This window comes from Pan paniscus, chromosome 17, assembly GCF_029289425.2.
Source record: "Pan paniscus chromosome 17, NHGRI_mPanPan1-v2.0_pri, whole genome shotgun sequence".
In the NCBI taxonomy this organism is placed as follows: domain Eukaryota; kingdom Metazoa; phylum Chordata; class Mammalia; order Primates; family Hominidae; genus Pan; species Pan paniscus.
The window spans coordinates 80,898,855-80,969,298 of NC_073266.2; the positions used below are offsets into that span (position 1 = coordinate 80,898,855).

The 70,444-nt window shown below is 41.2% G+C and overlaps 1 protein-coding gene, 1 long non-coding RNA gene and 1 pseudogene across 3 annotated transcripts; 1 reads left to right on the forward strand and 2 right to left on the reverse strand.

Annotated features, from left to right (window-relative positions):
- Positions 1-1,585: 1,585 nt before the first annotated feature.
- VPS4B (vacuolar protein sorting 4 homolog B) lies at positions 1,586-34,786 on the reverse strand. 2 transcript variants are annotated; one of them, XM_003827269.6, is made up of 11 exons: positions 34,544-34,786; positions 23,767-23,878; positions 22,589-22,745; positions 19,736-19,803; positions 16,009-16,128; positions 12,843-12,999; positions 12,344-12,492; positions 11,536-11,617; positions 9,336-9,555; positions 5,700-5,840; positions 1,586-3,367 (listed from the first exon to the last, which is right to left on the reverse strand). In XM_003827269.6, the coding sequence occupies exons 1-11, from the start codon at positions 34,568-34,570 to the stop codon at positions 3,266-3,268; spliced, it is 1,335 nt and encodes a 444-aa protein (XP_003827317.1). In that variant the 5' UTR covers positions 34,571-34,786; the 3' UTR covers positions 1,586-3,265. The 2 variants fall into 2 exon arrangements, with proteins under 2 accessions (XP_003827317.1, XP_034799808.1); XM_034943917.3 differs by lacking the exon at positions 5,700-5,840 and having other exon boundaries at positions 34,544-34,684.
- Positions 23,910-34,758, reverse strand: LOC106634032 (26S proteasome regulatory subunit 8-like; annotated as a pseudogene).
- Positions 34,787-35,427: 641 nt separating the features above from the next.
- On the forward strand, positions 35,428-37,321 carry LOC134729257 (uncharacterized). The gene is made up of 2 exons (XR_010110162.1): positions 35,428-35,561; positions 36,108-37,321. It is a non-coding gene; the product is annotated as an uncharacterized LOC134729257 (long non-coding RNA).
- The last annotated feature ends 33,123 nt before the right edge of the window (positions 37,322-70,444 follow it).

Genomic DNA, 70,444 nt, shown 5'->3' on the forward strand with positions numbered 1-70,444 from the left:
AGTGGTGAGAGTGGGCACCTTTGCCTTTTTCCTGATCTCTGGAGGAATATGCTTTTCAAAAATTCACAATTAAATATGTTGGCTCTATTTTTTTTTGTAGATCTTCTTCTATTAAGAAGTTCCCTTCTATTCCTAGTTTGTGCAGTTCAAAAAAAAGCAAGTGCTGAATTGTATTGCTTTCTATGCATCTATAAAGAACTTGTCTCCTTTATTTCCATAAATGCAGTTAATAGTATTAATCTTCCTATTTTAAGTTACAGGCAGTCCTTGATTTTTTACGGCTAACTGAACTCTTGCTGGTTTCTATGGTATAAATATTCCCATCACAGCAGACTTTAAATTACTAGTATGAGGTCACTGAACTTGCAGCTGGGAAAGATGTACTATCGGTTTTGGTGGGCCAGGGTGAGCTAGTTTGAACATATTTTTGATTGTGTAGTTCTCAATCACCGAGACAGAAATTTATCATAACTTCACTAGACCAGTAAGAACAAAGCCACTTTATAAACTTATCTATTTTATAAGTCTCTCACATAATCCATGAGGTAGATCAAAATAAAAATATAACTCCCTTTTTTTTTCCCCAAGTCTTTACTAAGTACCTAAAAGCACCCAAGACTATATTAATTACTGGGGAAAATGTAACTCTCAAAACTTACAATCTAAATGATCTAAACATGATCAACAGAACATGCTCCAGAGAAAAATCTTAACACAGCAGCAGCAATTTAACTGCTAAAGAAACCCAAAAGTAGGGTGGGGGTAGTTTAGGTGGTCTTCCTGCAAGAGGTTACATGGTTCATCATCATTAGGTTTTAATGGAAATATGTGATGTGGACTAGCAAAAAAAAGAAAGATACCATATTAGAATAAGAGGAGGATACAAATGAAGGGATGAAAGTAGGAAAGAAAAGGGCACCTGTGAAAACTCACAAACTTAAAATAACATTACTGTCAACACTGGGCACTGTGTTGCTTCACTTGCAACATACAGCACCATCAGGTAGGTATGCCTCTTTATCAACTCTGAAAGTGGCTAAATGGTGCTTCTGTGGCACTAATCAAGTACATTCATTCTGTTTTTCTGCATGTAGTTGACAGTGGACTCAGAAGTCAATTCTCTATTGACATGTTTTATAATTATAGAGTCCTTATAGATTTCTCAGGGTAAGACAAAATGCTTTCAAATATCCAGGGTGTAAGTCATAGAGATGCTTAACAACTATGATCTACTTGCTGGCTCAGAAAATGTCTACCTAAACTTTATAATCACCGGTCAAGAGCCAGAGAAATAGAACATGCGCATTCGGATTCCTTTGAGTATCTGTCCATAAAGAACACACAGCAATACTGTATAATTCTGAGGCTGATAAACAGGTAAGATGTATAAATTATCTTATCCACAAAGAATTCAGTGTTAGTTTACTAAGTTAGTTCTCAATCCTCACATGAAAGTCATTGAAAAACAGAATTTTCATATATACATTAATAATTTTAATGATTTCTTTATATCTAACCAATTTAGGTAATATTTTCTTTTACACAGAAGGTCCCAAAATAAAAAATAATACACAGAATACAGTCAATAGGTTATATCAATTTACTTCACATAAGAGCATAATTCAGGCCTTTTCCATTTAATAACAAAAACAATCTGTACAGAAAACCCAAAGGCAACCACATAGCATATGTAAAATGTGCAAATACACTTTAAAATGCAAGTTATTCTATAGCATTTGCAAGATAGAATTTCACTGTAATTAGGGAATCTAGTTCATCCTAACTTAATAGTCTTTTGCATGTATAGACAATGCAATTCTACAAGGCACAACTCAGCGTTGATGCTAAAGTATGAAACACATCCTCAGATTATTTATTTGAAAATATTAAAATAGCATCATGTTTATTATTTTTTAATGAGTCATGAGCTCATTTCTAAAGCTTCATAAAGCATTACACTGATAACATATGTGTGGTCAGGACAAACTGTTCCCTGAACTTAAAAGGTGAAGGACAAGACCCCATATTATTATCCTGTATTAAAAAAGGAAATATACATATATGTACACAGACACCCCATATCACAGACAAGAAACTTCCCATAATTCAAAGGGAGACCATTTCCTTATTAGCAAAGGTGCGCATTACAGTATTTCATGACAGTTAAAAATTACACACCTACCACCTGTTTTGGTCAATCTTGCTACAAAAAGACACTGAAATAGACAATTTTCTTCTTTAAGGTAAAGACAATGTCTAATTTAGAAAATCTTCCTCTTGAGATTGCACAGTGAAAGGTATCATTTAATTAAATATAAAAGCTTACCGTTTTTGTTTTTTTTTGAGACAGAGTTTTATTCAGTCGCCCAGGCTGGAGTGCAATGGCGCTATCTCGGCGCCCAGGCTGGAATGCAGTAGTGCGATCTCAGCTCACTGCAACCTCTGCCTCCCAGGTTCAAGTGATTCTCCTGCCTCAGCCTCCTGAGTAGCTGGGATTACAGACACTCGCCATCATGCCCAGCTAATTTTTGTATTTTTAGTAGAGACGGCATTTCACCATGTTGGCCAGACTGGTCTTGAACTCCTGACCTCAGGTGATCCACCCATCTTAGCCTCCCAAAGTGCTGGGATTACAGGCATAAGCCACCATGCCCAGCCAAAGCTTACGCTTTTAAAGAAATTATTTAAATCTACACAGAAAAAAATATCAACTTATTAAAAACTATTAAGAGCACTGTCTATAATTCAAAATCTTTCAAACCCAATCACAAAGCTCTTTGCTGTTTTATTGCCCATCCCTGAGTAAAGATTCTATCATTTGTAATTTTTTAATAACGTAAATAAATTTTACATTGATAAGAATGATGTTTAACAATTTTTTTGAAAATATAAAATAAACCCTATATCATTTTAGTAAAAAAAAAAAGAAAATATAAATGCTCTTTGCAAAGACCACCATTCATAAAAATTGTAAATATTTGTATGTCAATTTCTGACATCCTTTTTACTGGGTAATTTCTGTTTTTATGCCATTCATATATCGCTCATTTCCTCATAACCTGTTATTTTGTACCTTTTGTTAATAGGAGTATTTAATAAGTAATGGAGGAAAAGTACAATATAAAACCTAATGGAACTCTGAAGTGAGATGTGTATTTCCCTGTGGTAAAAGAGTTTTACTGGAAACAATTAATGCGATCCAAAATAGACAAAAATATCTATGAAAGAAAGAATACATATGGTAAGCATCTTCCTTGTCTTTGGCTTAGCCTTCTTGACCAAAATCTTCTGTAAACTTCTTTAATTTCAACAAGTCATGTTCATTGACTGTAGGTTTTGTGTTAGATAGTGACCGCAACATATCCGACTGTCAGGGAAAAAGAAGGGTAGGGAGGATATTAATAATAGAGTTAACAAAATAAAAAACCATCATATTATCATTATTGCTATGAACTTTAACCTAAGTTTAAATATGAATATTTGCAGTCTGCCATAAGATACTAACGATAAACTCCCTATTCTTTTTTTTTTTTTTTGAGTTGGAGTCTCACTCTGTTGCTCAGGCTGGAGCGCTGTGGCGTGATCTTGGCTCATTGCAACCTCTGCCTCCCAGGTTCAAGAGATTCTCCTGCCTCAGCCTCCCAAGTAGCTGGGATTACAGGCACCTGAAACCACACCTGGCTAATTTTTGTATTTTTAGTAGAGATGGGGTTTCGTTTTGTTGGTCAGGCTGGTCTCGAACCCCTGACCTCAGGTGATCCGCCTGCCTCTGCCTCGCAAAGTGCTGGGATTACAGGCGTGGGCCACTGCACCCGGCCCCTATTCTTTCACAGATCTTTCATGATCTTTGATCATGTTATTCCTTTGTGTAGAAACGTATACTTTCTTCCCCTGAACTGATCAAATGGCTCCCCAATACTTATCAGAAGGACAATCCCCTTAGTCTGAGGATCAAGGCCTCCAAAGTATGTTCATGGTCTAATTTCTGGCCTTATCTCTTTTTCTTAAACAAGAGATCAATTTTCCAAGTCAGTATAATTCAAAAGGAAAATATCATTCACTTACACTTAAGTGAAGCAGAATACCATTCTATGAAAAATCAACTAACCAGAATTTTAAAATAATTAGTTACAATTAAGATCGAAATGGTTAGAAAAATATGCTAATATCAGAGATTCATTAAAAAACTAACTTCTAAGCCTAGACTCCTGTAAAAGGATATGAAAAATAATGAAAAGGACCACTCTAAGTTACTAAAAATTCTTCAAAGCTGAACAAAGTACAAAAAATAAAAAATAATACACCGAGGATTAAAACAAAGGGGTTTCTGAGTAACCTCTCAGATAAGCATTATGGTTAGTTCACACACAAATATATGGGTGTATACACATTTACATGTATATCTATGTACCATGTAAAAGTTTCTCCTCTGGAAGTTACTATTAAACCTGCCATTAAAGGTCTTTGAAGATCTGAAACTGACAGAAAATTTTGAAAACTGAGAATGTTCTTCTGTAAGTAAACAACTTTTCAATCACCCTAAGTTCCCTAAAAATAACATACCTTGCAAAATAAGTCTTGTAGATTATTTTAATTCTTCCAATATAAACTATATTAACTGTAATTTTTAAAAATAAAAATAGAACTACAATATTTAAACTTTCTATGGAGCTTTGAGAAGTGAAATAGAAAACACTATAAAAACGATGATACAAGCATTAGTATTTCTGGTTTTTGTTTTTGTTGTTGTTGTTTTTTGAGACAGAGTCTCGCTCTGTTGCCCAGGCTGGAGTGCAGTGGTGTGATCTCGGCTCACTGCAACCTCTGCCTCCTGGGTTCAAGCTATTCTCCTGCCTCAGCCTCCCAAGTAGCTGGGACTACACGCACGTGCCACCACGTCTGGCTAATTTTTTGTATTTTTAGTAGAGATGGGGTTTCACCGTGTTGGCCAGGATGGTCTCGATCTCCTGACCTCATGATCCACCCGCCTCGGCCTCCCAAAGTGTTGGGATTACAGGCATGAGCCACCGTGCTTGGCCCTGTTTTTTGTTTTTTTTTGGAGACAGAGTCTCGCTCCGTTGCCCAGGCTGGGGTGCGGTTGTGCAATCTCGGCTCACTGCAACCTCTGCCTCCCTGGTTCACGTGATTCTCCTGCCTCAGCTGAGTAGCTGGATTACAGGTGTGCACCACACTGCCTGGCTAATTTTTGTATTTTTAGGAGAGATGGCATTTCACCATGTTGGCCAGGCCGTTTTCAAACTCCTGGCCTCAAGTGGTCTGCCCGCCTTGGCCTCCCAAAGTGCTGGGATTACAGGCGACTTCTGGTTATTTTTAAAAATCTGAGATGCAGGGGAAAAAAAATATTTCACCAATCCTATTTTTTAGTTAGGTCTTTACAATAATTATACTCTATATGAGCATTTTGGAGATATTCTAGCTATAAGACCTGTAAAGTCAGAATCTTGTGCTTTAAAAAATAGCTTTTTCACTTAAATGTTCCTCTAAACCCAAGAAAATAGTTTAAAAATAATGACTTTTTATATTTTAAGTTCAATTAACTTCATAATTTTTAATGAGTCAACAATATTAAGTAAAATACACCTGTTTATACTAAGATTTTCCAGCAAATCTTATATAACTGAAAATTATGAAGTATGATGTTTTAAAATATTTTCTTAAAAACAAACAAAATTTCAAACCATGGAAACAACTGGTTCCAAAAGTTTATCTCCAGGGACATCCATCCATGTCATTTCAATGGCACCAGGGTCACCTGGAGAGCAAGGTGTTAGCAGATCATCTACAAGATGGTTAGGATCAGCTCGGGAAGGTCCGCGAACCTGAAATAAACAGTAATCTGAAATATGTATTTGAAACAAAATTGAACATTAAGACTTAATCCATTACCAGGAAAGTTAAAATGTATAATAGTTCTGTATGTTTTATTAGAATGTTTACTTTTGGAAAAAAAATTAAGAATATACAACAAAAAGTAGTTATCCCCTGGGTAATGGGATAGATTTTGGTTGCTTTTAGTTTTTTTTTTTGAAAGGGCGTCTTGCTCTGTCACCAGGCTGGAGTGAAGTGGCACGATGTCAGCTCACTGCAACCTCCACCTCCTGGGTTCAAGGGATTCTCATCCCTCAGCCTCCCGAGTAGCTAGGATTACAGGCATGTGCCACCACACCCAGCTAATTTTTTTTTTATTTTTAGGAGAGACGGGGTTTCACCATGTTGGCCAAGATGGTCTTGATCTCCTGACCTTGTGATCCGCCAGCCTCGGCCTCCCAAAGTGCTGGGATTACAGGTGTGAGCGACTGCACCCAGCTGCTTTTAGTTTTTTTCTTGATGCTTTCTATATTTTGAAATTTCCTACAATAAATTATTTGTATGATCACACATAGAAGATGAGTTTAAAAAAAAATAGTTACCTGTGGCTTTCTCTTTTTCCCCTCTAGTGCTTAATAAGTGGTAGTAATCTTAAAGACCAAAAACAGATATATTAAAAAATTCTCAGAAGTTGCTCTATAGCTGAGAAACTTCTGTAATATTTGGAACTTTAGTATGAAACTACTGAATCTCTTTCAACAAAAATGCTCTCAAATCTAAGTGCAAAATTGTATGCTAAATGCAGTATCAATGCCATTTTATCATGTACAACTTATTTATAAGTTTTAACAATATCCAGAAAAAGAATCTTTGTGACATAGTCACATGTCAACATTTAGATGGCAATAGTCTGCATCAACTTGGAGGCACTTTTTTTTTTTTTTTTTTGAGACGGAGTCTCGCTTTGTAGCCCAGGCTGGAGGGCAGTGGTGCGATGTCAGCTCACTGCAACTGCAACTTCCACCTCCAGGGTTCAAGCAATTCTCCTGCCTCAGCCTCCCGAGTAGCTGGGATTATAGGCGCCCGCCCCCACGCCGAGCTAATTTTTGTATTTTTAGTAGAGATGGGGTTTTATCATGATGGCCAGGCTGGTCTCGAACCCCTGACCTTGTGATCCGCCCACCTTGGCCTCCCAAAGTGCTGGGATTACAGGCGTGAGCCACCGCGCCCAGCCAACTTGGGGGCACTTTCACATCTGTTTCACAATGATCGACTTTAAATATTATCTCAGTATTAGTGTAGATGTGAAGAAATACATGCTCTCACCTTATTATGTGTATTTTACTGTCTTTACTCACTAATATTTTAGCTGCATGAGGTCAGGGATTTTTGTCTTTTTTGACTGCTCTACTTTCTGATCTACCACCAGTCCCAGATTAGTATTTTAGAAATAAAATACTAGTAAATGCAAAAAATAAACAGGGAATCTTCTTCTTGTTAACTGAAATAATCAGCTTTAAAAGAAGTAAAGGATGGAGCCGCTGAGAGGTCTGCTGCAGCTGGTGATCCCCAGCTGCAGAGATAAAACTCATCTGGCTGTGTCACCTTCATCCCACTAACAAGGACCTGGCTTCGGCGTCATGTGAGCTCACCCTGGCAGTAATATGCAGAAATGAGTGATAAACTCTCAGTAGGAAAGGACTGAGTTCCTATGCATTTATAGTTTCTAAATGGGAAAGAGAATTTAAGAAAAAACATAATGGCTGTGGCATAAACTTAACAGTACTTCAGTAATGAAATGGCTGAAGAAGGGTGGATGAGTAACATTCCCTAGGCATCTGAAGTACCACGACTGGTGTTTTATGAGTATTATATCACTTCATTATTGGAAAGGACTTCAAAATAGCATTATCACATCCCCATTTTAGAAATGATAAAAATGAGCTTTAAAGAAGTAATAGAATTTGCTCAAAAAGGTATAACAAGTAAATGGTGCCAGGCTTCATATTCAGATTTTAATTCAAGCTTGTTAACTTAAAAAAATCTTATTATGGTATATGATAAATATACGTATGTGACTTAGTCATATTAGTCTTGACATACATTATGAGATTAGGTTTGCTAATAGTTTTTCACATGTATGTTCATGAGTAATACTGGATACTGTCGTTCACAGCAAAAGGGTTGGTCCAGATTACCTAGTTCACTGTTACTCAAACTGGGTATCTCAAGACCACAGCCTTCTTATAAAACTTTATCTCAGCCATAGATGCTTAACTTGTTCTTGCAGACAAAACAGAACACAGGAGGGGCAGGATAGCAGAATGGCTGAGATTTCAGATTCGGAAACACACCTCACCTCCAGGCAAATCACACGTCTGTCCCACTCTAGCTACTGTGTTAGCACCTACGTCCAAGACTAACCACCATTAGGTGGCTGGCTACATGTACCTCTCTTGCTGATTTTTGTGAAGACCAAATGAAATAGTAAGATAAAAGATAGAACACAGTGCCAGGCATGTGAATATTTAAAAGATATTAGCTATTATTATTTTTACTTTATGAGGTATAAATGCACCAGATTCTGCTCAAAAATATTCTAGATGTGTCAGAAGCAGCCTTACATCTGTACATTTAAGTTTCTACACTTATATCAAAATAATACACAAATACTTCAAAAATCATTTCATAGGAAAATTTAAAACACATTAGGATGATTAATAAGGCCTTTTCTTTTTTTAAGACAGGGTCTCACTGTGTCACCCAGGCTGGAGTACACTGGTGCAATCTCGGCTCACTGCAACTCCACCTCCTGGGCTCAAGAGATTCTCCCACTTCAGCCTCCCAAGTAGCTGGGACTACAGGAGTGTGCCACCACATCCAGCTAATTTTTGTATTTTTTATAGAGATGGGGTTTCGCCATGTTGCCTGAGGCTGGTCTCTCCTGAGCTCAAGAGATCTGCCCACCCCGGCCTCCTAAAGTGCTGGGATTACAGGTATGGGGCACTGCACCCAGCCAAAAATGGCTAATAAATAAACTTTATTAAAGAACTTGTTTCAGTGACACAGAAATATGTCTATTATGTAAACCCACTTACGGTATTATTATACAACACTGAAATCCTCCCAAATTCTTTGAAGACGAACCAATGATGGTCTTGAAACTTGATTTTAAAAATACAGAAAAGGGGCCAGGCACAGTGGCTCACGCCTTTGGGAGGCCGAGGTGCGTGGATCACCTGGAGTCAGGAGTTCGAGACCAGCCTGGCCAACATGGTGAAATCCTGTCTCTACTAAAAATACAAAAAATTAGCCAGGCGTGGTGGCACACGCCTGTAATTCCAGCTACTCAGAAGGCTAAGGCATGAGAATTGCTTGAACCCGGGAGGCGGAGGTTGCAGCGAGCCGAGATAGTGCCACTGCACTCCAGCCTGGGCAACAGAGTGAGACTGTCTCAAAAAAAAAAAAAAAAAAAAGATAGGAAAGGATAGATAAAAATGACTTACCTTTTTAAAATGAGTAGCTGACTGTACTTTCCTAACAGGCTGCATAAGGGCATCACGTACAATGATGCTTATATCTGCCCCTGAATAACCATCTGTTTTCCTCCCAAGTTCCCGAAAGTCTGCTTCCGTGAGACTGTTCTGAGTGGTCCCCAGGTGCAGTTTAAACATTGCTGCTCGGGCATGGGGTTCCGGCAAGGGAATATAAATTCGTTTCTCAAATCTTAAAAGAGAAATTACATCAAGAATATACTTAATTGAAAATTAGGATATTTCCAAGAAGAAACAGACACTAAGTTAAGTGGGCCTGTATGTGCCAAGGTTAAACATATATATTTAGGTTAAAGGGATAATATCCAGAACACATTAAAAACAAACAAATAAAATCAAAATAGCCTGGGAGCCAGTTTGGAGTGGCTGAATCTTTCGTGCATTTTTTGGGTTATTGTGGCCACAGTGTTCCTATGTCTGGAATTCATGAAATAAAAAGAGGTCCTACAGGGTTACAGTTTCCCACAAAATTGTACTCTGAACTCTTGATCAAGGGACTAATGATTAACAATATAAAACAGGAGTAGAGATGACACAGTAATTCTCTACATTCAAAACAGAATTACCTCACAATCTTATAGGATATATATTACACAAAATGTCCACTTTAATGAATACATCCAGAACAATCCTATATTATAAAGAATAAACACTATGTTTCATTAACAATAATTTTGCTTGCTTTCTTAGAATTTCGGTATTTGGAGACAGAGAAGCAGTGATGAGGGATAATTTAAGTGGTCTGAGCAGACAGTTTTTTCTCCAGGTAACTCTCTGTGACAATGAAAAGAATTTAAAGTTTCCATTGCCTCTAGAGATGGGTGCAGAATAAGGCAATTTTTCAAAAATACCCTGCACATTTCCTTTCTTGGTACTGGATGGTAAGCTAGAATGCTGGCGCAAATCATCAAGTGAATGGGATAAAAGTGGCAAAAACTGAAGTGCTAATTTTTACCATACAAAATAAATGAATGTAATACAGAACTGTGAAGAGTGAAAAGTGAAGAGTCCGTATACCTTTCCTAGAGCTGAAGTTTCATTTTCAACTTAAAAATTAGATAATGTGTGTGTGTATACATATATACATATACACATATACATATATACACACACACACACATATATATATATATATTTTTTTTTGAGATGGAGTCTCACTCTGTTGCCCAAGCTGGAGTGCAGTGGCACAATCTTGGCTCACTGCAACCTCCGCCTCCTGGGCTCAAGCGATTCTCCCACTTCAGCTTCCCGAGTAGCTGGGACTACAGACAGGTGTGCGCCACCATGGCCAGGTAATTTTTTTGGATTTTAGTAGAGACAGCGTTTCACCACGTTGCCCAGGGTGGTTTTGAACTCCTGAGCTCAGGCAATCTGCCCACCTCGGCTTCCCAAAGTGCTGGGATTACAGGCATGAGCCACCGCACCCGGCCTGACATATAGTTTTTACTAAAAAAAAAAAATCTTGGCTGGGCGTGGTGGCTCACATCTGTAATTCCAGCACTCTCGGAGGCTGAGGCGGGTGGATCATGAGGTCAAGAGATTGAGACCATCCTGGCCACATGATGAAATCTCGTCTCTACTAAAAATATACAAATTAGCTGGGCGTGGTGGTGCATACCTGTAGTCCCAGCTACTTGGGAGGCTGAGGCAGGAGAATCACTTGAACCCGGGAGGTGGAGGATGCAGTGAGCCGAGATCGCACCACCGCACTCCAGCCTGGCAACAGAGTGAGACTCCGACTCAAAAAAAAAAAAAAAGAATCTTACCTGGTTATCTTATTTTGACTTATAGAATTGCCATTTTGCTAAAATTTTATATAAATGGTTTTTACTGAATTGTCAAACTATGTTTATAAATTTTTGAAGCATCAGTGCCCACCAAACTTAATCAGAATGAAAGGTAAGCATTAGGTAATATATTTTCTAATATGAAAGACAGAAGTGTGTGGAAATCTTGTATATTTGATAAACTAGGGAAACAAACAAGCAAATGACCACCCTTCTCCCCCTCAAGGCAGGGGAGCAACAGGGTTAGAGCACATTACAAATCTTTTGAAAAGTTGTTAGAATGCCTCCTGACAAGACAAAAAGGGAATTATCATCTACTTGTTCCATCTGCAGTGAGAAATAAGATATTTACTGTATTATCCTACCTTCGCCTAATGGCAGAATCCAGAACCCAGGGTATATTTGTAGCTCCCAGAACCAAAATTCCATCATTGTCTACACCAACCCCTGCATTAAAATAGGTAATGCTTTAATTAATTTGTCATTTTGGTGTTCTTTAAACTTCTTCCATATATTCTGTTAAGAAATGTTGTGCTTTACCATTAAAGTGCTTCATCTTGAGAGTCTGTCTTTGAAAAAGAACTGTATTTAATCAAATATCACCTTACGGCAATATGATCCAAATACACTATGATGCAATATGATGCAAATATATGAATCAAATCTCCCAGACTGTGGAAAATACTATTAACATTCGTTTCAAAATATTTCTTGAAAAATTTCATTCGAAGTCTACATATTACTTTTACTGAAGTTGTTCCTGGTATATTATAAATGAATACATTAAATCTCTTTTCTATTTATGTCAGTGAGTCCTACAAGATAATTACAACTGAGTAAAAATTATGTATGCATATGGAAGACAATTGGAATTAAACATGGCAAAATGAAACAGTTTGTTAGAATGGAGAAATTCTGCTTGAATTTTTCATTACTGTTATAAAAATTGTTATAAAATAAACAAAAACGACTTTAAAAATCAATAACATTAAATTAGCCGGGCATGGTGGTGCGTGCCTGTAATCCCAGCTACTCAGGAGGCTGAGGCATGAGAATTGCTTGAACCTGGGAGGTGGAGGTTGCAGTGAGCTGAGATCGTGCCACTGCACTCCAGCCTGGGCGACAGAGTGAGACTCCATCTCAAAAAAAAAAAAAAAAAATTAGTAACACTACCTTGCATTTGCACTAGGAACTCCGTCTTAATTCTACGTGCGGCTTCACTTTCATTTTCACTTCTTGAACCACAGAGAGAATCAATTTCATCAATGAAGATAATGGAGGGCTTGTTCTCTCTGGCAAGTTGGAATAAATTCTTAACCAGTCTAAAAATAAATGAAAACTTTTAAGTCTCTAAAAAATAGTAAAAGATTAAAACAAATTAATATATCAATATTACAAGAACTCTGTAGATTAAAAAGCCTAATCATGTTTCAGGTACAGAAAATAAGAATGCTACAACTGGATAATTCACTTTATGATTTACTAGGTTGTAGATATATGCTATCTTTTCCCACAAAAGAAATTCTAGATTAGAGACTGATTTGACAGAGAAGTGAGTACCTATATTACATGACTTCTCTGAATATCTATGAGTGATGTAAGAAATCTATTAAGGACTGATACAGTAATTACAGGCAAAGAAAAAACTTTAAAAAATTGATTTACTACTTACTTTTCACTTTCACCTAGCCACTTAGAAACAAGATCAGAGGAAGATATTGAAAAAAATGTTGAGTTGTTGGCTTCTGTTGCTACAGCTTTGGCTAAGTAGGACTTTCCTGTTCCAGGCGGCCCAAATAATAGGATTCCCCTCCAAGGTGTTCTCTTGCCTAAAATTTACATTTAGAAAAATGTCATGAGAATTTTAACACTTAATTGCATCATCTATACTGAGGAATACTCTGAAAAGATTTTCACTCTAAACCTCTAAGGATTAAAACAATATTTTAAAAATAAATCAATCTAAGGTATGTCTTAAATATATTTTGTTTCTTCTAGAGACTACTTTATCAAAAAGATACTTACATAACATAAGCCTTCTAACAGGAAGTACATTTGTTTGCTCATTCATTCAATCAATATGTATCAAAACCGTAACATGTGCACAGGCAAAAGGATTTCTGCCCTGCATGGAGTCTAGTAGGGGAAAAGAGTTCAGTTAAAAGGTACTTTCTGATCATCTACTGTGTACACTGCTTGATACCAGAATATTGTACAAAAATTATATCCATAAAAAATGGGCAGCTGGAAGAGATTTTCTTTGAATATTTATGCTCTTTGGAAAAGCAAACCTAACAAAGTTTGGATGACTTGTGAGTTTCTGCTGAATTCTTGATTCCACAGGAAAGCACAGGTTAGTGTTATAGGTAGCAGACTTTCTTTTATTTTTTTTGAGACGGAGTCTCACTCTTGTTGCCCAGGCTGGAGTGCAGTGGTGCGATCTCGGCTCACTGCAACCTCTGCCTCCTGGTTTCAAGCGATTCTCCCGCCTCAGCCTCCCAGGTAGCTGAGATTATAGGTGCCCGCCATTACGCCTGGCTAGTTTTTGTATTTTAGTAGAGACGGGGTTTTACCATGTAGGTCAGGCTGGTCTCGATCTTCTGACCTCAGGTGATCTGCCCACCTCAGCCTCCGGCTAGGTAGCAGACTTTCATGGTTGGGTAACAAAAAGGTGATACTACCTTAAATCCTAGTTTTGCCAAAATATAACCAGCAAATACATCAACTCTTCGAGCCTCAATTTTGCTAATGAGCAATTATAATCCTGCCTAAAATAAAACAGGTGGGTTACAGCTGGCAGTAAACTATCAAACATACATTTAAAAAACTATGGCTGGGCATGGTGGCTCATGTATGTAATCCCAGCACTTTGAGAGGCTGAGACGGGTGGATCACCTGAGGTCAGGAGCTCGGGACAACTGTGGCCAACATGGTGAAACCCTGACTCTAGTAAAAATACAAAAATTAGCTGGGTGTGGTGGCAGATGCCTGTAATCCCAAATACTCGGGAGGCTGAGGCAGGAGAATTGCTTGAACTCGGGAGGTGGAGGTTGCAGTGAACTGAGACCAAGCCATTGCATTCCAGCCTGGGCGACAAGAGTGAAACTCTGTCTCAAAAAAAGAAACAAAACAAAACAAAACAAAAAAAACTGCTAGGTGCAAACTATGGATGTGTACACAGTATCTGCAAAAGAATGATATGCAGATGAATAACACTGTTTCACTTAACTGTTATGAAAGCAACTGTTACTTGAATTTCATTTTCCTATTTTACATGTATACATTTACAAGTCAGTGTCTGAGTATGGTACATATACCACTGGTATAACATGAAATACTTTTAGGTGGTATATACTTTAAATAATTTTTTAATGTGTATTGGAAAAACACTTTTTTTCACTTATAAAGGCACAAAGCAGTCTTTTCAATAACGTTACTAAGTAAAAATATGTGAGATGATTTAAAGTTCAAATACAGGCAAAATAATCTTTGGTGTTAGAAGTCGAGAGAGAGAGAGATGACCTCTCGGGAGGAATGAGGCAGAAGGCTCCTGCCAGGTCCCTGGCAATGCTGTTATTTCTGGATCTGGTTGATGACACTGGCATGCTTGCTTTGTGACAATTAAGGAAGCCCAACACCCAGGGGCTCCTGTATGTCTCTGTATCTTTATGCTATACTCTAGTAAAAATGTTGTTCTAAAAAATAAGCAAAGAAAAATATTAAAAATTAGTAATGGTACACATACATGGAAAAATTCATGAAGATGATACATCAATGACTCATGTTTGAGAAAAACTGGTATAAGTAATATACCATAAAATGAGTTCAACCATATTTTTGTGCTTTTATAGGATTATGATGTCAACTTTTATGCTGTTAAGTTTCATACTCCTGAAGTTGGGTAGTAAACTGCACCTTGAAGCTAGGTGGACAGTGCGTGGCCTACAGGCTTTTTGCTCTTCATCACTGCTCTATACGATACGACTGTCTGGACTCTTCAGTCTGAGGCCAACATTGCAGATTTGCTGTTGACATAAACCAACATGTTTGCAAAAGGAAAAACCTCTGACTGTCAGACTGTGGGTGTGGCCATATTACAGTCAAGGCTATCAGTCACAAGAAGGATAATATAAAGGAATGGTTTAGCACAGACATATCACTTACTGCTGGAACTAGAACTTGTAAGTTTCCCCAGATGGTAGGTCAGCAATATTCTCTTCACAGTGATAATGAAATATCCTTTTGCTACTAGAGGTTATGCACTTCCTCTGAAACTGTTAAGTGATTCTTACTCCTCTTTTTAAGAAATAGAAATACTCTTTAAAAATTAATACATAACCATTGCAAAAATTCAGATGAAAGTCAAAAGTAAAAATCTCCTATAATCTTATCCCCTAGGCATATATTAATATTTCTATGTCAATCTAACTATACATACTTCTCAGCATACACATTTAACAAACATGGAATCATACTATTCAGTTTATAACTGCTTTTTGATCTTTGCAATAGATGTGGACATTCTTCAATAAAATACAATGCAGATTTCAATTTATTAATGTAGATGTACACTCTATTTTACTGAGTGCATAGTATTCCACTGCATGTTGGTGAATTACCCTACTGGTTGACATTTAGGTTGTTTTGCAATATATATACACTGCAAATATGGATATGTATAAGAAATAAAACATCTTGTATAAAGATATATCACCACCTTTTAACAGTCACAATTTATTTAAGATAATTCATTAGTGACAAGAATGACAATGCTTCACCTCAGTCATCAATGAACTTTTACAAACTCATGAAATAAAATTATTTAAAAGTTATGTCACCTGTAAAAAGATGAGGAAATTTAATAGGCAGTATCACAGCCTCTTTCAGTGCTTCTTTGGCTCCTTCAAGTCCAGCAACGTCACTCCATTTCACATTTGGTCGTTCTATAACAATGGCACCTGCAAAAAATTACGTTATCTTTAAATTAAGAAAGACTATTTCACCAAAGTTAGAAGACAACATGAAATAATGATGTTAAAGAAACGCATTATAAAATTGGGAAAGTTTTATGTACTAACAACCTTTTTGAAATAGCATGAGCAGGAAGCAGGTGTTAGGGAGTAGTCAATAGGACTAGGAACCAGGTGGATGACTAGATAACCTGGGGCATGTTACTTTACCCTTCTGTTTTAGCTTCCTCACTTGTGAAATGAAAATAATACCATCTGCCCAAACTACTTAGATAGGTTGGTGAGAAAATCAAATGACATAATGAATATTAGAGTGTTTGGAAAAGCACCAAACGTTCCATAAGGTGGTTATATTTGAATACATTGATTTTGGAGTATCAAAAGTACTTGTTCTACCATTTCTCCTGTTAACCAAAAGAAAAGGTAATCTAATCCTCTCCTCAACCACTGGAAAAAAAAATATGCTTATCAATTTCAACTCAAGATAGGCAGACAGACAGAAGGGAGAAGGAAAAGGAGAGAGGAAAGGAAGGAATGGAAGCAGATGATGGGAAACCGAGAAAAGATACCCCTGCAGATTTGCAATACTTTCCTAAGATTTGCCCAAGTTTCTATTTGGCTGCTAAATAGATCTATTTACAACTTTTGTTAATTAACAAAGTTAACTTACAGGGAAGATTTAGCTTCTGAATGCAGTATATTCAAAAGCCAAAGCAATTACTGCAGTAAGAGTCCAAGAAGGATGTCTTTTAATATAGCCTACTGACAAATTTTCTAGTTCTCTTTTATCAAAAGCTTTTCTAATTTTCTAGAATATGGAAACTGTTCCACTATAAACTATGAAGCAGCCTGTTCTAAGATGACATGTAGTTAGTTGTTTTAAGTATAACAGAACACCACCACTTATACAATCTATTACTTTATGAAATCACTGCTACTGATTGTTTCTTCTTGTTAGGAAAGATAATCTGTTACTCTAAGACTAGTTACTAGCAACTTACTTCCCTAAATTATGAAAATCTTTAGCTACTAGATTAAAATTAAATGAAACCATAAGCATTTTGTATTCCAAAAGTTCAGACTACTATAAAGTGAGAAAAAAGTAAATTCACTTCGTCTTTTTTATGTTTCATTAAGATTAGTAATCCTAGGATTTCATGTCAGTTAAACAAAAATAAACTTATTTTATATATGTATACCGTCTGACTAACTCAAGATTTCTGCTATAAATTTTAAAAATGTGTCATGATTTGTTTTCATATATAATACTTTTAAGTTAAAAGGTGACTTTGGAATGTTTACTGCTAAACAATCTCATACTAGACATGGTTTGCAAAATTAAAAAGGGGGGATGGGATTATGAAAAATGCTAACAAATGGAATGTACTTCCAATGATATAAATTTATCCGGTCTTTGACTATACTATTTACTAGTATATTACTTAATCACAAAAAATTCACTGAATAAAATTAGCTAACAGAAAACTCAAATCACAAACCGATTTTTAATTTTAACAAATATACATTTAATATCATAATCTAAAACAGAAGTAAAAGATTTAAAATACTGTTCAAAAAACAAGGAAAAATTCAAAAAAGATACAATAGTATGAAATCCAGCAGCAAACCATTAAGAAGTAGAAAAAAAAGGATATTCAAATATAAAAGGCTAGGACTCCTTTCATATTCTATTTCATCCTGAAATTTCAAATACATTTCCTCATTTAAATGTTTTAAGTATTTGGTTTTTTTTCTCTTTTATTTGTTTGTTTTACATTTCTGGCCCTTATCTTAAGTGATAGGGAATTTAGAGAAATCCCTATTAAAAATTGGTTGTATCGGCCAAGTGCGGTGGCTCACAATTGTAATCCCAGCTCTTTGGGAGGCTGAAGTGGGCAAATCACTTGAGCTCAGGAGTTCGAGAGCAGCCTGGGCAACATGGCCAAACCTCACCTCTACAAACAAACAAACAAACAAACAAACAAAAAAACAAAAAAACTTAGCTGGGCATAGTGGTGTGTGCCTGTGTTCCCAGCTACTCAGGAGGCTGAGGCAGGAGAATCCCTGGAACCCAGGAGTTCCAGGCTGCAGTAAGCCATGATTGCGCCACTGCACTCCAGCCTGGGCGACACAGCGACACCCTTGTCTCAAAAAAACAAAAAAGAAAAAAAATAATGTATCTTTTTGAAAATTAAAGATATACAACTGATTTTTACCTGGGGCAGGGTAGGGAGAGGGAAACAAAACCAAATCCAATAGAGCAGACAGAAAAAGTGTCTTGCTTTACAACTGGAATAAGGCCACTTGGCACAGACCCACTGGGTTACCCAATAAATGCCAACTGAGTGCACAGTGTGTGCCAGTAGTTTCAGGTGGTGGGGACACCACTACGCTTGAGTGTAAACTCAAGTTTTTGCCCTTGGACTATATCTACCACTGAAGTTCTTGGCATCTAAAGATGTTCTCTATTCATTACCTGGTCTGTTGTCAACACATTATCCTTACAGTGTTTTCCTAGACATCCCAGTAGGGTAGGCAAGACAAAAATACTACCAAAACGAAGACACTAGTATAGCAAGGCTAAAAGTTTGGCTCAGGTAGGTATTTTCACTATTCAGTAACCAAGGCTGAACCTATAAAATGGAAATCCTTCCCAGTTATGCATTCTATTTGGTAAGATTCAAATGAACAAAATACATACTACCAATGGGTGAGCAAAAAATTCAATCTGAAAAATTGTTAGACAATTTATTTCGAAGAATAATCAAATCTCAGTGATTAACAAAGCCAGCCAACAAATAGATGCCTTTTTAGATAAACAGTGCTACCATTTATTGAGTCCCTAGACTTCATCAGATATATTAGGTAGTTTTTACACTGTCATTAATCTTAAAAGCCCTGAAAGGAAGCTATTGCTCATTTCTATTTTAGAGATGGGGGACTCTGACTCTGAGAGATTCAGTCACTTGCCCACAATTAGAAAGTTCTAAGTGGCAGACCCTTGAACAGAATCAAGATCTGAATGGAGCCAAAAACCTATGTCCCCTCTGTTATGCCACTGTGGTATAGTAGAACAGAATGAAAGGGCTTAACAGGTGTGGATGGTAAACACAGAAAGCTTAAACAATTAAATGTAAACAGGAACACTGAAAAGCAGATGAAGAGCAGTTTAGAAACAAAATAAACCATCAATAAGTGAGCTACAGCAACGGCAATAAAAGCCACGTGTAAGTCCTAACTTCTCTCACAGTAGTAAATTTTAATACCATCAAATTTTGCAGTGTGCTAATAGTATAAGGTTTACCTTCTCTAAAAGGCGGCAAATAAACAAAAAGAAAGAGCAAGTTGACTGAGAGCCTTTTAAAGGCAGATGTGAAGCCAACAAAACTATTATATAAAAAAGACCAAACCATGATCCTAGAGGGCAAACCCTAAGAAAACACTCTAAACAAAGCCAGCACATGACTATTGGGAACCAAAGCCAGTTCTTAAACTTCATTTAAATATAGAGGGAGAACAAAAACAATTCAAACAGACAATTCACTTTGAGTCTTTTTAATAGGATAGTAAATTTAAAAATGAAATCTAAAGCAACCTTGAAGTTGATTCTGTAGTTTCTTTTTTTCAGGATCATCAGATTCTCCTTCCCCATCACTGTCATTCCTAATAAAAAGAATTTAATATATTCAAATGATCACTCATTGCTATCAAATAAGGCAAAAATGAAGGAATAATTAACCTGAAATATTTGTAATTTCAGTGGCAAAATCAGACATTTACATTAAAAGTTATGCTTACTTATTTTAAAGAATGTAGTAAATAAAATAAGAAGCAGGCACGTTATCATCAATAGAGAATCATGTAAAAGAAAGGGACAAAAAGACCAGAATGAAGTCAGGAACTAGCTCCAAATTCCCATGACATATTTAGGTATGTATTAATTCATAAATGCATGCCCCACACATCACTCCATGAAGGATTCAAGATGAATCACAGGAGAGTTGCAAACAACAACAGTAAAAACATCAGGACTGGGCAAGATATAAATTAGAACAAGAGGTCATATTAGGAGGAAAAAAATCTGGAACACTATCTAAGGTACAAAGGTCTACAACCCTTAGTCTGGGGATTCCAAAGGACAGAGGAAGCTTCTTGATGACAATGAACTACACCCAAAGAACAAGTAGGTCGATCAAGGCATTTCATTCATATCTAGGGATTTATCTTGAGGAAATAATTTTAGACAAGTTCAAGCATTTGACCATAAGGATAATCACATCCACACTGTTTGCAAAAGGGGAAAAAGTAACTCATATTATAGGGACTAGCATATGACAGGATACATTGCAACATTTAAACGTGATGTAGAAATAGTTTATTGGAAAGATATTCCTGATACAATGTTAAGTATAAAAGTGATAAAGCCAAAAATAAGGCATTATATCACTTTAAAAACAATAACATAAAAAGGGAGATAGAAGCATGACATGTTTTATGCCAAAATGGAATTGCCTTGGTTATCATAGGATGGTGGGGCTGTGGGTGAGGTAGACACTGCAAAAGATTCACATGACACTCACTCCAACCTCTTTCTATCATGCTGTCCAGTACTATAAAGGCTGTCCTTATTAAAAACAAACAAAAAAAACCCTGCCGTTTCTCATCTCCCTTGTAGCTAGGGTTCCACATGAGACCTAAATTCTTCCAAGAAGGTGGGGGCTGCTCACAAGGAGACAGAATCTTCAGGCGAAGGCACTGGTTTTGCTGAGGGAGCTGCGCAGAGGATTTACTACCTGCTCCCAAGCACCATCAGTGCTTAGCAGAGGAGTTGGCAACAGTGGGATCCCTACTTGAACAACCCTGGTACTGTTGGCCATTTCTCCTGATTCCCTGGCCCCACTATTCTGTAAGGTAATACCCTATAATATATCCCTTTTTGCTTAAATTAGCCAAAGTGGGTCCTACTGTAAACGAAGATTGCTGTTCAGTACAAAAGAAAAACTGGCATCGCCTTGTCAGGTAATCATCTCAGAAGAGACCCTTACAGGGTTTTCAAGCAAGACAGAAGAGCTTCTATGGACAAGGGAAGAGAAGCTTCCGCTGTCAAGGGAGTCTCAGTGACAGCTGGAGGTCCCGGGCAGTCAAGGTCAACTAAATTCTTCCCAATATTTTCACTTCGTGTTTGGAGTCCCTGTTTTATACTAAATGTCCTCACTTTCATATAAGAAACCCTAAGCTGGAATTCAGTAATTCGTAAGATCAGACTATCATCTGATTTTTGTTATGTCAGTGCTATCGATGAAGAAGATAACATGTTCTTAGGGTGTCACAGAAACTCCCTGGTTCCCCGATCACATCTTGAACAGAGAATATAAAACCTTGAGCTTAAGCTTATCATTTCCTTCAAACTCTGCCACATAGTTTGAAGCAGCCAAGTCAACGCTGGTTCTTATATTCCTCATGTACTTCCAAATGGTCTGTGGTAGCAGCCACCAAGCCCCAAAGCACTTCATTCCTTGTGACCACAGGGTATTGTTTAAATAACCTGCACCACTGCATACCATGAACAATGAGAACCACATCCTCTAAAGCTGAGCAGAATCTCGCTGCTTTCAAACCCAAGCAGGCCAGATAACTCCATCCCAGAGTCTCATTTTCTTAAGGGTGTGTTACCTGGAACTACTAGCATCAATTAATAGGACAGCCAGAGAGGATGTGGTTAGAATATGTTCCCAGTGCTGAGCACAAACTTGGCACGCATATGTCATGTACTGAATAAACAAATTCTGCATCTAGAAGTGATACATCCCCCATCTAGGAAGACATGCCAAAAATCAATTTCAATGTTTATAAGTTATGCTGTGTTGTTTTCTTTACAATGACAACATAAAGCAAATCTAACACAAATTCACATCAAAAAATTTTGCATAAGATATCCAAAAAAAATTTACATTGTTGGAGTTACTTTTCATTTTTTCCATGTGGTCAAAGGTTTAACTCTCTGGTCACTCCTATAACCTTAAGCTTCCGTATTAGCTAATGGCCAGAGAGTAACTGAGTGCTGTTCCTACAAGCATTCTCTCCTCCTACTAGCAGGCAGCCAGGAAGGGTTGTTTGAGGAATATTATCCATTCAACTTGGCAAACTAGGGGTCAGCAAACTTTTTTTTGTAAAGGACCAAACAAGTAAATATTTTAGGTTTCGTGGGCCATACGGTCTCCACACAACCACACAACTTTGTTGTTACGGCATGAAAGCAGCCCTAGACAACAATATGTAAAAGAATGGGCACGGCTGTGTTCTGATAAAGCTTATTCCAAAAACAGGCAGCTGGGCAGCTTTGGCCCATGAGTCATAGTTTGCTGACACCTGTTTTAATCAAAAGAAATTTATTTCACAAATCGGAAGCAAAAAGCCACGATAAAATTGAAAAATTTTAAACACGTACCCCTTCTCATCTGCTGGACTCGGCTGTCCTTCTTTCACTGGCTTCTGTGCTTTTTTCTCTTTATTTTTCAGGTACTCCTTTAGTTTTTCTGCTCTATCAAGATATTCTGTACACTTTGCCCTGATACTTTGCTTGGCTTTATCACCCTGTGCTTCATCTATTAAAGGGAAATGAGAGAGATTTTTTTCTGTTAGTATTCTATGTAGAAAGGTTTGAACTCTTAAATATGTATTTTTTCAGACAAGGAAATTCTATGTTGGGAGAAGGAGGGAAGATCATCTCTAACTCATCATAGCCAATGATTATCACCTCTTTTCTACCCCTTCCTCCAGCAGGGTTGGAGACCAACAGTGGGTCTGAATCAGAAACAATCTGAGCAAGACAGCAGGGTATTTTAAGTTAATGTTAACTAACAGGAAATTATTTAATATTCTGAAGCTTTCATATTCTTCCCTTACATTTTTGCAGATAGTTCAAAGTTGCTTGTCTTACACAAACCCAATTATAAAAAAGACAAATAGAAGGAAAGCAGTATTAATCATTTCTATGAATGTCTACAAAAGCTTTATTTCAGAAGAGTAAAGTGATGGAAATCCCATATATTCTGTGTAATACCAACATCGTAAATTTTACTACATAAAGGCCTCTGTCAGAGCTGTTTTCAAAGTGAACTTTGGCAACACGTGCAATAGATGGGATGAGCCCCACATAGCTTACAGGTTATGACTCATTCTTAGTCTCACTTTAACATAAAACCTCAAAACTAAATGGGAGAAGCTCAAAAGAACATCTTCAATCATCTAACTGCATTCCATTTAAGAGCTATGAGGGCAGGGGTTTTATCCATTTTTTTCCATTGTATCCCCAGTGCCTGCCACGTGGTAAACATGCAATACATATCTGTAAAGACACAAATAAAATGTCTCCTAACCTATTTTCCACTGACTAGACTACATTTTAAGATGGTTAGGTATACAAAGTAATAACTATGATGGCTGTCACATTTGCTAGCTACGTCTCAATACTTAATCACTAGAAAGAAAGTGGAGTATTTTTTTTTTTTTTTTTACAAATGGATCATCTAGAATTGTCTGGCATTATATTTCAATTTTTTAGAAATGAAATAGAATAAATTTTTCTTTTCGTGTTTTTAAATAAAATATAACCTATGGCCTCACATTTAACGACATGAAGAAAATACTGCACAGCATGCTGATAGAGCTGAAGGGCTTCCTCGTAGTTCCCAGCCTTGTCTTCTTGCGCTGCTTTGCTAGCCAGATCTATCGCTTTCTGTTTGAGGGAGGCAAAATAACAACATTTAAATCAAAGCATAAACATAAATTTGAAGTAAATAATCATACTGAAAGTTTTTTTTTTTTTAAAAGCTTCTCAGCTTGCTGGGCTGTGAAAGAAAACAAAAATAAGTAAAAAATAAATAGTAACTAAAAAATCATTTTTTTCTAACTCACAACTGTATTTTATTATAAATTACAAGTTGAAAAGATGCAAATTACATGTTATAGGAATAAATGCTACTGAATGTTACTTTAGTACCAATCGCTAACATTTACATGTAATTTTCACTTAGCTAAAGTTAAATTTAGGGCTAATAAGAAATAATAGAATGTGAAAATTCAAACTAAACAAGCATTTAGAGAAATTCTCAAAAATTAAATGCTGCTTTAATCTAAAAGATATAACAATAGTGGAAATGTAAATGGGGTGAAACCTCTTCAGAAGCAATGGGGCAATGAAATATCAAGAATCTGAAAAATACTCATATATTTCAATCCAGTAATTAACTAAAAGGTTTACTGAGCACAGATATTATCAGAGAGGTCTTTTAAATAACAAAAACAAAACCTGGAAACTTAAATCATAAAGGATGCCACAAAACAGAACACCAAAGGATCACTAAAATAACATTAAGAAATATTTGTAATAATATGGAAAGTGTTAATAATGGGCATTTTTAAAAAGCAGGACACAACTTTTTATATGTAGCAGGAATTTATTTGAAACAACAGCAGAAAAAAGCAGCACAGGAAAAAGATGGGAAGGAAATTTAACAGAGTTTATCTTTGATAAAACTTCATATATTTTTCATTTTCTACTTTTTCACATCTTCTAAAAAATGTCCATAAGGAACATGGACTACTTTTGTGGCATTTTTTAAAAAAGTCCCAGAAATAAATCCATACTGATAAAGCCAAGAGATTTTTGAAAATGATGCAAAAAGCCAGTCAATGGCACCGAGTCAGGCTTTTAAAGAAGTGGTGCTAGAGGAACTAGACATCCATAAGCATACACCTAAAAGAATTCTGACTTAAACTTAATACTTCCTACAAAAATTAACTCAAAAATGGATCATAGAATTAAATGTAAAACTACAAAACTTTTATTCTTATTTATTTGTTGAGACGGGGCTCCATCTCACTATGTCGACCAAGCTAGCCTCAAACTCCTGGGCTCAAGTGATCATCCTGCATCAGCCTCCCCAAATAGCAGGACCACAAGTCCACACCACTGCACCCAACTAAAACTTTTAGAAAAAACATGGAAAACTTAGGATCTGGGGATGGGCAGAGTTCTTTGATTTGACATCAAAAGCATACTATATAAAAGAAAAAAAAAGGTAACTGGACCTTATGACAAAACTTTTGCTCTCTGGAAGATTTTGTGAAAAGGATGAAAGGACAATCTATAGACTGGGAGAAATATTTGCAAAACATATCTAACAAAGAACTAGTATCGAGAATACATAAAGAACTCTCAAAATGTAACACATATCTACATGTGAAAAAACTGCACAAACACAACCACACCCACACACACAAAAACACATGAGGACAAGTAAAACTGTGAAAATATGAGTAAGAGTGGTGGAACGTATCAATGTCAATATTCTGGTTGTGATATTGTCCCAGTTCTACAAGATGCTGCCACTGGAGACAACTGGATAAAGGGAATGCTAGATTCTCTGTATTTCTTACAACTGCGTGTGAATCTACAATTATCTCAAACTAAAATTCTCCTGAGCTCAGGAGTTTGCGACCAGCCTGGGCAACACAGTGAAACCCCGTCTCTACTAAAACACAAAAAATTGACCAGGCGTAGCAGCATGTGCCTGTAGTCCCAGCTACTTGGGAGACTGAGGCAGGAGAATTGCTTGAACCCGGGAGACGGTGGTTGCAGTGAGCCAAGATCATGCCACTGCACTCCAGCCTGGGCAACAGAGTGAGACTCCACCTCAAAAAAAAAAAAAAAATTATGCACAGATACATACAAATAAAGGGAAAACATGATTTATTAAAACATTCCAACTGGGTTAATTTAGGTAGTAAAACTATTCAACAGAAATAGGTGCCAGTAAAAAAAAACATGAAAATTGACAGTTGTTAGAGATATTAAAAAGTAAGTATATAACATAAGCAAAAAATCATTCAAACAATGCAAAAACCAATTATGTGTAAGAATATTACATTTTGGGGCAGTTGAGCATGGATTGGATATAGCTGGGCTGAGATCTGTAAATGGGAGGAACAGGTCTCCCGCTGGAAGACCATGCTTCCTCTGTTGTAGCGGGGAAGAAAAATAAATGGTTACTTCAGAATTGATAAAATGTAATAGTTACGTTATCTCACAGGTCAAGTAGCCTAAATTCAAAGCTAAATTTTCAAAAGTTTTATCAGCTAGTATATGAACATAAAACATGGAGTCACACAGTCAAGTGGTGGTTAGGTCAGACTGGTCATATAAAAATGCACCACAGCCAAGATTGTGCCACTGCACTCCAGCCTGGGTGACAGAGTGAGGCCGAGCACAGTGGCTCATGCCTGTAATCCCAGCAGTATGGGAGGCTGAGGAGGGCGGATCACTTGAGGTCAGGAGTTCGAGACCAGCCTGGCCAATATAATGAAACCCCATCTCTAAAAATACAAAAAATATTAGCCAGGCGCCTGTAATCCCAGCTACTTGGGAGGCTGAGTCAGGAGAATCGCTTGAATCCAGGAGACAGAGGTTGCAGTGAGCCGAGATCACGCCACTGCACTCTAGCCTGGGTGACAGAGCAAGACTCTGTCTCAAAAAAGAAAAAAAAATGCATCTCAAAGCCTCAGTGGTTAAGCCACATAGCAGAAATAAATCCTTTTTCTTTTTTCTTTTGAGATGGAGTCTCACTCTTGTCGCCCAGACTGGAGTGCAATGGCGCCATCTTGGCTCACTGCAATCTCTGCCTCCCAGGTTCATGTGATTCTCCTGCCTCAGCCTCCCCAGGGGCTGGGATTACAGGTGCCCACCACCATGCCTGGCTAATTTTTGTATTTTTAGTAGAGATGGGGTTTCACCATGTTGGCCAGGCTGGTCTCAAACTCCTGACCTCAGGTGAACACCTGCCTCAGCCTCCCAAAGTGCTGGGATAACAGGTGTGAGCCACCGTGCCTGGCCTAGAAATAAGTTCTTTCTTATCCTAACTATAATTTTCTTCTCAGGTGATTTTGAAATGCTGTGCCACTCACCTCTTCAGCCACTTGTTCCTCTCATTCAGTCAGGCCTCACTGAGGCACCACATTGATTTTTATTAAGTTAAATCTCATACTGCAGTGGATATTATCTAAGCATCTAGCTCCAAACATAGTGCTAATTAAACCAGCCTTTCCCTGATGATGAGAATGTCTGTATATGGCTTCTGAGCACTTGAAATGTGGCTAGTGTGACTGAGGAGTGAGTTTATGTAATTAAAATTAAAATAGCCACATGCAGCCACTGTACTGGGTGGCACACGTTAAACCTTTAATCGAAGACGATGAATTAAGAGGATATGCATCTGTTTTATTTTCTGCTGATGAATGCCCCCATTTCAACCTTATTTCTGTTAACATTTTTCATCTGAAATAAAATTAACCACATCTGTTAGCATTTTTCATTTGAAATAAAATTAACCATGTCTTCTATGGTTAATTCTGGAGAGCTAATTATTTTATTTTTTCATTCCAGAAAGCTTTACCGGAGGGATCCATACAAAGGACATCCCCGCACTTCCATAGTTTCTTGATGGACATGTTTTACTCTCTATCTTTCTGCATGACGCTGGCTACTGCTATCTCAAAGTCCTCCTGGGTGACATGCACTCGCTGTTCCCTCAGGGCATATACGCTGCCTTCTCTGTATATGACTTTCACTTCAGCCCCTGATGCTCCTGGCATAAACTCGGCAATTTTTCTCTGGTTGATCCCCTGGGTCAGGTTCCTTTTCAGAGAATGGATCTTCAAAATGTCCAGCTGGAATTCAATTTTTCTGTTGATGTGTCCTGAGCGAAGCAGCGGTCCATGATAACCTTGATCTTCTTGGGGGCCTCAAAGCTGTCCAGTTGGTTGAGCAGTTCCAGCACGATGTGCAGCACTTCACTGTCCCCTCCAGAACCCCCCTCCAGCTGTGAGGAGCTGATGGAGCTGATGACAGATGGCGGGTCCTCATGCCGCGTCAAACAGCTCCCTCACCATTCTTGGCCCTTCCCCGATGAATTTCTATACAAATTCAGAGCCAGGGATATGAACAAAGGTAGTCTGTATGGTGAGCCACGGCCTAGGCAAACAGTGTCTTCCCAGTGCCTAGAGGTCCGTACAGCAGTACCACCCTGGGTTGTGTGATACCCAGTGCTTCAAAGAGCTTGGGATGCTTAACAGGCGGCTCGATCACTTCTGTGATGTCCTTAATCTGCTTGTCCAGTCCACCAATCATCTCTTAAATCAAGGTTGGCACCTTCTCCACCATCACTGGTGACACCAGTGGGTCTACTTTGCTGGGTATGATATTGTGCAGTGTGTCGCTATCATTTCTTAGCACCCCCTGGCAATTGGGTCTCATGTCATTGATGTCGCTGTTTCTGTCCACATCTAAGACAAACTTGCCCTTGTGATACACCTTGACTAACACTTTCTCCTTATCCATGGCCCGGACTATTTCCCTTATACAGGAGCCCTGTTCCTGCAGCAGCTGTAGCTCCTCCTGCAATAGGTGAACTTTTGCATTGAGTTCATTCATTTATGCCTGCAGCCTCTGGAGGTCCTGGCTCTTATCATTCACTACTGACTGGAGTTCTTCAGTCTCAGACAGATAATACTGGCTGAGTCTGTTGCCTGTCTTCCCCTCTTCCAGCTCCATCTGCTCTGGTCCATCAAACATTATCTTCCCTCTTCAGCCAGAGCTAATTTTCTTTCTGAATATAATCCTCACCATCACCCTTGCTAACACCCTAGTTCAATCTGCTATCATATATGTCAAAACTACTACCCAGCCTCGTGAGTGGTCAGTCTGTTCCCACCCTTGCTACCTGAAAACATAAAAGGTAACCTTTGATGGTCTCCCATTAAAAACAATAAAATCCTGATGCTAGAGCTGATCTACAAGGTCTGAAATAACCTGGGCCCTAGCTACGTATGGTTTTCCCCTGAACCCTAGAATCCTCCTGCACTCAGGCAGCCCGAGCAGTTGGACCCTTCCACCTAGAATGCCCTTCCCTCCTTTCCCCAGATAGATGCATGATGTCTCCTTTTCAGTCCTAGTTCAGATGGCAAGTCCTTAGAGAGGCCTCCCTAATTTGCTATAGCAAAGGCTGCACCTTATCCCTTCTCTTTGCTATCTGCCCCCACTGCACTCTCTCATCCCATCACTGTCATTGTATTTACCTGTACGCTCACCCACTGGCTGTCTCCTTTAGGGAGGTAGGTTCCATGAGGACAGGACTTCACCTTGAGCTACCCATGCCTAGAATGGTGCTGGCACACAATGGGTACTCAAAATTGTTTAACGAATGAAAAAAAAAATTCCCTACTCCTTTTCAGTATCTTCTTCCTTTTGGTTACTTCACTTCTGTCATTCTTAACAATTTCTCTCCACTAGATATTTCCATCAACATACAAACAGCCCTCCTTTAAAAAGTCTTATTTGACAGCAAAACACTGTTCGGTGTCAGTTCTGTTTCTCTGCTACCTTTTAGAGCCAAAAATCTCACCAGAGTGGCCTCTATTCTCTTTCCTGTATCACATAATAAAACGGCTCATATCAAGGCTCTCTAGCATGCTAGATCCAAACACCAGCTCTGCCTTCTTGATCTTCTGACATTTTACAAAGTTGATTATTTCCTCCTTCTTGGACACTGGCCTCTGCTGAGCCCCCAACCACCACTTTGCTGGTTTTCCTCCCACCGCTCTGGCTCCTCCTTCTCAGCCTCCTTCATTGATTCTTCCTCTCTTATGTGACAATGAAGTATATTCATCAGGTGTGGGCTGGGACTCACTTCTCTCTGTTTCCTCCCACCCTACATCAGTGACTTAAGGCTGATGATCTTTGTGTGTGCGTGTGTGTGTCTGAGCATGCATATGGCTTTTTTGTTTTTTGTTTTTTTAAATTTATTGGCTTCTCTCTTCTACTAGAATGTAAGCTCCAGGAGAACAGCAGTTCTATCTGTTGTCTTCACTTCTTTATATTCCCAGAGTCTAGCACAGTGGCTGACACAAGACTGAATGACTGTATCACCCCAGGATCAGTCAGGATCCAGTTATCCATATGGAAGTATAAAGGTTGGGAACATGTGGAATTGTCCTTTTCCACTTAGGAGTCCCAGACACATCCACCTTAGAAAACCCTGAGAAATGGGGTAAATTCTACAATTACCTACCTCAGGAGAAAAGGTGTCCCAGGCCCTGTCTGTCAAGACCGATTCTTTCTCCTCTGCTGTGGAGCTGATCCCCACCTTCCTCCGCTGACATTTATTCCATCAATGACATGCCTATCAACTGTTCTCTCCAACCTTTCCTTTTTTCCCTCAGCAGAAAAATGTGTTGTCCTATCTCAGACTCACATCTGCAGAACACAAACTACACACCATCACTCCTCAGCTCCTCGGTTCTCCTCTCCCTACATCTGACTCATCTCTTTGCCTCCACAGCAAAATCCCAAAGAATACCCACGTTCATCCCAGTTTCCTGATCTCCTATTTCTCCCACAGCAATGCTTTCTGCCTCCTGATAGTCACATCTTATGCTTATCTCACTCCCTCTCCACAGCATTTAACACACACAACAAATATCCTGACAGTGCCTCCTTGCCTGGCTGTCATGACACCATTTTCTTCTAGTTTTAGTCTTTTTTTTTTAGACAGGGTCTTACTGTGTCACCCAGGCTGGAGTACACGGGTGTGATCACGCCTCACTGTAACCTCCACCTCCTGGGCTCAAGCCATTCTCCCACCTCGGCCTCTGGAGTATCTGGGACTACAGGCATGCACCACCACACCCAGCTAATTTTTGTAGAGAGGGGGTTTCACCATGTTGCCCAGACTGGTCTTGAAGTCCTGAGCTGAAGCGATCTGCTGCCTCGGCCTCCCAAAACACTGGGATTATAGGCATGAGCCACTGCGCCTGGCCTGGTTTTACTTTTGATTAATAATTCTTTTCCAGGCTCCCATTTCTCTCTCCTTAAATGTCGCTAATCCATAGAATTTCTAACTTGGTCTTTATTTTGCCTTATTCTGTAAACTCTCCAGGATGTGACTCTGTATGCCTACAACCTCTGCTACCACCTGTACGCTAATAACTCCCAAATCCTTATTTCCAGCCTAGTCCACTCTCCCTACTTCTACACATATGTATGCAAATATTCACCGGACATTTCCATTTGATTGTCTCCACAAGCATCTCAAACTCAACAAGTTTAGAACCAAATTATTTTGCTCCCTTGCCCTGGCCCCAAATAGCTCTCCTTTTGTATTCCCAGAACCAATCCCTATCTGAGTTGGGTACTCAGATACCCAACCCAGAAATCTAGGAGAAAACCCAGACTCTTCCTCCTCCCTCACTTTTAAAATGCAGATACAGCAGGGAGCAGTGGCTCATCACGCCTGTAATTCTACCACTTTGGGAGGCCGACGGGGGTGGATCACCTGAGTTCAGGAGTTTGAGACTGGCCTGGCCAACACAGCGAATCCCCGTCTCTTCAAAAATTAGCTGGGTGTGTTGGTGCATGCCTGTAATCCCAGCTGCTACATGGGGGGCTGACGCAGGGGAATTGCTTGAACCTGGGAGATGGAGGTTACCATAAGCCGAGATCATGCCACTGCACTCCTGCCTGGGCAATGGAGTGAGACTCTGTCTCAAAAAAAAAAAAATAAATGCAGATACAAGCTTGACTCTTCTCCATCTTCAATTTTTCTCCTTTGATCAATCCTCTCCACTTTATTTGAATGGATACCCTACTAATTTGGCCCCTTACCGCCTCCCATCCCACAGACCTTGCCTCCTTGCCCAGTACATTTTATTACAATATACTGTAATAAAAGTGATGTGAATGTGGTTTATCTCTCTCAACATCTTATTGCACTGTTCTCAACCTTCTTGTGATTATGTGAAATAATAAAATGCCTACGTGATGATATGAAGTGAATGACACAGGCATTGTGACATAGTGTTTCAAAATTCTGAACTATTTATTCTAGAATATTTCATTTAAAATTTTTGGACCCAGGTTAACTTTGGGTTATTGAAACTGTGGAAAGTAAAACCACAGGGAAGTGGAGACTACTGTGTAGCTTTATTACATTATATAATTTTGATTTTTAGTTATCTGCATTCCCTCATTAGATTATAAGCATCTGGCCACAGAGATTTTTGCCTTGTTCAGCAGGAAGTTAATCATTACATGAATATTAATCCAAATTTCCTAGGTTAGAAGGTTGAAAAGGTTGAATGAGAAAGCACACATGTGAACCTACCACTAACAAAATTACAATTCAAGATCCTTCCTGCTTAAGAGTAACAATTATGCCTTTAATGTTGGTTAGTCTCTGGCTGATTCACTGAAGAACAGCCAACAGTCCAATTCAAGTATGATGCATTCTGGGGCCGGGCACGGTGGCTCACACCTGTAACCCAGCACTTTGGGAGGCTAAGGCGGGCAGATCACTTGAGGTCAGAAGTTCAAGACCAGCCTGGCCAACATGGTGAAACCCTGTCTCTACTAAAAATAGAAAAAATTAGCCAGGCGTGGTGGCAGGCACCTGTAATCCCAGCTACTCGGGAGGCTGAGGCACAAGAATCACTTGAACCTGGGAGGTGGAGGTTGCAGTGAGCCAAGATCACGCCACTGCACTCCAGTCTGGGCAACAGAGCAAGACTGTCTCAAAACAACAACAACAAAAACCTGCAAATGATGAAGATTATGTTGTAGAGTATCGAAATCACATGCAAAGTCTCTGACAAATGAAAAGCTGGTGGAATAAAAATTGTTAAAAAGCCAACGATGACAAGATGGGCACCTCAGAAGAGTCACCTTTAATACTCAAGGGAAAAATACTTTTACCAAATGACCAACGCTTTTTCCAAATACGTTTACCAAAAAGAACCTTTCCAAATAGGACTACAAAAAGCTACAAAAAACTCAAGTGAAGATTGCTGAATCTTAGTTTAATACAACCTTGGTGAAAAAGATAGTCATCCGGGCACGGTGACTCACGCCTGTAATCCCAGCACTTTGGGAGGCTGAGGTAGGCGGATCACCTGAGGTCAAGAGGCCAGCCTGGGCCAACATGGTGAAACCTCATCTCTACTAAAAATACAAAAATTAGCTGGGCGTGGTGGTGGGCGCCTGTAGTCCCAGGTACTCAGGAGGCTGAGGCAAGAGAATCGCTTGAACCTGGGAGGTGGAGGTTGTAGTGAGCCGAAATCACGCCACTGCACTCAAGCCTGGGCGACCGTGCAAGACTCCGTCTCAAAAAAAAAAAAAAAGAAAAGAAAAGGAAAAAAACACAGACAAATCAACACTTGACTTATTCCACAAAATGAGTCATTGTTGCAATTATACAATTATAATATTTTGTGAAAGATAACAAATATTTTCATAATCTTCTAGGTCGATTTTCAAGATGAAAGTCCCAAGCAAGCCTCCTTTCCCACTCTTTTTGTGTATGTGTGTGTGAAATTTTAATCTCTGTTTAAGTGGGTCTACTTTGAGTGGTCTTTCTTCAGAATCAATTATCATGGGCTAAGGAGTTCTTCCATTACCTTTGATGCCTCTATCAGGCACTCCAATAACTGCTTGTTCAACAAACTACCGGAAGTCCAAGACGGGGACTCAATACAAGTATTTTAGGCTACTCTTTTGTGCCTTATTGACTTACTGGACTCGGAGTCCTCTACATTAAGCCACATTACATTCTAAACTCCACTGAAGCCCTAGATCCACTCTGGGGATGGGAGACACCATTACATTAAGAAATTTCTTTTCTGAACGAATTCCATTCCACAGAGGACTAACGATTAAGCCTAAAATCTTAAGATTCCATGATTTGTGTACAAAACACTGTGCTCATTGCGGTAGAGGAGGGGAAGTGGAGCCACACAGAGGTTTAAGAATACTCCTCGATCTTACACACTACAATCTGGGAGCCACAGGAGTGTGCACATAAATTCAATGACTTCACGGAGATTGTATGTAGGCTGGCTGTAATCTCAGATTCTTGGTCTGTTCCCATATCTCTACTCACCTGACAGCTCAGAATGAAGGGGTCTGCTGTCAGCTTGAGAAACTAAGACCGAACTATGACCACCCTATTTTCAACTGGTCCAGAATAGGGCTTTGCAAAAATTACGTTCTTTCTTTCTCCCTTACCCCTGATTGGAGAAACCTGCCCAGATCTTGGCTGGTTTGGAAGCGGGAAGTCTCAACAAAAGTGAAGAGTCTCACAAAGCCAGTAGCTCGGGAGACCCCAAGAGCGGGCCAGAAACGACCTTTCCGTTGGAAAACGGGCCCCTCTCCCACCTGCTGCAGGTCCCCGGACCCGCCCTCCTGCGCCTCGACCACAGGCGCGGCCGCTTCCTCCCTTCTCCCCGCCCCCCACCCGCTTCTCGCGCCTCCCCTCGATCCCAGTTCCCTAGGGGGACGGGAGATGAGCAATGATACCTGGAGGTTGGGCGAAGTGGATGACATGGCGGAGTTCCCAGGCGGTTCCCAAGGGAACGAGGGGCGAGGAGAGCCAACAGCAGCAACGTCGAAGCGCGCACGGGGTAACAGCCCTCAAACTGGGGAGGCCGGTGGTTCTCGGACCGCGAAGGGCAGCCTCCCTTCCGGAACTTGTTTTAGACAACACTCTCTCCACCAGAGCTCCGACCCTCCCCACCAAACTTCCGCAATCCCGAGCCCCTCTAGGTTCTGGTCCCGCCTCTGCTCCGGGCACTTCCGATTTCGTCATCAGCACGCGCACCCAGTCACCAGACTCCCTTCTCTAGCCACAGCGCAGGCCCTCCCTGGGCCGGCAGAAGTAGCCTGGAAGCCAATCGAGCCCTGGCGGAAGTCGGGCTCGGCGCAGGCGCACTGAGACTCAGACCTAGGCGCTGGGCGGCAGCCTGGCCGACCTAGGAGAGCGCAAGCGCGGAAGCACAGAGCCGGGTTTTGTTGTTTGTTTGTTTGTTTGTTCCCCACCCCCGGGGACGTCTTTTACTTTGAGATGAATTATTGGCCCTGGCTCCCTTCCCTCCTCATCCACATGCTTTGTTGCCTCGTAGCTTTTGAGTGAAAAAGTCATCCATTTCCAGGACCCGCCGACTGGGGGCTTTGGGCCTGTGACTGCGCCTTCTTCACTCCGTGTCCTCTGTGGAATGGGGGCGATCACCGTGAATAATTCAGGAGGGAGTGCGCGGTGAGGCGGCCGCACAGCCAAGCGCTAGCAGTCAGGCCGCGGGCGGGTCGGCGCTCGTTGCTGCTTGTTCTTCCCACGCCACTCGGCATCTTCCAAATGACTGTTGTGTTGGGAAGATGAATGTAAATAAGGCGTGGACGGCCGCTGTCCTCGAGTGTATGGTCTGAGAGGGAAGCACTTGTCCTGTAAAATGGGCATATCAGATATTATTTATGCCAGTTATGTTTACAAGCAAATGGCTTGAGGAGGTTGAATGCGTCTGGGATTAGAGGCAGAACCAAGGTAAAACCCTTTCTCAGCCTTCCTATGGTTTGCAGCCGCCACCACCCTTTTCTTCTTTTCATAGTTAACATTCTCAAAGGAAAGCAACATAGATGTTTAATCACTCCATCATTTTTTTCTCACTCATTTCTTAATTTTTTTCTCATCTGGCATCTCCGAAAGAGTTAAAGTCCTCTCCTCCTCCCTCTTCATTGGTATTGTCAACTACCCAGTTCTTGTTTGTCCAGCTTCCCAATATTCCTTCTCTGCCTCCTTCACTGTCTCCCTTTCTTACTTGTCCCTGAGCTTAAGCTGAATTTACTCAAGAGTCTGATGTCCTCTTCTCTCTTTCTTCACCTCTGCTCATCTTACTCTCTTCTTGAGCTTCAGCTATCAATAGACTAGAAATCGCTTCAAATCTGGATCTCTAGACCCACCCCATCCCCTGCCCAGCATTTACAACAGCCTCTCAGAGGTTTCCTTCACAGGCTTTTTCTGCAAGACAAATTCAACATACTCAAATTAATTACCTTCTACCCTAAACTTCTTTCTCTGGTCTCTCCTTAGAATAGTATTGCCAAATCTGTATCATCCAGACTCAAAGCACAGAGCCCTCTCTCTGCCCTGCATCTACCAGTCCTTTCTTCCCACTTGTGAAATTGCCTTCGCAAAATGATGACTGAGACAGTGAAAGAGATCTAACTTAACCAACTCCATCTTACTTTTAACCTCCAAGCTGTCCTTGTACATTCCTGGGCATAGGCTGAACTAACTGTGGGAGAAACTGAGTTTATAATTTAATCAAAGATGGGCCGGGCGAGGTGACTCAAGCCTGTAATCCCAGCACATTGGGAGGCCGAGGTGGGTGGATCACTTGAGGTCAGGAGTTCGAGACCAGCCTGGCCAACATGGTGAAACTCCATCTCTACTAAAAATACAAAAATTAGGCCGGGTGTGGTGACTCACGCCTGTAATCCCAGCACTTTGGGAAGCCAAGGCGGGCAATCACCTGAGGTCAGGAGTTCAAGACCCGCCTGGCCAACATGGTGAAACCCTGTCTCTACTAAAAATACAACAATTAGCTGGGCATGGTGGTGCGTTCCTGTAATCCCAGCTACTCAGGAGGCTGAGGCAGGAGAATTGCTTGAACTGGGACCCAGGAGGCAGAGGTTGCAGTGAGCTGAGATCGCACCACAGCACTCCAGCCTGGGCTACAGAGTGAAACTCTGTCTCAAAACAAACAAACAAACAAACAAAAATTAGCCAGGCGTGATGGTGCCTGTCTGTAATTCCAGCTACTTGGGATGCTGAAGCAGGAGAATCACTAGAACCCAGGAGGCAGAGACTGCAGTGAACCAAGATCACACCACTGCACTTCAGCCTGGGCAACAGAGTGAGAATCGGTAAAAACAAACAAAACAAAAAACCCCTCTTTTATCACCAGTAATAAGCCATGTTGTTATGATGGAACCCCTGATGTGGAGAAGGGCACATTACTTCTGTGGTATGCTTCCCAAACCTGTAACCTCAATCTAATCATGAGAAAACATCAGAAAAATTCATGTGGAGGGTTTTTCTACTTCTACAAAATAACCAGTGCTCCTCAAAAATGTCAAGATCATAAAAGACAAGGAAAGACTGAGGAACTGTCACAGATTGTGGAGACTACGAAGATGACAACTAAATGCAGTATGGGATTCTGGATTGGATCCTGAAACAGAAAAGGGCCATGAGTTGAAAAACTGTTGTAAGAATGAGAATAAAGTCTGCAGTTTAGCTAATAGTATTTTATCAATGTTAGTTTCTTATTGTTGATAAATGTACCATGGTTATTTAAGATGTTAACAGTAGGGGAAGTTGGGTGAAGAATATATGGGAATTCTCTGTATACCTTTGCAACTATTCTGTAAGAGTTTATTTTTTATTTTTATTTATTTATTTATTTATTTATTTTTTGAGACAAAGTCTCACTCTGTCACCCAGGCTGGAGTGCAGTGGTGCAATCTTGGCTCACTGCATCCTCCACCTCCCATAACGATTCTCCTGCCTCAGCCTCCCAAGTAGCTAGGATGACAGGCATGTGCCACCATGCTCGGCAAATTTTTTGTATTTTTGTAGAGATGGGGTTTTGCCATTTTGTCCAGGCTGGTCTCAAACTCCTGTCCTCAAGTGATCTGCCTGCCTCAGCCACCCAATGTGCTGGGATTACAGGTGGGAACCACCACACCCAGCCTGTAAGTATTATTTTAAAAGGAAAATTTTTCATTTTAAAATTCCTATTCCCTGGGACCTTACATTTTAGTGGAGTAGAAACTTTTAACCGTTTACATATTTAAAATGTAAATATGTTACATGCATAAGAGTTTTGCATACATTATCTTATTGTATACGACAAGGTAAATCTTAAATATCCCATTTTTACAAAAGAGGAAACAGGCCAGGCGCGGTGGCTCACACCTGTAATTCCAGCACTTTGGAAGGCCGAGACGGGCAGATCATGAGATCAGTAGATTGAGACCATCCTGGCCAATATGGTGAAATGCCATCTCTACTAAAAATACAAAAACTAGCTGGGTGTGGTGGCACGTGCCAATAATCCCAACTACTCGGGAGGCTGAGGCGTGAGAATCACTTCAACTCAGGAGGCAGAGGTTGCAGTGAGCCAAGATCGTGCCACTGCACTCCAGCTTGGCGACAGAGCAAGACTCCATCTCAAAAAAAAAAAAAAAAAAAAAAAGAAGAAGAAAAAGGGAAACAGCCTCAGAGGTATCAGTAGAAATCCCCCCCAATTCATTCAGCTTTTATATGGCGGAGCTGGAGTTTGACCCAGGTCTTCTGACTCCAGGGTGACAAGTGCTAGGATAGAGACAGGAAGCCCTGTGGGACCACAGGAGAGAGAAGGCTTAATTCTGAATGAGTGGTTAGGGATGTCTTAGGGAAAGTTCACTTAAACTGAAGTTTAAAATCTTAATCTGATTTTGACGGAGTGCAGGCCATTTCAGGCAGAAGGAAAAGCAGAAATAAAGGCGCGGAAGAATAAAGTACCTGCTCTGAGGGATCCCTGGAATGTAGGAAGCAGAGGTGCTGTGGGGTTGGAGTGGCAGGAGATGAAGCTAAAAATGCACCAACTGGCACTGCCAGTTAGAGGCTTGGAATAATGAGTTTGGACATTATTCTGTAAGATATGTTGAAAGCTTCCCTCTTCATTCTGTCACTACCTCCTGCTTTTCTGTGTTCCTGTCTTCCTTCTTGGTAGAGTTGTGATTTGGTCAGTTGTTGGTTTCATGAAGGTGGATCTGACAGTCCTTTTAGGATACACCAGAAAGAGAGAGGAAGCAGTAAGATCAAGTGGGAGGTTCCTGCAAGTGTTTCATTTTAGAAAACAAGGGATGCAGAGCCAAAAGGGATATTCCCAGTTCCTGCAGTGCAGCCCCCGTTCCTTGCCTCTTGGGCTTTGAAGAATAGATTCTTGCTTCTGGCCTGGTGTGGCTCACACCTGTAATCTCAGCCCTTTGGGAGCCCGAGGTGGGTGGATCGCCTGAGGTCAGGAGTTTGAGACCAGTCTGGCCAACATGGTGAAACCCTGTCTCTACTAAGAATACAAAAATTAGCCGGGCATGGTGGCGGGGGCCGGTAATCCCAGCTACTCGGGAGGCTGAGGCAGGAGAATGGCTTGAACCAGGGACGGGGAGGTTGCAATGACCTGAGATCATGCCATTGAACTCCAGCCTGGGCAACAAGAGGAAAACTCCGTCTCGAGAAAAAAAAAATCCTGGCTCTTTCCATTGCTTTCACCAATTCAACCTGTTAAAATCATACTATTCCTCAAGTGTCAGTTCCAATGTCACTTCTTCAGGAAACTTCTGAAATCTCTCTGAGCTCTCATCGCACTTGGGACCTTGAATTGCCCTTAGATCACACATGCCAAGTGCCTAACACAGTGCCTGGTGCAGAACAGATGCTCAAAAACTGTTGATCATACTAGCACCGTGTTCTACTTTGCTCGATGATAAAATCCCCAGGGGCTAAGACTTCATTTTATTCCATTTACAACCTACCCCCCCTGCCTTACCACCTACATGTACAAAGAGGGTGTGTTCTTAAATAGCCAAGGTTTGTTGAACAAAATGGAGTTTCCCTGCTGTGATCAAGGACTTCAGAAATCAGGAAGGTCAGTGGGGTGGCAGGTGGTGTTTGTGTATTCAGCCTTCGATAGGATCTCACATGCACACCACCCACGACTGAATTCATTTCACTTAGACCATGTTAAAGGACATGCATAATATTAATATTAAGGTCCTCCCCTCATGTGCACCCAGAAGTCAAGTCTCTACTTGTTGAGTTTTCAGCTTCCTCCCTGACCCAAAACATAACTTGAAGGAAGGCAAAGTACTGACAGGGCTGATCCCATGAAAGTGACTCAGGCAGTTGTCAGGCAGGAAGCTGGTTGAGCCCATCAGGTGACATTCCTTTCTGAATGTGCTCAGCTACCTTGAAAGCCCAGCCCTTTCTCACTTATTGCTATTCATTTTATTCATATGAAGCCACGGCCAGCTTGTGGACTGATAAGGAGGTGTGGGAATCAACCCATCAATGTCATTCATTCAGCCATGTGATGGAGGGCGTGGGGATGAAGCAGCAGTTCCTCATTGCTGGTCATATAAGGGTGAACATGACATAAGGCATTAGCACAGAAGAAAAGATGACGGGTCTGCCCTCAAGAAGTTTGCAGGCTAGAATAAAAGAAAAAAAGTTTTTTTAGCCGCACCCTGGTAATTTTGTATTTTTAGTAGAGATGGGTTTTCGCCATGTTGGCCAGGCTGGTCTCGAACTTCTTACCTCAGGTGATCCGCCCACCTTGGCCTCCCAAAGTGCTGGGGATTACAGGCATGAGCCACCGTGCCTGGCCCATCTTGTTTTTATTTTATTTTATTTTATTTTTTATTTTTTGAGACAGAGTCTTGCTCTGTCGCTCAGGCTGCAGTGCAGTGGCGCGATCTTGGCTCACTGCAACCTCTGCCTCCCAGGTTCAAACGATTCTCCTGCCTCAGACTCCCGAGTAGCTGGGACTACAGGCATACACCACCACACCCAGCTAATTTTTGTATTTTTTAGTAGAGACGGGGTTTCACCATATTGGCCAGGCTGGTCTCGAACTCCTGACCTTGTGATCAGCCCGCCTCAGCTTCCCAGAGTGCTGGGATTGCAGGCATGAGCCATCGCGCCTGGCCTTCTTTTTACTCATATTTTCACCTGCAGTTGGTTGAGTCTATGGATGTGGATTTATGGATTTATATGCTTTATAAAAGCATATAAAACAAGGTATTCTTGTGTTGTATGTGTTGCACATATTTTACCGTGTTAGTATTTGAGTCATTACTTTTTTGGCATGAAAATTTATTATTCTTTTTCTTTTTTGCTGTGTTGAGAAAGAGCTTACCCACTAGTAGATTATTTAAAACAACATCATACCTTTGTCTTCTTCCAGTGTGTTCAGGGTTTCACTACTGCATCTAAATCTTTGACCTGTCTGGAATTTATTTTGGTGTTTTATTTATTCCAAATGAGTAGCCAATTGTTCCAATATTATTTAGTTAACATTCATCTTTTCTTCACTCATTTGAAAGGGCAGCCCTTATTGTGTACCATTTTCTCACAAGGATTTGTCTGAATTCTTGATGATGTTTTAACTATTCCTTTTAACCACCTATTCTTACTCCAACAAAACTTATTACAATGGCTTTATAATACATTTCAGTATCTTGTGACACTGCTCGATTTCTTCTAAGCAGAATGCAACACTAGTTAAGGGCTCAGTTTCTGATATCAGAATGCTCGCTTCAATTTTTATTTTTTGAGATGGAGTTTTGCTCTTGTTGCCCAGGCTGGAGTGTAATGATGTGATCTCAGCTCACTGCAACCTCCGCCTCCTGGGTTCAAGCGATTCTCCTGCCTCAGCCTCCCAAGTAGCTGAGACTACAGGTGCCCGCCACCACGCCCAGCTAATATATTGTATTTTTAGTAGAGACGGGGCTTCACCATGTTGACCAGGCTGGTCTCGAACTCCTGACCTCAGGTGATCTGTCTGCCTCAGCCTCCCAGAGTACTGGGATTACAGGCATGAGCCACCATGCCACCTTCAGAATCTTGACTCTAGCACATAGTAGGCAATTACTCAGTCTCTCTAAACTGATGTTTCTGCATCTATAAAATGGGGGTGGTATTACTCTCTGTCTACTGGGGCTACATGAGAATTAAATGAGACTAGAACATCACAGGATTGGGCTCAAAACATAGTTAACACTCATTAAATGTTTGCTATCAAAAATTTTCAGAATAGTTCAGATTTTTCTTACATTACTTTTCCACATGAATTTTAGTATTATTTGTCAAGTTCCACCTAAAACATTTATTTATTTTGTAATTGAATTGATATATTAATTCAGAGTAGATGGACACATCGTTATAGAAATGAGTTTCCCTCAGGTTTAAAAATCATGATACGTCTTTCTTCAAGTCTTCTTGTATGCTTTTTTTTTTTGACGGGTCTCGCTCTGTCACCCAGGCTGGAGTGCAGTGGGGTGATCTTGGCTCACTGCAACCTCCACCTCCCTGGTTCAAGCTATTCTCCTACCTCAGCCTCCTGAATAGCTGGGACTACAGGCACGCACCACCATTCCTGGCTAATTTTTGTATTTTTAATAGAGATGGGGTTTCACCATGTTGGTCAGGCTGGTCTTGAACTCCTGACCTCCTGATCTGCCCACCTCAGCCTCCCAAAGTGCTGGGATTATAGGCATGAGTCATGGCACCCAGTTTCTTGTATGCTTCTTAGCAGTGTTTTATATTTTTCTTCACATGGTTTCTGAACATTTGATTTGGATTTATCTCTAGGAATTTCACTGGGCTATTGTTGCTATCACAAGTAATATATTTTCTTCCCATATTTTCTAGCAGATTATGGTTTATATACAGGAGACCATGAATATATGCAGGTTGATTTTGGCAGACACTTTGTTTCTAATAGATCATCTACCTATTCTCTGAGGGTTTCTAGGCAAACGATGAAAACTTCTGCAAACAATGATACCTTTGCCTCTTTCCCATACAAAGTTAAAAGTGTCAAGAATAGACATCCTTATATTCTCCCAAAGTTTAAAGAAAATCCTTCTAGTGTCTTATAAAGAATCATTTAACACATGAAATATGATTATATTAATTTTCTATTACTGCATAACAAATTAGCACAAACTCAGTGGCTTAAAACAACATACTTTTATTGTCTCACAGTTTCTGTGGATCGGGAAGCCAGGCCCAGCTTAGCTATGTTGTGTGCTCAAGGTCTCACAAGGCTGAGATCAAGGTGTAGGCTGGGATGCATTTTCATCAGCAGGCTCAACTAGGGATGGATATGCTTCCAACTGCCTATGATTGTTGTCAGAATTCATTTCCCTGGAGCTGTAGAATTCATGACAGCTGATAATCTGCTTCTTGAAAGCCACACACACACACACACACGCACACACACGCAGAGTTTCTGCTGCTTCAAGTCTCTTACTTTAGGGAAAGCTCATACCCTCTTTAAAGGGCTCACCTGACTAGGTAGGACTCACTGAGGATAATCATCCTTTTGATGAATTCAAAATCAACTACTTAGGTGCCTTAATTACATCTGCAAAATCCTTTCACCTTTGCCATATTCCATTGGTTTGAAGCAAGTCACGGGTTCTGCCTGCACTCAAGGAGAAGGAAATTACACAGAGGTATGACTTACTGGGGTATATCTGCTACAGTAATATTTCAGAACACATCTCTATAAAGGAGATAGGAAAAATTAATATTCTGCTCTTAACATAAGAGAAATGTGTAAGATTTCATATTCTAAATGCTATGCTCACAAGCAACTATAAAATTTTTGTTGGTGCTATATATATGTGAATATGTAATTTACATTTTATAAGACTAAGACAACTGTTGCATTTATTTAGATATCAACAATAGATAATAAAAAAGAGGAGTGACCAAAGGCAGATGCTTATAAAGAAAGGTAAAGCACTGCCTTGGGACATTGTATGGAGGGGAAGCATTTGGTTTAGAAAAGAGGAATTAGTTTTCCATATCTTGGAAATATGCTGACCAATACATATTCCAGCAGCAAAATTCATCTGGATCTAGAAGCTCTTATTGTCCACTGAGTGCCTCTTCTCCAGAGTAACTCATTCCAGTTGTCTTTTGGATTGGCAAAATTTGGAGTGCCAAGATTGCTGTCACTAAATCAACACGCAGATCTAGGGTGAGAGTATTGGAGTGGAATCATTTTTATTCCAAAAATCCACCTCTTTATTTCTCATGGACTAGTTTCAGGAGAATTTAGGTTCAATTTCAGGAGTTCCCCCAGCACCAAATAGTACAATCTCCCAGATAGCAACAATGCCATCATCAGGCTAATGATTGGCTACATGAGCAAAGGAATTTTGCATATCATTGTCTAACTGCATATTTTCCCAGGAATTATAGTCTACATTAGTTGTTCATTGTCCGATTCGATTGCTAAATCAAGTCAACAAGATTAAGCAGAAATAAGTGAAGACATCATAAGAGTAGGAATTATGTATCATAGAGGGCTCAAATATGATGCCTATAATGTTTGTTTAGTAATTTTTTTTCCTGAAAATAGTATAATGCTCTCTTACTCTGTCACCAGGCTAGAGTGCAGTGGTACGAACATAGATCATATCTCACTGTAGCCTGGAACTCCTGGGCTCAAGCCATCTTCCTGCCTCAGCCTCCCAAGTAGCAGGGATGAGAGGTGTGCAGCACCATGCTCAGGTCCTTCACTTTTTACAAGCTCATTTGTATCAACTTCACGCAAATCTTTCCTGAGACCTTAAGCTTTGCTTCCATCTCCCTTTTCTTCCTTTTCAAAGTGCATAACTTTATATCATTTCTTGATACTGCAGCCATTTTTAAAAAGAATATAACTGTCATGGCTGGGTGCAGTGGCTCATGCCTATAATCCCAGCACTTTTGGAGGCTGAGTGGGGTGCGGATTGCTTTGAGCTCAGGAGTTTGAGACCAGTTTGGGCAACATGGTGAAACCCCACCTCTGCAAAAAATACAAAAATTAGCCAGGCGTGGTGGTGCATACCTGTGATCCCAGTTATTCAGGAGGCTGAGGCTGAAGAATCGCTTGAGCCTGGGAGGTGGAGGTTGCAGTGAGCCAAGATCATGGCACTGCACTACAGCCTGGGCAACAGAGTGAGACCCTGTCTGGAAAAAAAAAGAAAAAAGAAAATAAAAAACATCTAAAAACAAATTGGCTATAAAAACAAAAAGAATATAACTGTCAGGAAAAAAATAAGCTGTGGTTGTGGTTTTGTGTGGAACACACAGAGAAGCCTTATGATTTAATTACTAGCTAAACTTTTAGTAAATGGCCCTTAGGTAAATTTTTGAGTAACAGATTAGGGTAATACTCTGGGTAGTGGGAAGTAAGGAAACAGGACTGGGGGCCCCTGAAAAAGGTCACCCCAATTGGAACCTTAAGATTGAAAATCAGCTGGTTACCTTCTTTGTAATTTATCAGTTTCCCTATGAAAAACCAAAAATTGCCAAACTTCAACAATGTTTTATTAGAAGTTGCTGTTTCGGGGCACTTTAAGGTCAATATTTTAAGTACATAAGACATTCAATACTCCTATTTATACTTTAGCTGTAATAATGTTAGGCTTTGAAATCAAAACATGCGGGATAGAATTCTTATTTATATGTGTAAATAGATGTGAACCCTGGGACTCGAAGAAGAGACGATGGAATTCATGGCACAGCTGTGTTAGAACCAATAATGGTTTTCAATCACTTGGTCAGATAGTGTTAATTGAGACTCTGTCAGGTATGCAGCACTTAAATTTGATGTTTAAGAGAAATGAGTCCCAGACAGAAGTCAAACGTGGCCCCTTCTTGAAAACTTCTAAAACGACTGAAAAAATAAAGCAGATATATACCAAAGGCGGTCTTTATGGGTCAAAACGAATGATAAATACATTTTACAGCTTATAAATTATAAACAAGCAGTGAGAGATGTTGGTTTCAGTGATCATGGAAAGGGCTGGGCCTGAACTATGCCTAGAGAAGAAACTGGATACAATGAAAGAATTTACTTATTCACGTAAAGGCCCTCGGTGCTACCAAAGAGAGTTGTCTTTTCATATTATTCAAATCGTAATTCCAAAATGGAAGTCTTGGAAGCCCAAATGTTTACTCATAATCTTGGCCAAATTCCACCTTGGAGGAGTAAGTTAAAAACCACAGCCAATTCAATTATTTAATTTCACTGTATTAAACCTCAAGGTTGCCAAATGATCTCATTACCAAATTATATCCTAAGGTTGTCCTGGGAAAATAAGCTCTTCTATGCCAGACAAACTATTCCCAAGGGCAATTCTTGGCCAATGATATTTTCGAAGTTGCAAAATGGCTGTGTTTTTCATCGGAAAATTCCATCCTCCGCCCCTGGTCCTCTTGGAGAATTCTGTAGCTTACCTAACCTAGCACAACAAAGCATTGGGCCAGAGTATCATGCAAAACACACTCAGTAACATGTGAATGACCACTAGTTGCAGTCCGAAAAACAAATTTGTCATAGATTTTGTAAAGATGCAAATTGGGTCTGCAAAAATCATATGAGAAACAGTGGATTCCAGTATTAATCACAAGTGCCTGTCATATAGTCTGTTTTTTTTGTTTTTGTTTTTGTTTTTGTTTTTGTTTTTTTGAGATGGAGTCTCGCTCTGTTGCTCAGGCGGGAGTGCAGTGGCACAGTCTTGGCTCACTGCAACCTCCACCTCCCAGGTTCAAGCAATTCTCCTGCCCCAGCCTCCTGAGAACTGGGATTACAGGTGCGCACCATCTTGCCCGGCTAATTTTTGTATTTTTGGTAGAGACAGGGTTTCACCATGTTGGTCAGGCTGGTCTCGAACTCCTGACCTCATGATCCGCCCACCTCAGCCTCCCAAAGTGGTGGGATTACAAGTGTGAGCCACCACGCCCGGCCTCTCATATAGTCTTATGATTAGGTATTCACAGGTTATTAAAATGCTGTAGTAAGAGATGTTATGCTTGGGAACATTACCAATAAAGACATGAAAAGACAGAAATGTTTTGCTTTCACTCCTTGTGTTTTAGGGCTCATTTTTTCCAATAGAGGGACCTTGTAGTAGCAAAACCTTCAGGTTCCCTCTTAAAAGAGAAAATATACTACCCCTATCAAGGTAAGGAATACCCCTAAGCAAAGTAGTCTTATTGTGCCAGGGACAAGTGAGAAACTCCAGGAAAGGGATATTATAAGAGCCCCTAAGGGGTTGATTTAGGTCAGGGGAAATGTATACCTTGGAGGGAGATGGAAACATTAACTTGTTTAGGAGTTGGCTCTCTTCAAAGACCCCAGAGTGTAAAGTATCATGTAATTGATCCAAGTGGCCAATATGTCAATCAACAAATCTAAATTGAGTTGACTATTATGTGAAAGGTACCTAACTCTCCAAGCTCCTTCTAAATTTCCCTAAAAGGGCAGCATTGGGCATTGATTGTCTAACTCATGAGTATTAACAACACAGATATATTTTAGAAGTACCAACAGTGACATTGTAATTTTATGGTGTTGTGTCTACACATTGTAATGTTGTGCAAAGAGCTCTCTCTGGAGTCCAGAAGTCCTAAGTTCTAAGCCTGCCTCTTCCACTCAACAGCTTTGGTGCCTTTCTCAGAGAGTAAAGGAAGGGGTTTGGATGAAAGGAGTCTGATGGAATCAGAAGACTTCAGTTCTATACTCAGCTATCCCACTGCCTTACCTTTTGACTTTGGGAAGGTCACTTAGCTTCTCTCTTTTGTCTTTAGTTTGCTTGTCAGTGAAGAGAAAAAGCTACATCACCTCTAAATTATCTTGCTGCTTTAAATCAGTCCCTTGAAGCAGAAAACAATTATATCACTTGAAATTACTGTGGATGCTTAAAGTTGCACCTATGCTTTTATGCCTGACTCTTGAGACGCCATGGTATAACAGAAAGTATTAGAGATTTTGAAGTGAGACTCAAGAACAGACAATTACCTGGTCTAAAACTTAGTTTTATCTTTAAAATTGGACTAATAATTCCTACTTTAAAACATTGCTGCAAAGATGAGAGATAAACTACAATGTCTGGCTCATAGCAGACACTCAGTAACTGGTGGTGCTTTTTATTTTTACCTCTATGAACTACTTGATGCCAAGGTGTAGCATTATTCCTATGGGAAAATAAAGTAGACCGTATAACAGTCTCCTGTTTCTAGGGCATCACTGCGGCAGACACAGCATAATGCTATCTTATGTAATGTAGACTGTCAGGTATGAAATTGTAGGGAAACTTATTAATGGAGCCCAGTACTTTACAAAGGTATTGAATGTTACCTTTGTAAGGTCTCTCACTCAGATCTTACAGTGAATTCTGACACTTAATGCCCAAGGCTTCTCCATGTAGTCGGGTCAGCTCTGATAGGCTCCAAGTTAGGGATATTCTACCGATTGAGTAAAGCTGCTCCTCTGCTTGGTGTTTTTCTCCATTCTTCTTTTCGGGCTCCTCTTTTTCACCAGCATCCCCAGCACATCACGCCCCCACTGCTCTGTGTTTCTGCATTTTTACCACATCGTGGATACTGTTGGATGCTTCCTTTTTCTTATTTTATTTTATTTTATTTTATTTTATTTTGAGACAGAGTCTTGCTGTGTCGCCCAGGCTGGAGTTCATTGGTGCTATCTCAGCTCACTGCAAGCTCCGCCTCCCAGGTTCACGCCATTCTCCTGCCTCAGCCTGCGGAGTAGCTGGGACTACAGGTGTCCGCCATCACACCCGGCTAATTTTTGCATTTTTAGTAGAGATGGCGTTTCACCATGTTAGCCAGGCTGGTCTTGAACTCCTGACCTCAGGTGATCTGCCCACCTTGGTCTCCCAAAGTGCTGGGATTAAAGGTGTGAACCACTGTGCCTGGCCAATGCTTCCTTTTTATTTTAGGAAAACAGAACAGCATGTGGGTTTCTGCCAACGGTGGCCACTGCCCTTCATCTCCTGTGCACCACCAGTGACCCTTATAACGTGCAAAGATTTATAAACCCTTTCCATGTCATGCAGTGCTTGCTTTTGGAATCAACTTGAGATTAGTTCATTTATCCCATTTGGAGCACCTGTCATTTGCCATTCTCGGACCTGGGACTTCTTGTTGGCACTCAGAAATGAGCATTCATTCGTGGTGTTTCCAGCTTTCACAGTTTCACAGGGAACTCCCTGTGTAGGGCATGATCCCTATTTTCAAAGAGCTTACAATCTATTCACATATGGAGAAATAAGCAATACACAATCCTGTGTAATAACGGTGAGTAGTGTTACAAGCAGGAACTTCAGGAAGGAGAAGAGACTGTTTTGGGCTGGGCTGGGCTGGGCTGGCTACTAAGAGGAATTCACTACTGAGCTGCCTCTCGGTAGTGGGAGAGGAGAAGTTGGGCTTTTCAAGAGCAGAAAGGCAGGGGCCAAGGTGGGTGGCAGGATGGGGCCAAGGTGGGTGGCAGGATGGTGCCAAGAATGCGGTCTGTGGAGATTCTTCCCTAGAGAAGTTTTAAAGAAAATTATTTTCCAATCAATTCATAAGCTCATCTCTGCTGTGGACATTCTTTTTACTCTAACCCAGAGAAGAAAAGCAGGTATCAGGTACTGGATGCGTGAGCCTGGCTAGATCACATAGCCACATTAAGTCCCATTTCATCACCAGTTAATGTCAATATCATACGGTTAGTGTGACAGCTAAGATGCAGCACGTGACGATACTGAGAGGCCGCAGGTTCTTGATGAAGAAATATGTATATGACAAGTTGGGATTGGGATATATTTATCTCTGTAATTTAGTTTTATTTATTTTATTCATTTATTTATTTATTTTTTGCAATGGAGTCTCGCTCTGTCTCCCAGGCTGGAGTGCAGTGGTGCGATCTCGTTTCCTGCAACCTCCGCCTCCCAGGTTCAAGCGATTCTCGTGCCTCAGCCTCCCAAGTAGCTGGGACTACAGGTGCACACTGCCATGCCTGGCTAATTTTTTGTATTTTAGTAGAGACAGGGTTTCACTGTGTTGCCCAAGCTGGTCTCGAACTCCTGAGCTCAGGCAATCTGCCCGCCTCGGCCTCCCAAAGTGTTGGGATTACAGGCGTGAGCCACTGCGCCTGGCCTATCTCTGTAATTTATTAATCTTATGTAATTTTTTTTTTTTTTAAAGAGACAGGATCTTGCTCAGTAACCCAGGCTGGAGTGCAGCACTGCCATCATAGCTCACTGCAGCCTCAAATTCCTGGGCTCAAGCAATCTCACCTCAGCCTTTCAGGTAGCTGGGACCACATGCATGTGCCATGATGCCTGGCTAATTATTTATTTTTTTGTAGCGATGAGAGTCTCACCATGTTGCCCAAGCTGGTCTTGGACTCCTGGCCTCCAGCAATCCTTCCACCTTGGCCTCCTAAGTTGCTAGGATTATATGCCTGAGCCACAGCCCCTGACCAATCTTATATAATTTTATATAAGCATTTATTTTCAAATTAATGCACATACTTATGTGAATAAATCTAAACAAATAGGTTTCCTAGCTCTTTTTTTTTCTGAAATATTTCTGTGATGAATTGAAAGAAATTTAAAAAATAATTTTAAAGAAATCTTATCAAATGTTTTAGCTCAGAAAACAGAAAATTGTGTCTGGATTGCTGCTGTAACAATGTAACACCAACAGAATGGCTTCAAACAACAGAAATGGAGTGTGGGGCATGGTGGTTCATGCCTGCAATTCCAGCACTTTGGGAGGTGAAGGCAGGAGGATTGCTTGAGCCTGGGAGTTTGAGACCCCCAGCCTGCACAGCATGGTGAAACTCTGTCTCTACAAAAAGTAGATTTTAAAAAAAGAAAATAAACTTGTCTGGCATGGTATATGCCTGTAGTCCTAGCTACTTGGAAGGCTGAGATGGGGGGATAGCTTGAGCCTAGGGGTTTGAGGCTGCAGTGAGCCATGATCGCATCACTGCACTCCAGTCTGGGTGACAGAGCAAGACCCTGTCTTAAAAATAAAACCAACCAAACAAAAACCAACAGAAATATATCCTGTCACTGTCCTGGAATCTGGAAGTCTGAAAATCAGGGCGATGCTCCCTCTGAAGGCTCTAGTGAAGGATCCTGCCTGGCCTAATTCTAGTTTCCGGTGGTGGCTGGCAACCCTTGGTTCTCCTTGGCTTACAGACAAATCACTCCATCTCTGCCTCCATCGTGATCACATCATGTTCTCCCTCTGTGTCTGAGTCTCTGTACCCAAATTTCCCTCTTTTTTTTTTTTTTTTTTGAGACAGAATCTTACTCTGTCACCCAGGCTGGAGTGCAGAGGTGTGATCTCGGCTCACTGCAACCTTCACCTCCCTGGTTTAATTGATTCTCCTGCCTCAGCCTCCTGAGTGGCTGGGACTACAGGCATGCACCACCATGACCAGCTAATTTTTGTATTTTTAGTAGAGACGGGGTTTTCCCAAGTTGGCCAGGCTGGTCTTGAACTCCTGACCTCAGGTGATCCACCCGCCTCAGCCTCCCAAAGTGCTGGGATTACAGGCATGAGCCACCAGCGCCAGCCAAAATTTCCCTCTTCTGACAAGGATACCAGTCAGCAATCAAGAACCCTGAGCAATGGCAACATGAACTGAAGCTAATTCATGATCCAAACATTACTAAATGGTTCCAAGGAGAAGCAGAATCTAGAGACAGTTAGCTTCAGATGAGTAACTGCCATGAAGAGCATTCTGACACAATGTGAAATATTGACTCCCAGGTCAACCTTTTGTTATAAATATTCTGTACAAATGACAGGATAAATCTCCTTTATAAATAAAGTAATTACCTCAGAAAATTTAAGAATTTCACTCTTCTGTGTCTAGTGGTCTGACAAAGGAATTAAAATTATTTTAAAAATTGTGATTCAAAGGGTTTTAGAAAAAATAAAAGCAGTTCAAATACTGTTGCTCCTTTTAATGGTTTTTTTTTTTTTTTTTGGTCATTGGATCAATCCCCAAATATCAGTTTCATTGCAAATTTTAAAGAAATTCTCCCACTCTTGAATTAATTTTATTTTCTTAGTTCAGTTAATCTATCTCTTAATTAACTAACAATCCAGAATGTATTAAAGACGATCTGTATTCCAGTTAGTTTTCTAGTTTTTTGGTCTTCAGTGTGGTAAGAATGCCCTCTACTGGCAATGCCCCGAAACTACAGTTCTCTATCCGTGCAGCTGGAACAGGGGGATTCAACGGTAAGTAGCTTGCCTTTCCTTGTAGCCCGCCTTGAAAATTGCCAGAGGTAGTAGGCTCAGGGCTAGCAACACCGAAAGGCACAGATTAGGAAACCCACTGTGAAGTAAGCCTTGGCCCACAGCCCTCTGGGTTGAATTGAAAAACGCTTACTTCTCTACAGAGCAATGCTGTTCAATAGAAAAATAATGCAAGCTACAAATGTGAGCCACATATATAATTTCAAATTTTCTAGCGGTCACATTAAGACAAGTGTAAAGAAACAAGTGAAAATAATTTTACAAATGTATTTTTATTTAGCCTAACATATTCAAAATATTGTAATTTCAACATGTAATCAATATAAAAATTAATGAGACATTTTCAGTGTTTTTGTTGCACTGATCTTTGAAATCCGGTGTGTACTTTCCACTTGCAGCGCATCTCCATGTGGACTAGACACATGTCAACTGTTTAGTAGCCCCACGGGGCTGGTGGTTGTTGTGCTGGACAGTACAGGACCGACTCCAGAAACAAAGACAAGACGTGAGGGATATGACTTTACCTGCTTCACAATTTATAATTCATAGCTCAGGGCAATACCTTACCATTTTCCTGAAATCCGTCTAGAAGAAGACCATTATGCATTCATCCATTCGCTTGCAAGAATCTAGAGGTCAATATTGTGTTTGTATCATTTTTGGCGCAACAACAATTATACAAAGTAGCAGCACCAGAACTCTGGAAGGTGGATTGACATTATGTATCCAGAGCTTACAAACATTCACAGCTTCCAGATCAGCAGTTATATTGATGGAGATTGTGGCAGTGAAATATGAGCACAGCTCTGGCTTTGGGGGCCAAGTTCCTGTTTGCTGGGTTGGGCTGTGTCTCTTTGCTGGGCTGGACTGCATTTCTGCTCCCAACTCTGGCAAGACTGGGCTCTCAGGATGGCTGTAACCCTCAGCAGCACATGTCCAGTCATCCCTGACAGGCCTGCTTTGGCCTGGGCCCAGGAACACTGACACTCCTTCGGACTGCTGGTCACACTTTTGGCTTGCTTTTCTTTCCCTTTCCCTTGGGGTCTGAGGTTGGGTGGGGTGGGCTAGTTAAAAATTAGATGCATCCATAAAATTAAACTAGTAATCAACATGTATAATTTTACTAATAAGTATATAATGAAACTAATTAAATGTATTATTGTTCATGAAGGTCTTTGTCCTCCAGGCTGTTTTGTTGATTCTAATGAGAGGGAGCCGTGGGTTATGGTGGAAGGGCATGGCTTTTCTGGACCTTCTGCCCTGGAAGGGGTATCTACCCAGAGAAGATAGACAGAGATGCAGAGCAAGATCCATGGATAAATCTATTCAACCAGCCTTTTTTATATTAGGAACAAATAGAAACAAATATTCAACAGTAGGAAATTGCTTAAAAATATGACATTTCCATATGATGGAAATTATGTAGCTTTCAAATAAGGTTTCAACTAATGTTTTCCCTCTTTTGTTTTGTTTTGTTTTATCCATGACTCCATGACACCTGAGTTTTGTAGGGTTTATTATGAAAAGCATCAGCCCCTTTCCCTTTCACTTCTCCCCTCCCCAGATGTCTCACTACCTCTGAACTGGTCATTTTGAAATTTACTTTCAGTTCTCCAAATTAGCCACATGTATTTCTGTTTGTGGATTTTCGGCTTTAGTCATTATGTATTGGCTCTTAGTTCTGGAGGAGGCACTGAGCTTCTTCCCTTCCCATCCCCACCGTGAATGCTCACCTCTCCCGTTTCCTTGCCCTTCTCTCTCCTACGGCTTCAGCCTCCTCAGGCTGGGTGCTGCTTTTGCTTTTTTTTTTTTTTTTTTTGAGACGGAGTCTTGTTCTGTCACCCAGGTTGGAGTGCAGCGGCATGATCTCGGCTCACTGCAACCTCCATCTCCCAGGTTCAAGTGATTCTCCTGCCTCAGCCTCCCAAGTAGCTGGGATTACAGGCATGCACCACCACGCCCAGCTAATTTTTGTATTTTTAGTAGAGACGGGGTTTTACCATGTTGGCCAGGATGATCTTGATCTCCTGACCTTTTGATCCACCTGCCTTGGCCTCCCAAACTGCTGGGATTACAAGTGTGCTGCTCTCTTTCTACCCACGCTTTGCCCTGACATTTGTCTCACATCAGATTGCGGTCATCCATTTCGTTGTTCATCTTCTTTGAGGACAGTCTATGCCTTTCCACTCTGTCTTGGGTGTCTGATGTATTCCAGACACTCAGTGTTTGAGGAAAACTAAACAAGGCATGTGGAAGCCCCTAGGCTGCTGCTTTAAGAAGGGCATGGAATGCTAGCAGCAAGTAAAGCCACCCCACCAGGAACTTACAAGGCAAGGGACTACCCTGCTGGTCTCCACCATCTCTCCAAACATGTTATAGCTTAACCAGCATTCCTCACTCTCCCAAGACTTCACTTTTATGTTGAGGCTTCTCTTTTCTCCCTGTCTTTATATTGGTCAACTTTCTCCCCAAGTCTGCCTATAATTGGGAAAGCAAAAAGTAAATCAAAATCAAGAACGTTGAAAATGAATAGTCTCATTGAACTATCCCAAGTGGAGCTGAATTTTCTCCTGAAATAAGATATAGAATGGTGAAGCTTTTAGATTGGGCCTTGAAGATCAGGAAAGACATCAACAGAAGAAGATAGGGCTTATTTTGCCAAAGGGTGTTCCCAGTAGTAATCCTTTGAGGCAGCGGAGTGGGGTATGTTCCAAGGAAAGCCACCTGTTTATGCTAGTTATAAGTTAACTGTATTTGTAATAGAGATTAGGCCATAATATTGTTGCTGTTTAGATTTGATGCACTCTGGTCTTCCAGAGGAGCTTGTATATATCTGTGAAGTGTGTGAGTTGAATGTTCGTAAATAGAGAATCTGCTAGATTCTACTGCATACCAATTTTAGGACAGGCACCATTATTGATCCTGGAGATAGAAGCATTAAAAAAAGACATGGATCTTATAGTTCAGTAGGTGAGATAATCGCAGATAATGAAATAGGTAATCATGTACAATAAATGCTATGATGAGAAGCTTCTGTGAGAGTGTTTAAAGGAAGAAGGAGGAGGAGGGGTGGTTAGGGAATGCTTCCCTCGAGGGAGGACTGGCCAAAACTCACCTTTCATTAGAGAAGATTGTAAGGGGATGTGGTGCCAGTGGGCCAAAGTCAAATTCCAAGTATTAAAGTGTATGGAGATGGGACAGGTGTACAAAGAAATGTCTGAAAATACAGGTTAAATCATGCATGTAATGTTACACATTTTTAAAAATCAGATATACAAAAACGTAACTTTTTTGATAACTGAATTTAGTTCTCATACAGGGAAAAATAGTCTGGCTACTTTTAAGCATATCCAGCTACATTCAGTAATTTGGGGGCATTACTGATTTAAAGCTTTGTCACAATTGGAATAAGCTCAACCATATTCAGGATGATCACTTCAGGCACTACTCCTCTCCCTGGGATAGATATTAGGATGTGAGCTTTGCATCTGAGGCACAATAGACCCCTGGCAGGGGGTGGCCCTGGGTATGTCCAGATGCCCTCCCAAGCCTAGACACACTCTTTCTTTTCTTTTCTTTTTCTTTCTTTCTTTTTTTTTTGAGACAGAGTCTCACTGTTACCCAGGCTGGGTGTAATGGTGTGATCTCGCCTGACTACAACCTCCACCTCCTGGATTCAAGTGATTCTCCTGCCTCAGCCTCCTGAGTAGCTGGAATTACAGGCACGTGCTACCATGCCTGGCTAATTTTTGTATTTTTAGTAGAGACGGGGTTTCACCATGTTGGCCAGGCTGGTCTTGAACTCCTGACCTCAGGTGATCCACCTGCCTTGGCCTCCCAAAGTGCTGGGATTACAAACATGAGCCATGGTGCCCAGCCTAGACACACTCTTGTACTGCCATTACCCCTCCAGGGTTGTCATGACCTGTAACCCCAGGGGTGACTTTTTGGTAGAGACTTGCTGTCTCCCTGGGCCTCCTCCAGCATTTGAGGCTCAGGCCCTTCTTGTTCTTGGATTTTGAAAGTGAAAAGGGAGCTTTATTGTGTGTTGCTACTTCTCCTTCCACCCCCAACTCGACTTGCTAAATGACGGGCAAATTTTGTGGCCCCTACACTGACTCTTACCCTCTTACTTTCTTTCCAAGGCTTCTTCCTCTGTCATCCAAATCAGAGGGTCTTTTGTTTTATTGGAGTGGGGGTGGGGCCTAGGAGAACTGGGTCTTCTCTGTTATGCCTTCTTTAAAATACTTTCTGCTTTACTTCTTTCAACACCTTTGCTTGCTAATCGTGGCCATGCCTGGGCTCGTGGGAGAGCCTGAGAGTGTAAGGGAAAGAGGCATTATTGGGTTATTGGGTGTAGCTGCCTGGAGGTGGCTGCCACACCCAATAATGCATACTCCAAAACACAGACACCCCTCTCTGTTCACAGGAGAACAGGGCTTCTAAAACGGCCCATAGTGGTAGGGTGGTGAACAGAGGTGATGTGTGCCTCAGGGAGAGCTAATCAGGGCAGAGAAGCAAGCAGGAAAGAAATAGTAAAGTCAGGGTGAGAGGTTTGCACCTGGAGGGCAGCGATGGTAGTTACCTAAAATGAGCATTGAGTCAAGGGCGTGTCATGGTACAGGCAGGGGAATCCTGAGTGTGCAGAACTTTACCTTATGTTCTATGAGCCATTTGAACCATAGTTCTTTTTTTTTTTCTTTTTGTCCCTTTGAAATGGAGTCTTGCTCTGTCGCCCAGGCTGGAGTGCAGTGGTGCGATCTCAGCTCACTGCAAACTCTGCCTCCCGGGTTCAAGAAATTCTCCTGCCTCAGCCTCCCGAGTAGCTGGGATTACAGGTGCCTGCCACCATGCCCAACTGATTTTTGTATTTTTAGTAGAGATGGGGTTTCACCATGTTGGCTAGGCTGATCTCGAACTCCTGACCTCAAGTTATCCGCCTGCCTCAGCTGAGATTATAGGTGTGAGCCACCTCATTCAGCCTGAAACATAGTTCTAAAAAGCTTATTTTTCATTCCTTTTTTTTTCCCGTTTATTCAATTTAACAAGTGTTGTGGTTGGAAATATGGATTGCTTATTTCTTGAGTACTTACTTTTAAACCTGAGTAAATGCCTAGACATTTGAAAACACAATAAATTAAAAGCATGTGGTAGCTTATAGAAATATTACAACACACACACACACACCCAGTATGTCTGAGTGGGTCAAATGGAGTGTCTTTGCAAAATGTGCCACCTGAATGAGACAGCGATTATGTCACTCATTGGCAATAAACACTTGTGGAGCCATCACTGAGGCTGACAGGAAGTTAAAAAAAGAGTCTCTGGGGAAACAGCTTGTTCTGCTTCTGATTCCATGAGATGTAACTATGTCTCTTGAAATGCGTACATATATATTTTATTACTTATTACCACATAAAACTTCATCCCTAAGGTAGGGTGCCTGTTGTGATGATGGATTTGAGTACTAGCATTCATTCTTCAAAGGCACAGTTCAGCAACCCCATTCCTGGGGTGAATATGCGCCTGAAATGGGAGCTATTTTCTTTAATGGCCAAAACCCCCCACAGAACAACCAAAAACCACACCCAAAAATTCTTCCCCATTCTTCTTCAAAGTGTGAATTCATTCTCTTGAGCCAAGATTCACAGAAGACAAGGCGCTGGGCACCATGTAGCAGAGAAGCCCTCATTCCTAGAAGCTGGAACCCATGATCCTCTTGTTGGGGCCTGTTAGGGTGATTCTCTGTTGGAACAAACCCCACTCGGAGCTGGGCCCAGTCCCTGGGCAGAGAGCCTGCCCAGTCACTTTTGTATCCTAAAGCCAAATATCTTGTCTTATGAGGAAATTAACCAGTTCTCTTAGATGTTTTATGGGAGCAGCAGAGAGGGTGGGTTTGACTGAGGAGAGAGAGAAAGGAAGGCCCAGAGAGAGGAGCCAAGCCTCATTGGCTTAGAGTTATTGGGAAAAACGTGAGTTTACATAAAGGAAAATTCTAAATTATGGAGTATCTCAAAAGAAATATAATTTAATATTTGAAAGTATGTAATAAACACAAATACCTATGGTTATTAGTCAACTAAATGAAAAGGTATACTTTTTCTTTTTTCTTTCTTTTTTTTTTTCTTTTTTCTTTCTTTCTTTCTTTTTTTTGAGACAGAATCTCCCTCTGTGGCCCAGGCTGGAGTGCAGTGGCATGATCTCGGCTCACTGCAATCTTTGCCTCCCAGGTTCAAGTGATTCTCTTGCCTCAGTCTCCTGAGTAGCTGGGATTAAAAGTGTGCATCACTACGCCCAGCTAATTTTTATATCTTTAGTAGAGACAGGGTTTCGCCATGTTGGCCAAGCTGGTCTTGAACTCCTGACCTCAGGTGATCCAACCGCCTTGGCCTCCCAAAGTCCTGGGATTACAGACGTGAGCCATGGTGCCCGGCCTAGACACACTCTTGTACTGCCATTACCCCTCCAGGGTTGTCATGACCTGTAACCCCAGGGGGGACTTTTTGATAGAGACGTGCTGTCTCCCTGGGCCTCCTCCAGCATTTGAGGCTCCAGTGATCTGCCCACCTGGGCCTCCCAAAGTGCTAGGATTACAGGCATGAGCCACTGCACCTGGCCTACAAAAGTATAATTTTTCTTAGTCCTACATTGTATATTAATATATCATAAACATTAAAAAGTGATTTTGAACTTTTAAGCAAATACAAATCAGTGCTATGTATACATAAGAATAAATTTTAAATTCGTGAAGTTAAAATCAAGGAAGATCTTTGGCTTGTTATTATTAATTGTTGCTTAATCATTGCAATAATAACTGCTCTAAGGTTTCTGAAAGAGCATCTGAGAGGTGACACTCTTTGCAATGGAACAATTTGAATTCAACAACCTGTGGGACTTACTTCATTGGTAACAGACTTGGACAATACTAATTGGTCTGGAGATGGACATGTGACCAGAGTTTGGCCAATCAGCATGCTGCCTTGAGGTCTGCCTGCCTGGAGCTGGCCGGATAGAGCTTTGTGCTCTCTGGCCATGGGGTAGGTGTTGATGAAGCTGTAGGTCTCCTGTTGCCTGGGGAAAGTCCACCTGCAGCGGTAGACTGAGGCCAACATGCAGAGAGAAGCAGAGATGAAAGGAAGTGAGATAATGTTCTGCCTGGGCTAAATCCCTGGTCTTTGCCTACCCTACTTGGTTAAATGGACATATATTGTCTCCTTTCACTGTGGGCAAGCTTATGTTTCTGTTACTTGCAAGCAAAAGGATCTACCTGATCCATTACTCATTAGTATTATTTCCTTGAATTTGCAAGGAAACTGAACACTAAGGCACCAGTGTGAAGTTTGTTGTCATGTTGTACGTTGCATCTGTAGCTTCATGGGTACTCCCTTAGGTGTTTCTATGTGTTTACTTATGATTAAGGCACTGCTGATGGGAATGGTATATATTGTTTGATATATTGTTAAACAAAGTTGCAAAATTGAAGGCTTGCTTTACATAGCTGGAAAGTATATCCCGTTGTTTGTGTGTGTGCCCAGTTCCTGGATTAGATTGTGAGCTCCCTAACAGCAGGGATGTGCTACTTGTCATATTCATATCCCGAGGACCCAGCAGAGTTCTGTCCTGTAACAGGCACCTAGTAAAGGTTGAATGTTCCTTTCTCACACTCCTGGCACTTCTCCCATTTTGCTTTCTGCTGGAGATACTTGGCACAGGCCTCAGTTCTCTGAATGTCGCATTAGCTTTTGCTGTAGAGTCCACGTTCAATGATCTTTGCACCTAGCACAGTGCATGGCCCAATGGCAGGTGCTCAATATGTATATCGATCTGCTCCCAGAAACTTGTATTTGGGAGCCAGGGTAATGGAGGCTACAGCAACTGCATCTTGGATACTAATCTCCCAAGATGACTTCTGATTAACCCAAGTTCTGGGAATACCTCTAAGATTTCTAATCTCACATAGTTACTGTAAATCCGGCCCTTAGGTCAAAACAACCTTTATGTTATCATAAACACATACTTACCATAAATCCTTCCCTTAGGCAAATGCCCTATGGTATATAAGCCCTGGGTCTGGAAGGTATCAGGGTGGGATCCACCATCTCAGGGCTGCATGGAACATGGCTTCTGTTCCTAAGCCCCTATGACATGTTTCTTTCTGAGAAACTGGATTTATCAGCCTCTTTCTGTGGCCTCTCAGCTTCCTTGGTCTTTGGGGCTTCATAGAGCTTCTCACTGCAGAACAGGTGTTAAGATTATGTACATTTTGACTGGGCGCGGTGGCTCACGCCTGTAATACCAGCACTTTGGGAGGCCGAGGCAGGGGGATCGTGAGGTCAGGAGATGGAGACCATCCTGGCTAACTCGGTGAAACACCGTCTCTACTAAAATACAAAAAATTAGCCGGGCGTGGTGGCGGGCGCCTGTAGTCCCAGCTACTTGGGAGGCTGAGGCAGGAGAATGGCGTGAACCCGGGAGGTGGAGCTTGCAGTGAGCTGAGATCGCGCCACTGCACTCCAGCCTGGGTGACAGAGCGAGACTCCGTCTCCAAAAAAAAAAAAAAAAAAAAAGATAATGCACTTTTAGCATCACGATGTGGGGACCAGGGGCATCTCCTTTACCTTTACGTTCAAATATATTCTAGAATGTGCACCTCTTACACATCCTGGGCGTGCTCTAAACAAGCTAGATATGCCGCTTATTGGAGTTGCTTCACTGTATTTCTTCTTAACTTCTAAATTTTGAGATAATTAAAGGTTCACAGGAAATTGCAAAGATAGTACGGAGGGCCTCCATTCACTCAGTTTCCCCCAATGGTTACATCTTGTTTATTTATTTATTGGAGATGGAGTCTTACTCTGTAGCCCAGACTGGAGTACAGTGGCACAATATCAGCTCACTGCAAACTCTGCCTCCTGGGTTCAAGTGACTCCCCTGCCTCAGCCTCCCGAGTAGCTGGGATTATAGGTGTCCGCCACCACACCCGGCTAATTTTTGTATTTTTAGTTGAGATGGGGTTTGCCAGGCTGGTCTTGAACTCCTGACCTCAGGTGATCCACCCGCCTCGGCTTCCCAAAGTGCTGGGATTACAGGTGTGAGCCACTGCGCCTGGCCAGAAACAATTCCTTTAATGAGGTAGTGGGAGAGAAGAGGGGAGTGGGAAATGGTTTTCATGACTCAGTAAGGAATCACTTGAGAGAGCAGCCATGGAACAAATGAGTTAAAGAGGACCACTTCTTAGTGATGGGGACCACCTAACCTGGAGAAGGTTACTGGACGCCTCTGAATTCCAGTTTTCTCATCTGTAAAAATATCATAACAATGTCTAGCTTCACAGTGTTATAAATCCGTACTTCCATATATTAAAGAAAAATAAAAGTAGTGGCTGGGTGAAGTGGCTTACACCTGTAATCCCAGCACTTTGGGAGGCTGAGGTGGACGAAGTGCTTGAGCCCAGGAGTTCGAGACCAGCCTGAGCAACATGGCAAGACCTCACTTCTACAAAAAAATACAAACATTAGGCGGGCATAATGGTGTGCACCTGTGGTCCCAGCTACTCGGGAGGCTGAGGTGAGAGGATCACCTGAGTCTGGGGAGATCAAGGCTGCAGTGAGCCAAGATAGCAGCACCACACTCCAGCCTGGGTGACAGAGCAAGACCCTGTCTCAAATAAATAAATAAATGAATAAATAAATAAATTAGGCAATTAGTATACATTCTAATTGCCTGGGGAAGTTGTCAAAAATGAAGATTTTGGCCGGGCACAGTGGCTCATGCCTTTAATTTCAGCACTTTGGGAGGCCGAGGTGAGAAGATCATGAGGTCAGGAGATTGAGACCATCCTGGCCAACATGGTGAAACCCCGTCTCTACTAAAAATACAAAAATTAGCTGGGTGTGGTGGCGTGTGGCTGTAATCCCAGCTATTAGGGAGGCTGAGGCACGAGAATCGCTTTAACACAGGAGGCAGAGGCTGCAGTGAGCCGAGATTGTGCCACTGCCCTCCAGCCTGGCAACAGAGCAAGACCCCATCTCAAAAAAACCCAAGGAAAAAAGAAAAAAAAAGATTTTAAGGCTCCTTCCAGAAATTCTGACTCAGTCAGCATAGGGTGAGGCTCTGCCCTGGAATCCTCATTCTGTAATCAACCCTGGTGATTCTGTTGAAATTGATTTCTAGATTTCAATTTGAGAATTCTTCTGTCCATTGATTCTGAAACCTGGCTGTGATTTATAATTGCCTGGGAACTTTAAAAAAATAATGACACCTGGGCCCCACCCCAGATCAATTACACCAGAATTTCTGGGGGTAGAGCTTGGAAACTGTATTTGTTAAATACTCCCAGGTGATTCTAACATGAAGCCAGGGAAGGGAGGATCCTAGCTAGACGACCAAATGTCTAGGGCGATATTGGCATTCAGTTGCATGCATGGGAAGAGTGGTGTTTACTCATGATTTAAGATGGTTATTTAAACCTTACAACAATTCTATGACATTGGTATGATTATCTCTACCTTTTGATTTAAAAAACCCAAGGCTTAGAAAAGTTGCATTATTAATTTGAGCACTGAAATCATCATTGGATTCTGGAGTTAAAGGCCTTTTTTATATATCTTGTTGCCTCCTTCCACTAAGAGAAAAACAAATTTAATTTAGTTTTAGAATTGAAATCAACTGATTATCAAAATGCCTTAATAAGAAATTGCCCCCATTGAAATCTGTTTTTAAGCATTGTGTTATAAACTTAGGTAGGTCACGTGCGTGTAACCTGAGGAATGATCGATGAACTGGACACAACCTTGTCAATGGGTAAAAACAGTGTTGCTGATTTATATGGAATTTTGCTTATGTGGAAAGAAAGTGAAGTCAGGTCGGGAGCAGTGGCTCACACCTGTAATCCCAGAACTTTGGGAGGCCGAGGTGGGGAGATCACTTGAGGTCAGGAGTTCGAGACCAGCCTGGCCAACATGGCAATACCTCGTCTCTACTAAAAATACAAAAATTAGCTGGGCATGGTGGCACGTGCCTGTAATCCCATCTACTCAGGAGGCTGAGGCGTGAGTTGCTTGAACCTGGGAGGCAGAGGTTGCAGTGAGCTGAGACCCCACTGCTGCACTCCAGCCCAGGTGACAAAGTGAGACTCCATCTCAAAAAAATAGAAAGTGAAATCAATTTGTTGCTGGTGGCAAATCCATAAGGGTCTGCAGCAACCTCAATTCTTGCCTCCTCAGAAGAAAGAATTCGACTGAGGGGCATGAGGCAGAAGGAGAGACTGAGGCAAGTTTTAGAGCAGGAGAGAAAGTTTATTAAAAACTTTAGAGCAGGAATGAAAGGAAGTAAAATACACTTGGAAGAGGGCCAAGTGGGTGACTTGAGAGATCAAGTGTGCAGTTTGACTTCTGACTTAGGGTGTTACGAGAAACAAACTCACCTGTCCAAACCCAAAGAATGGTCTCAAAGACCCACAGAACAGCGAAAGTGAGACTTTTAATGATGGTCTTGCAAGATTGGGAGTCTGATGGGCAGGCACACCCAGTGCAGTTTCAACAAGCAATTTATCTCCCAGTGCGCAGGTCCCTCCCCTCATTCCTCATAGGCTGGGAACACATAGTGCTGACAGGCCACTGCATATGTGGACAACTCATACCAAGGGAAGAATCACAGGGGAAGGGATGCAAGACCCTGGAAGTATGCCAACATGTAGCACTGAAGGAAATAATGTACACAGTGATCCATTTCCAAGACAAAGTGCCTTGAATCGGCTTGTTGTGGGATGCAGGAGGACGAGAGAGACCTCGGGTTGAAACAGGAGAATCTTTACCAAGTGCACTCAAGCCCAGCTGACTTACGTCCAAAAGACTCCAGCCTCATAGGCTGGGAACACATAGGCATGGGGTCACAATCTTCCTGGACGTTGCCTATTGATTGTTAAGTGGGGACTTTAGGTGTTTTTTTTTTTAGGGTTGTCTTGCTGCGTTTTCTTGCAGCCCACAATGCATTGCAATCCTAGTCAGCTCTGGGGCTCTTCAAGTATTTGATTTATGACCTAAATAAAAACTGGGCAGGCTGATAAGAACAGACAAAACGAGCTATTTTGCAGGCTAGTAAACTTTCATCTTAGACTACACTTCTTTGGTTTGGGTGAGGGCAACAAAGGGGTGGAGAAGTGGGGGAGGGGGAGGCAGACAAGCAGGAATTGGCTATCCAAGCAGGGGCCTAGTATATCCTGTTTGCTATGTAGTTTGCTGACCTAAGCCTGAGGGGGGAAATTAAAGAAAAATAAAATTAAAAAGAAAGAGAAATAAGTTTTCCTGTTTTAGGCTAACTTTTCCCAGAGGCAGCAACAGGCACAGCCCAGACCCAGGAAAAGTTTTGATAATATTATCTAATGTGCTCTGGAGACTCTCTCAGCACTCCTTCAACATAGGGAAAAGAAAACAAATTTTCCTTTGTTTTACAGAGTGAGTTTATAGATTCCTGTTCTCTGTAACTAGTGACTTCAAGTATTCTGTTTTATCTAAGAAGTACAACGAAGGTCATGAGAAGCCTAAGCAGGCCTGAACTACAGCTGCCTGGGCACCATAGCGCAGGTTATAAGATAAGCTTGTGTGTGCCCAGGCAAACCTAGATAATGGACATCTGGGTTGCTTGGCAATGGTCATGGCAATCCTGTCTTTGTCCTGCCTCTGTATCCCTGCTTTCACGCCACTGTAAGCTTGCTTCAAGCTAGCCCACCCCCTTCTATGAAGTGTGTATGAAAGTCAAGTACTGTCTTTGTTCCGGGCCCAGTCTTTTGGACGTCAGTCAGGTGGGCCTGAGTGCACTCAATAAAGATTCTCCTCTTTCAACCCGAGGTCTCTCTCGTCCTCCTGAATCCCACAACAAGCCGATTCAAGGCACTTTGTCTTGGAAATGGGTCACTGTATATATTATTTCCTTCAGCATTACGTATTGACATACTTCCGGGGCCTTGCATCCCTTCCCCTGTGATTCTTCCCTTGGCATGAGCTGTCCACATGTGCAGTGGCCTGTCAGCACTTGGGAGGGGCCACACGTGCAGCGTATTTACTCGGGTTCTGCACATGCTCACTTGAGTGTTTTTCCCTCACCAATCAAGCGTTCTTCCCTTAACAGTCTAGCGTTCCCAGAGGAAGGTCATATGCTAGTTAAACTCCGCCATTTTGCCTCTTCGTGTGCATGCTTGAGCCCACTGGCCCAACTTCTGAGATCTTATTGGGAAGCTGCTGATTACCAGTGTGGTTTTTTCTTTTGCCTTTCCCAGGGAGTCTCCCAATAGATAGATAATTGGCTGCCTACAATTATTATTTTAGAGAGGCAGTTTAACAACGACCTGACCATCACCTGATGGCCGCCTGACATTCCTGGTGTGTGTGTTGGGGGGGACCCTCTCCTGCCCTGCTCACATCTGACTAGCTACCTATTGTCATGTATTCTCCCCCATACATACCAGCGACTTCCACTTGCTGCAGGGATGGAGACTCCTTCCAGGAAGACCATTCAGTTCCTCCCAGACAGGTGCTTCCTAGAACTATTGGCCTCTTGTTTCTTCAAGTTGATTGTCAATCATTGTTCTGAATCTCAGTGGAACATCAATTCATGTGCCAAAATTGAAAGAAAATATTTAATCCCAAATCTTTTCCCTTGGCTCCTTCTTTGCAGTGTTTCATAGCTGACACAATCTCTGTAGAGGTATATTGACAGTGGCCCCATCATCTTTCCTTTACTTTGTGACATTGAAGAAAACGAAAATATTTCTCTACAAAATATTGAAGGTTGTTGAGCTGAAGAAGGTTAAAATGCAGAGGGTGGATATTGAGGTTCCTTATGCTTGCCTGATGGGAAGACGGTGATTCACAAGGACAAAAAATCTTTCTCCCGTTTCCCTTCTTTTCCCATCTAAAGACAGAAGTAAATTCTGTCTTCACTGGAGATGGCCCTAGCTCTCATCAGCTCAGAAACTGGCAGCAGCAGGGCTAGGGGAATCTAGGAGCAAACCTTACTCCTTTCCCACAGTTTTCCCACCTTGAGAGACTGGAAATTTTGTATCTCATCACTGCTCTAAGATTTATTGCTCTTTGATAAGATACTGTTTAAGCAAGGCCTCTAAGCCACTGATTTGGGACAGTTGCTTTCTCCTGCGTGATGGGCATGGCATGCATAAATAAAAATGCTTGGTTTTCTCTTGTTCATCTGTGTTTTGCTAAGAGGAATCTGTCCCAGCAACAAACTTAGGAGGGTTCAAAAAAGAAATGATTTTTCTCCCCTTCCACGTCACCGGCTGCCAGACGACTTGGGAGAGGCTGTGGCCTTGACTCAGGCTTACTCACAGAGCGTCCAGGGCCTGGGGCTGTTTGGACGCCGCCATTAACTGCCCCACCCATGGCTCCATTTACCCATGGATGAAGGAAGGGCTCTTTTCAATTAAATAGAGGAATCTTATCTATTTCCTGCATTCACAGAAGGTTTAATAGGGTACGGTTTTCTTAGTAGGTCACGACGCAAAAACTTTGATTTTGAAGGTAGACTCTGAGTTTGAAAAAGAGACTAATATTCTAGGTTTTAGATTTTTCAATAGTATTCCAGAATGATAGCTAGAATGCTACTGAGAAGAAGCCTTACGTTTGTGTGATGTATAATCGCACAACCAGCCACTCCCTGATGTGTCTGTGCCCAGTGTAATTTCTTCTTTCCTCCTTCACAGGGTCTGCAGTGACAGCTTCAACAAGATGGCTGAATGGCTGCTGGCTCCCCCACTCCATCTTCCATTAATGGTCTCCAGCATCACCTTGTATCATTCTTATCTTTTCTAGAGCCTCTAAAACAGCCCACAATTCATTCTATCAAGGACTGTCTGGCAAAGCTCGGTTTTCCTCCCACCTGCAGCTGGCGCACTACTGGCGTTTATGTATCACTCTGACTTTCCCTAAAGCATATATTTTAAAAATAGCAGCTTTATTGAGATGTAATTTACATACCATAAAGTTCATTCCATTAAAGTATATAATTAAGGTTTTTTTTTGTTTCATTTTGTTTTGTTTTTTGAGACAAAGTCTCACTCTGTTGCCCAAGCTGGAGGGCAGTGGCGTGATCTCGGCTCACTGCAACCTCCACCTCCCTGGTTCAAGTGATTCTCCTGCCTCAGCCTCCCGAGTAGCTGGGATTACAGGCACATGCCACCGTGCCTGGCTAATTTTTTTTTTTTTTTTGTATTTTTAGTAGAGATGTGGTTTCACTACGTTGGCCAGGCTGGTCTTGAACTCCTGACCTCGTGATCCGCCCGCCTCGGCCTCCCAAAGTGCTGGGATTACAGGCTTGAGCCACCGCGCCTGGCCTAATTAATTTTTTTAAAGTTTTTTCACAGAGTGTGCAACCATCACCACACTACCTAATTCCAGACATTTTTATTACTCCTAAAAGAAGCCCCATACCCATTAACAGTCACTTCTCATTTCACTCCAACCCCACCGCCACCCCAGTCTTTGGCAATCACTAATCTACTTTCTGCCTCCATTGATTTGCTTGTTCTGGGCATCTTGTATGACTGGAATCATACACTATGTGGCTTTGTGTCTGGCTTCTTTCACTTAGCGTGATGTTTTCAAGCTTCATCCATGCTGTGGTACCTGTCGGTACTTCATTTGTTCTTGTGGCTGAGTAATACTCCATTGTATGAATGTGCCACATTTTATTCACCCATTGATCAGTTGATGTACATTTGCCCTGTTTCTATTTTTAGCTACTATGGATAATGCTGTTATGGGCATTCATGCCCAAGTTTTTGTGGACGTATTCTTCATTTTGGGGGGCATATATAGATGGGCAAAATGGCTGGGTCATATGGTAACTCTATGTAAAGAGTTCATTTGTTTTTCTTTTCGTTCATACATGATCCAGATGACAAGTTTAGATCAGTGCTTCTCAAACTTGACTGTGTAATGAATCACCTGGGGATCTTGTTAAAATGCAGGTTCCTGTTTATTAGGCCTGGGGTGGGTCCAGGGTTCTGCATTTCATCGTCAGCTCTCAGGTGATGTGGATCCTGTTTCTCTAAGGACCTCACTTTGAGTAACAAGGAGCTAGATAACTGTTTCCCACGAGAAGACCTCCTGTTAGGGGATTACTTCATATGACGCTGAAAAGGTATAAATACATCATATCAGTGTTTTGACAGTGATGGGTCTACCTGATGTTCTGTGTGGTCTGTATTTAAAGGACCAACTGAAGTGTCAAGTCACTTTAAAAGAGGGCTCTTACATGCTAGTGTTAATTCACCTCTGATTGTTTATTTTTGTTTTTATTTCATTTATGTTTTTTGAGACGGAGTCTCGCTTTGTTGCCACACTGGAGTGCAGTGGTGCGATCTCAGCTGACTGCAACCTCCGACTCCCGGGTTCAAGCGATTCTCCTGTCTCAGCCTCCCGAGTAGCTGGGATTATAGGCGCATGCCACCAAGACAAGTTAATTTTTGTATTTTTAGTAGAGATGGGGTTTCACCATGTTGGCCAGGATGGTCTTGATTTCCTGACCTCGTGATCTGTCTACCTAAGCCTCCTAAAGTGATTACAGGCATGAGCCACTGCGCCAGCCTGTTTTTTTATTTTTTAGAGACAGAATCTCACTCTGTTGCCCAGGCAAGGGTGCAGCGGCACGATCCTAGCTCACTGAAGCCACGAACTCCTAGGCTCAAGCAATCTTCCCATCTCAGCCTCCTGAGCTGCTGGGACTAAAGGCACGTACTACCATGACCAGCTAATTTTTTAAGTTTTTAGTGGAAATGGAGTCTTGCTATGTTGCCCAGTATGGTCTCAAACTCCTGGGCTCAAGCGATCCTTCTGCCTCGGCTTCCCAAAGTTCTGGCATTACAGGTGTGAGCTACTGCACCGTATTCAAGTCCTAGAGGTTTCGAATGACTACTTGTTTGTATTTGGCATAGCAGTACTTCTGATAATTAGCATTAAATAAACCTGAACCTACAAGTAGCTGGCAAGCTTATAATGGTGAGCATTAAACATGTAAGAAAATCCGATGACACATTTGAAAATATAGAACTGCCTGGAAAAGTCTTCAGAATATACCCTAAAACAGTTTTTATAATTTAATTGTTGGTACTAAAGATCAAATGTTTGACATATTAGACATTGTGGGAGATCGTTCTGAGGCAAGAATATTTTTTCTTCCTCCTACAGTTGTGAAAAAATATTTCTTCTTCATGAAGATTATTGGGATGTGGATGTGAAAACAGTTTCTTATAAAATTCTATCAATTCTTAGGTTTTGACTGTGAACTAAATTAGCTCCCTATATTTTAGATAGAAAAGATGAGACAATGGACACTTTTTTGATAGATTTCATGGGTATACATCCATCTCGTTTACTCCATGTTTTAGATTAACTACCATATCCCTAAGTGGTTCCTTCAACCGTAATTTTATATTTTTGTATTATACTGGTTAACTCAAGTGCTGTTCTGTGTGTGACAGACAATTCTGATATATATTTTCAAAATACTTTTCATCATTCCAGAATTTTCTTTCATATTTGAACATTTATATAAGTGTTATGAATTGCTATACATTTTGGCTATAGGTAAGATTATCCAACATGTTTTGGGTGAAAATCACAGCTTTCACAAAAATAAAATGGTGTTTTAGGTGTTAACAAACATGTTCTAGATCAGAGGAGATACTGAGAATCCATGAGTAGTCACAGTGGCTGCCACTCCTTTTCTTATCTAGGCTTACAATACCATTGATTTATCACACCCACAGACCTTTCATAACTGGCAATCATTTAATCATTCTAACCACAACATCGTAAAAGATGAGGCTTACAGCCGGGCGTGGTGGCTCACGCCTGTAATCCCAGCTCTTTGGGAGGCCAAGGCGGGTGGGTCACTTGAGGAAAGGAGTTCGTGACCAGCCTGGCCAACATGGGGAAACTCCATCTCTACTAAAAATATAAAAATTAGCCAGGCATGCTGGCTACTTGGGAGGCTGAGGCAGGAGAATTGCTTGAATCTGGGAGGCAGAGGTTCCAGTGAGCTGAGATAGTGCCACTGCACTCCAGCCTGGGTGACAGAGTGAGACTCCATCTAAAAAAAAAAAAAAAGATCATTCCCTAATGTGCTCAACCCAATACATAATCATTTGTATTTGTCTCAGAGGAGTCTGAGAAAACTTATTTTCATATGCACAAAGGATTCCTGTAGGTTTGTCTCCTAGTTTACATGGTTTCCCCCCACCCCCCATTTTTATAACACCTGTAGGTGTTTTTGGTTAAAATAAAATTAATATTAAATCATAGTTAATAATTATAATGCATATGTTCTTATCTAGACTATCTTCTTGAAATAAAAGTATTGGTTTCTCTTCTTGTCATATGTGCTGTTGGCACTTTTTAAAAAAATCACAAAATTGGCTGGGCACAGTGGCTCATGCCTGTAATCCCAGAACTTTGGGAGGCCGAGGCAGGTGGATCACGAGATCAGGGGATTGAGACCATCCTGGCTAACAAGGTGAA

Bases quoted from the DNA above. Each gene is read 5' to 3' on its own strand.
- VPS4B (XM_003827269.6), bottom strand. From the start codon at position 34,570: ATGTCATCCACTTCGCCCAACCTCCAG. The intron at 23,879-34,543 runs GTATCATTGCTC...TCCCTCAAACAG, and splicing joins CCACTTCGCCCAACCTCCAG to AAAGCGATAGATCTGGCTAG. The intron at 5,841-9,335 runs GTAAGTCATTTT...TGTTTATTTCAG, and splicing joins CAGCTACTCATTTTAAAAAG to GTTCGCGGACCTTCCCGAGC.